Here is a 67,826-nt window from a genome sequence, read left to right as displayed (position 1 = left end):
CCGGCAGGTGATTTTTTCGTGATCGGCAGGTGGTTCTGGCGAGTCGAGCAGGTGGTTCCGGCGTGCTCGGCTGGTGCTTCCGGGGTCATTGGCACGGGTTTCTGGCATGTCTGAGAGGTGGTTCCTGCATGCCCGGCAAGTGATTCCGGAGTGTTCGCCAAGTGGTTCTGGCATAGTCGGCAGGTGATTTTGGCATGTCCGGCAGGTGGTTCAGGCGAGTTGAGCAGCTGGTTCCAACGTGCTTGGCAGGTGCTTCCGGCGTCTCCGGCACGTGTTTCTGGCACATCTGACAGGTGGTTCCGGCATGCCCGAAAGGTGATTCCGGTGTGTCCGGTAGGTGGTTCCAGCCTGCACGGCATGTGGTTCTGGTACGTCTCAGAGGTGGTTGCGCATGCCCAACAGGTGATTCCGGACTGTCCGCCACATGGTTCTGGCACGTCTGAGAGGTGGTTCCGGCATGCCCGGCAGGTCATCCCAGAGAGTCCTCCAAGTGGTTCTGGCATAACACGCAGGTGATTTTGGCGTGTCTGGCAGGTTGTTCCGTTGTGCTTGGCAGGTGGTTCAGGCTTGGCCGGCAGGTGGTTCCAGACTACCCTGGACGTGTTTCCAGCTTCTCCGGCAGGTGGTTCTGGTACGTCTGAGAGGTGGTTCCGCCATGGCTGGCAGGTGATTCCGGACCGTCCCCCAGGTGGTTCTGGCATAGCCAGCAGTTGATATTGGCCTGTCCGGCAGGTGGTTCTAGCGAGTCGAACAAGTGGCTCCGGCGTGCTCGGCAGGTGGTTCCGGTCTGTCCGGTTGGTGATTCCGGCGTGTCTGGCACGTGCTTCCGGCACGTCTGAGAGGTGGTTCCGGCATGCGCGGCAGGTGATTCCGTAGTGTCCGCCAGGTGGTTCTGGCATACCCGGCAGGTGATTTTGGCGCGTCCGGCAGGTGTTTCTGGCGAGTCGAGCAGGTGGCTCCGGCATGCTCGGCAGGTGCTTCCGGCGTCTCCGGCACTTGGTTCTGGTGTGTCTGAGAGCTGGTTCCGGCATGTCCGGCAGATGATTCCGGAGTGTCCGCCAGGTGGTTCTGGCATACCCTGCAGGTGATTTTGGCGTGTCCGGAAGGTGTTTGTGGCGAGTCGAGCAGGTGGCTCCGGCATGCTCGGCAGGTGCTTCCGGCGTCTCCGGCACTTGGTTCTGGTGTGTCTGAGAGCTGGTTCCGGCATGTCCGGCAGATGATTCCGGAGTGTCCGCCAAGTGGTTCTGGCATACCCAGCAGGTGATTTTGGCGTGTCAGGGAGGTGGTACCGGTGAGTCGAGCTGGTGGTTCCGGCGCGCTCAGCAGGTGGTTCCGGTGGTTCTGGCAGGTGGTATCCGTCTGTTCGGGGTGTGGTTCCAGCATCTCATGAACACGTTTCTGGCACGTCTGAGATGTGGTTTCAGCCGGCCCGACAGGTGTTTCCGCAGTGTCCGCCAAGCGGTTCTGGCGTAGTTGGCAGGTGATTTTGGCATGACTGACAGGTGGTTCCAGCAAGCCTGGCAGGTGATTCCAAAGTGTTCACCAACTGGTTGTGGCGTAGCCGGCAGGTGATTTTTGCGTGATCGGCAGATGGTTCTGGCGAGTCGAACAGGTGGTTCCGGCGTGCTCGGCTGGTGCTTCCGGGGTCATTGGCACGGCGTTCTGGCATGTCTGAGAGGTGGTTCCTGCATGCCCGGCAAGTGATTCCGGAGTGTTCGCCAAGTGGTTCTGGCATAGTCGGCAGGTGATTTTGGCATGTCCGGCAGGTGGTTCTGGCGAGTTGAGCAGGTGGTTCCAACGTGCTTGGCAGGTGCTTCCGGCGTCTCCGGCACGTGTTTCTGGCACATCTGACAGGTGATTCCGGCATGCCCGAAAGGTGATTCCGTTCTGTCCGGTAGGTGGTTCCAGCCTGCACGGCATGTGGTTCTGGTACGTCTCAGAGGTGGTTGCGCATGCCCAACAGGTGATTCCGGACTGTCCGCCACATGGTTCTGGCATGTCTGAGAGGTGGTTCCGGCCGGCCCGACAGGTGTTTCCACAGTGTCCGCCAAGTGGTACTGGCGTAGTTGGCATGTGGTTTTGGCATGACCGGCAGGTGGTTCCAGCAAGCCCGGCAGGTGATTCCGAAGTGTTCCCCAACTGGTTGTGGCGTAGCCGGCAGGTGATTTCTGCGTGTCCGGCAAGTGGTTCTGGCGAGTCGAGCAGGTGGTTCCGGCGTGCTCGGCAGGTGCTTCCGGGGTCCTTGGCACGTGGTTCTGGCATATCTGAGAGGTGGTTCCGGCATGCCCGGCAGGTGATTCCGGAGTGTTCGCCAAGTGTTTCCGGCGTAGCCGGCAGGTGAGTTTGCATGTCCAGCGGTCGTTCCGGCGGGTCGAGCTGGTGGTTCCGGCGTGTCTGGCAGGTGGTTCCGGTCTGTCCGGAAGGTGGTTCTGTGGTGTCCGGCACGAGGTTCAGTCTGAGAGGCTGTGGCGGCATGCCCCTCACGTGATTCCGGCTTGTCCCCGAAGTGGTGCTGGTGTAGCGGGCAGGTGATTTTTGCGTGATCGGCAGGTGGTTCTGGCGAGTCGAGCAGGTGGTTCCGGCGTGCTCGGCTGGTGCTTCCGGGGTCATTGGCACGGGGTTCTGGCATGTCTGAGAGGTGGTTCCTGCATGCCCGGCAAGTGATTCCGGAGTGTTCGCCAAGTGGTTCTGGCATAGTCGGCAGGTGATTTTGGCATGTCCGGCAGGTGGTTCAGGCGAGTTGAGCAGGTGGTTCCAACGTGCTTGGCAGGTGCTTCCGGCGTCTCCGGCACGTGTTTCTGTCACATCTGACAGGTGGTTCCGGCATGCCCGAAAGGTGATTCCGGTCTGTCCGGTAGGTGGTTCCAGCCTGCACGGCATGTGGTTGTGGTACGTCTCAGAGGTGGCTGCGCATGCCCAACAGGTGATTCCGGACTGTCCGCCACATGGTTCTGGCACGTCTGAGAGGTGGTTCCGGCATGCCCGGCAGGTCATCCCAGAGAGTCCTCCAAGTGGTTCTGGCATAACACGCACGTGATTTTGGCGTGTCTGGCAGGTTGTTCCGTTGTGCTTGGCAGGTAGTTCAGGCTTGGCCGGCAGGTGGTTCCAGACTGTCCAGGACGTGTTTCCAGATTCTCCGGCAGGTGGTTCTGGTACGCCTGAGAGGTGGTTCCGCCATGGCTGACAGGCAATTCCGGACCATCCCCCAGGTGGTTCTGGCATAGCCAGCAGTTGATATTGGCCTGTCTGGCAGGTGGTTCCAGCGAGTCGAACAGGTGGCTCCGGCGTGCTCGGCAGGTGGTTCCGGTCTGTCCGGTAGGTGATTCAGGCGTGTCCGGCATGTGCTACCGGCACGTCTGAGAGGTGGTTCCGGCATGCACGACAGGTGATTTTGGAGTGTCCGCCAGGTGGTTCTGGCGTACCCGGCAGGTGATTTTGGCGTGTCCGGCAGTTGTTTCTGGCGAGTCGAGCAGGTGGCTCCGGCATGCCTCGGCAGGTGCTTCCGGCGTCTCCGGCACGTGGTTCTGGTGTGTCTGAGAGCTGGTTCCGGCATGTCCGGCAGATGATTCCAGAGTGTCCGCCAAGTGGTTCTGGCATACCCGGCTGGTGATTTGGGCATGTCAGGTAGGTGGTTCCGGCGAGTTGAGCAGGTGGTTCCGGCGTGTTCGGCAGGTGTCTCCGGGGTCATTGGCACGTGGTTCTGGCATATCTGAGAGGTGGTTCCGGCATGCCCGGCAGGTGATTCCGGAGTGTTCGCCAAGTGTTTCCGGCGTAGCCGGCAGGTGATTTTGCATGTCCAGCGGTCGTTCCGGCGGGTCGTGCTGGTGGTTCCGGCGTGTCCGGCAGGTGGTTCCGGTATGTCCGGCAGGTGGTTCTGTGGTGTCCGGCACGAGGTTCAGTCTGAGAGGCTGTGCCGGCATGCCCCTCACGTGATTCCGGCTTGTCCCCGAAGTGGTGCTGGTGTAGCGGGCAGGTGATTTTGGCGTGAGCGGCAGGTGGTTCAGGCGAGTTGAGCAGGTGGTTGTGACGTGCTCGGCAGGTGCTTCCGGCGTCTCCGGCACGTGTTTCTGGCACATCTGACTGGTGGTTCCGGCATGCCCAAAAGTTGATTCCGGTCTGTCCGGTAGGTGGTTCCGGCGTGCACGGCACGTGGTTCTGGTCCGTGTCAGAGGTGGTTGCGTATGCCCAACAGGTGATTCCGGACTGTCCGCCACGTGCTTCTGGCACCTCTGAGAAGTGGTTCCGGAATGCCTGACATGTGATTCCGGAGTGTCTGCCGAGTGGTTCTTGCATAGCCAGCAGCTGACTTTGGCGTGTCAAGTAGGTGGTTCTGGGGAGTGGATCAGCTGGTTCCGGCATACTCGGCAGGTGGTACCGGCGTGTCCGTAACATGGTTCTGGCAAGTCTGAGAGGCGGTTCCAGCATGTCCGGTAGGTGATTCCGGAGTGTTCGCCAAGTGGTTCTGGCGTAGCCGGCGGGTGATTTTGCATGTCCGGCGGTTGTTCCGGCGATTCGAGCCGGTGGTTCCGGCGTGTCCGGCAGGTGGTTCCCGTCTGTCCAGCAGGTGGTTCTGGGGTGTCCGGCACGAGGTTCTGGCACGTCTGAGAGGTTGTGTCGGCATGCGCTTCACGTGATTCCAGCTTGTCCACCAAGTGGTTCTGGTGTAGCGGGCAGGTGAGTTTGGCATGTCCGGCAGGTGTGACCGGTGAGTCAAGCAGGTGGTTCCGGCGAGTGTTTCCTGTGTTTCCGGTCTGTCCGGGAGATGGTTCCGGCCTGTCCGGCACGTGCTTCTGGCACTTCGGAGAGGTTGTGCTGGCATGCCCGGCAGGTGATTCTGGAGTGTCCGCCAAGTGGTTCTTTCGTAGCCGGCAGGTGATTTTGGTGTGACCGGCAGGTGGTTCTGGCGAGTCAAGCAGGTGGTCCCGGCGTGTCCGGCAGGTGGTTCCGGTCTGTCCTGGAGGTGGTTCCGGAGTGTCTGCCGAGTGGTTCTGGCATAGCCGGCAGGTGATTTTGGCGTGTCCAGCATGTGGTTCCGGCGAGCTCGGCAGGTGGTACCGGCGTGTCCGGAACATGGTTCTGGCACGTCTGAGAGATGGTTCTGGCATGCCCGGCAGGTGATTCCGGAGGGTCCGGCATGTGGTTCTGGCACCTCTGAGAGGTGGTTCCGGCATGCCCGGCAGGTGGTTCCTGAGTGTCTGCCGAGTGGTTCTGGCGTAGCCGGCAGGTGATTTTGGCGTGTCCAGCTGGTGGTTCTGGGGAGTGGAGCAGGTGGTTCCGGCATACTCGGCAGGTGGTACCGGCGTGTCCAGAACATTTTTCTGGCAAGTCTGAGAGGTGGTTCCGGCATGCCCGGCAGGTGAAGCGGAGTGTTCGCCAAGTGGTTCTGGCGTAGCCGGCAGGTGATTTTGCATGTCTGGCGGTGGTTCCGGCGAGTCGAGCCGGTGGTCCCGGCGTGTCCGGCAGGTGCTTCTGGTCTGTCTGGCAGGTGGTTCTGGCGTGTCTGGCACAAGGTTCTGGCACGTCTGAGAGGTGGTTCCGGTACGCCCGACAGGTGATTCTGGAGTGTCCGCCACGTGGTTCTGGCATACCCTGCAGGTGATATTTGCGTGTCTGGCAGGTGTGTTTTGCAAGTCGAGCATGTGGCTCAGGCATGCTCAGCAGGTGCTTCTGGCGTGTCCTGCACGTGGTTCTGGTGTGTCTGAGAGCTGGTTCTGGCATGTCCGGCAGATGATTCCGGAGTGTCCACAAAGTGGTTCTGGCATACGCGGCAGGTGATTTTGGCGTGTCAGGTAGGTGGTTCCTGCGAGTCGACTAGGTGGTTCCGGCGTGCTCGGCAGGTGGTTCAGGCGGGTCTGGCAGGTGGTTTCGGTCTGTTCGGGGTGTGGTTCCGGCATCTGAGGCACATGGTTCTGGCACGTCTGAGAGGTGGTTCCGGCCGGCCCGACAGGTGTTTCCGGAGAGTCCGCAAAGTGGTTCTGGCGTAGCTGGCAGGTGATGTTGGAGTGACCGGCAGGTGGTTCCAGCAAGCCCGGCAGGTGATTCCGGAGTGTCTGCCGTGTGGTTCTGGCGTAGCCGGCAGGTGATTTTGGCGTGTCCAGCAGGTGGTTCCGGCGAGCTCGGCAGGTGGTACCGGCGTGTCCAGAACACGGTTCTGGCACGTCTGAGAGATGGTTCTGGCATGCCAGGCAGGTGATTCCGGAATGTCCGGCATGTGGTTCTGGCACCTCAGAGAGCTGGTTCCGGCATGCCCGGCAGGTGGTTCCGGAGTGTCTGCCGAGTGGTTCTGGCGTAGCCGGCAGGTGATTTCGGCGTGTCCAGTAAGTGGTTCTGGGGAGTGGAGCAGGTGGTTCCGGCATAGTCGGCAGGTGGTTCCGGCGTGTCCGGCACATGGTTCTGGCACGTCTGAGAGGTGGTTCCGGCATGCCCGGCAGGTGATTCCAGAGTGTTCGCCACGTGGTTCTGGCGTACCCGGAAGGTGATTTTGGCGTGTCTGGCAGGTGTTTCTTGCAAGTCGAGCATGTGGCTCAGGCATGCTCAGCAGGTGCTTCCAGCGTGTCCGGCACGTGGTTCTGGTGTGTCTGAGAGCTGGTTCTGGCATGTCCGGAAGATGATTCCGGAGTGTCCACCAAGTGGCTCTGGCATACCCGGCAGGTGATTTTGGGGTGTCAGGTAGGTGGTTCCGGTGAGTCGAGTAGGTGGTTCCGGCGTGCTCAGCAGGTGGTTCAGGCGGGTCTGGCAGGTGGTTTCGGTCTGTTAGGGCTGTGGTTCCGGCATCTCAGGCACATGGTTCTGGCACGTTTGAGAGGTGGTTCCGGCAGGCCCGACAGGTGTTTCCATGGTGTTCGCCAAGTGGTTCTGGCATAGCTGGAAGGTGATGTTGGCGTGACCGGCAGGTGGTTCCAGCCAGCCCGGCAGGTGATTCCGGAGTGTCCGGCATGTGGTTCTGGCACCACTGAGAGGTGGTTCCGGAATGCCTGACATGTGATTCCGGAGTGTCTGCCGAGTGGTTCTGGCGTAGCCGGCAGGTGATTTTGGCATGTCCAGCAGGTGGTTCCGGCGAGCTCGGCACGTGGTACCGGCGTGTCCGGAACATGGTTCTGGTACGTCTGTTAGGTGGTTCCGGCATGCCCGGCAGGTGATTCCGGAGTCTCCGGCATGTGGTTCTGGCACCCCTGAGAGGTGGTTCCGGCATGCCCGGCAGGTGGTTCTGGAGTGTCTTCCGAGTGGTTCTGGCATACCCGGCAGGTGCTTCCGGCGTCTCCAGCACTTGGTTCTGGTGTGTCTGAGAGCTGGTTCCGGCATGTCCGGCAGATGATTCCGGAGTGTCCGCCAAGTGGTTCTGGCATACCCAGCAGGTGATTTTGGCGTTTCAGGGAGGTGGTACCGGTGAGTCGAGCAGGTGGTTCCGGCATGCTCAGCAGGTGGTTCAGGCGGTTCTGGCAGGTGGTATCCGTCTGTTCGGGGTGTGGTTCCAGCATCTCATGAACACGTTTCTGGCACGTCTGAGACGTGGTTCCAGCCGGCCCGACAGGTGTTTCCGCAGTGTCCGCCAAGCGGTTCTGGCGTAGTTGGCAGGTGATTTTGGCATGACCGGCAGGTGGTACCAGCAAGCCTGGCAGGTGATTCCAAAGTGTTCACCAACTGGTTGTGGCGTAGCCGGCAGGTGATTTTTGCGTGATCGGCAGGTGGTTCTGGCGAGTCGAGCAGGTGGTTCCGGCGTGCTCGGCTGGTGCTTCCGGGGTCATTGGCACGGGGTTCTGGCATGTCTGAGAGGTGGTTCCTGCATGCCCGGCAAGTGATTCCGGAGTGTTCGCCAAGTGGTTCTGGCATAGTCGGCAGGTGATTTTGGCATGTCCGGCAGGTGGTTCAGGCGAGTTGAGCAGGTGGTTCCAACGAGCTTGCTAGGTGCTTCCGGTGTCTCCGGCACGTGTTTCTGGAACATCTGACAGGTGGTTCCGGCATGCCCGAAAGGTGATTCCGGTGTGTCCGGTAGGTGGTTCCAGCCTGCACGGCATGTGGTTCTGGTACGTCTCAGAGGGGGTTGCGCATGCCCAACAGGTGATTCCGGACTGTCCGCCACATGGTTCTGGCACGTCTGAGAGGTGGTTCCGGCATGCCCGGCAGGTCATCCCAGAGAGTCCTCCAAGTGGTTCTGGCATAACACGCAGGTGATTTTGGCGTGTCTGGCAGGTTGTTCCGCTGTGCTTGGCAGGTGGTTCAGGCTTGGCCGGCAGGTGGTTCCAGACTGTCCAGGACGTGTTTCCAGCTTCTCCGGCAGGTGGTTCTGGTACGTCTGAGAGGTGGTTCCGCCATGGCTGGCAGGTGATTCCGGACCGTCCCCCAGGTGGTTCTGGCATAGCCAGCAGTTGATATTGGCCTGTCCGGCAGGTGGTTCCAGCCAGTCGAACAGGTGGCTCCGGCGTGATCGGCAGGTGGTTCCGGTCTGTCCGGTAGGTGATTCCGGCGTGTCCGGCACGTGCTTCCGGCACGTCTGAGGGGTGGTTGCGGCATGCGCGACAGGTGATTTCGGAGTGTCCGCCAGGTGGTTCTGGCGTACCCAGCAGGTGATTTTGGCGTGTCCGGCAGGTGTTTCTGGCGAGTCGAGCAGGTGGCTCCGGCATGCTCGGCAGGTGCTTCTGGCGTCTCCGGCACGTGGTTCTGGTGTGTCTGAGAGCTGGTTCCGGCATGTCCGGCAGATGATTCCGGAGTGTCCGCCAAGTGGTTCTGGCATACCCGGCTGGTGATTTGGGCATGTCAGGTAGGTGGTTCCGGCAAGTCGAGCAGGTGGCTCCGGCGTGCTCGGCAGGTTGTTCAGACGGGTCTGGCAGGTGTTTTCCGTCTGTTCGGGGTGTGGTTCCAGCATCTCATGCACATGGTTCTGGCACGTGTGAGATGTGGTTCCGGCCGGCCCGACAGGTGTTTCCACAGTGTCCGCCAAGTGGTACTGGCGTAGTTGGCAGGTGATTTTGGCATGACCGGCAGGTGTTTCCAGCAAGCCCGGCAGGTGATTCCGAAGTGTTCCCCAACTGGTTGTGGCGTAGCCGGCAGGTGATTTTTGCGTGTCCGGCAGGTGGTTCTGGCAAGTCGAGCAGGTGGTTCCGGCGTGCTCGGCAGGTGCTTCCGGGGTCATTGGCACGTGGTTCTGGCATATCTGAGAGTTGGTTCCGGCATGCCCGGCAGGTGATTCCGGAGTGTTCGCCAAGTGTTTCCGGCGTAGCCGGCAGGTGAGTTTGCATGTCCAGCGGTCGTTCCGGCGGGTCGAGCCGGTGGTTCCGGCGTGTCCGGCAGGTGGTTCCCCTCTGTCCGGCAGGTGGTTCTGTGGTGTCCAGCACGAGGTTCAGTCTGAGAGGCTGTGCCGGCATGCCCCTCACGTGATTCCGGCTTGTCCCCGAAGTGGTGCTGGTGTAGCGGGCAGGTGATTTTGGCGTGTCCGTCAGGTGGTTCAGGCGAGTTGAGCAGGTGGTTCCGGCGTGCTAGGCTGGTGCTTCCGGGGTCATTGGCACGGGGTTCTGGCATGTCTGAGAGGTGGTTCCTGCATGCCCGGCAAGTGATTCCGGAGTGTTCGCCAAGTGGTTCTGGCCTAGTCGGCAGGTGATTTTGGCATGTCCGGCAGGTGGTTCAGGCGAGTTGAGCAGGTGGTTGCGACGTGCTCGGCAGGTGCTTCCGGCGTCTCCGGCACGTGTTTCTGGCGCATCTGACTGGTGGTTCCGGCATGCCCAAAAGTTGATTCCGGTCTGTCCGGTAGGTGGTTCCGGCGTGCACGGCACGTGGTTCTGGTACGTCTCAGAGGTGGTTGCGTATGCCCAACAGGTGATTCCGGACTGTCCGCCACGTGCTTCTGGCACGTCTGAGAGGTGGTTCCAACATGCCCGGCAGGTCATTTCGGAGAGTCGTCCAAGTGGTTCTGGCGTAGCCCGCAGATGATTTTGGCGTGTCCGGCAGGTGGTTCCGCCATGCTCGGCAGGTGGTTCAGGCATGGCCGTCACGTGGTTCCAGTCTGTCCAGGACGTGTTTCCACCTTCTCCGGCAGGTGGTTCTGGTACGTCTGAGAGGTGGTTCCGCCATGGCTGGCAGGTGATTCCGAACTGTCCCCAGATGGTTCTGGCATAGCCAGCAGTTAATATTGGCCTGTCCGGCAGGTGGTTCCAGCCAGTCGAACAGGTGGCTCCGGCGTGCTCGGCAGGTGGTTCCGGTCTGTCCGGTAGGGGTTTCCGGCGTGTCTGGCACGTGCTTCCGGCACGTCTGAGAGGTTGTTCCGGCATGCGCGACAGGTGATTTCGGAGTGTCCGCCAGGTGGTTCTGGCGTACCCGGCAGGTGATTTTGGCGTGTCCGGCAGGTGTTTCTGGCGAGTCGAGCAGGTGGCTCCGGCATGCTCGGCAGGTGCTTCCGGCGTCTCCGGCACGTGGTTCTGGTGTGTCTGAGAGCTGGTTCCGGCATGTCTGGCAGATGATTCCGGAGTGTCCGCCAAGTGGTTCTGGCATACCCGGCTGGTGATTTGGGCATGTCAGGTAGGTGGTTCCGGCGAGTCGAGCAGGTGGCTCCGGCGTGCTCGGCAGGTTGTTCAGACGGGTCTGGCAGGTGTTTTCCGTCTGTTCGGGGTGTGGTTCCAGCATCTCATGAACACGTTTCTGGCACGTCTGAGACGTGGTTCCAGCCGGCCCGACAGGTGTTTCCGCAGTGTCCGCCAAGCGGTTCTGGCGTAGTTGGCAGGTGATTTTGGCATGACCGGCAGGTGGTACCAGCAAGCCTGGCAGGTGATTCCAAAGTGTTCACCAACTGGTTGTGGCGTAGCCGGCAGGTGATTTTTGCGTGATCGGCAGGTGGTTCTGGCGAGTCGAGCAGGTGGTTCCGGCGTGCTCGGCTGGTGCTTCCGGGGTCATTGGCACGGGGTTCTGGCATGTCTGAGAGGTGGTTCCTGCATGCCCGGCAAGTGATTCCGGAGTGTTCGCCAAGTGGTTCTGGCATAGTCGGCAGGTGATTTTGGCATGTCCGGCAGGTGGTTCAGGCGAGTTGAGCAGGTGGTTCCAACGAGCTTGCTAGGTGCTTCCGGTGTCTCCGGCACGTGTTTCTGGAACATCTGACAGGTGGTTCCGGCATGCCCGAAAGGTGATTCCGGTGTGTCCGGTAGGTGGTTCCAGCCTGCACGGCATGTGGTTCTGGTACGTCTCAGAGGGGGTTGCGCATGCCCAACAGGTGATTCCGGACTGTCCGCCACATGGTTCTGGCACGTCTGAGAGGTGGTTCCGGCATGCCCGGCAGGTCATCCCAGAGAGTCCTCCAAGTGGTTCTGGCATAACACGCAGGTGATTTTGGCGTGTCTGGCAGGTTGTTCCGCTGTGCTTGGCAGGTGGTTCAGGCTTGGCCGGCAGGTGGTTCCAGACTGTCCAGGACGTGTTTCCAGCTTCTCCGGCAGGTGGTTCTGGTACGTCTGAGAGGTGGTTCCGCCATGGCTGGCAGGTGATTCCGGACCGTCCCCCAGGTGGTTCTGGCATAGCCAGCAGTTGATATTGGCCTGTCCGGCAGGTGGTTCCAGCCAGTCGAACAGGTGGCTCCGGCGTGATCGGCAGGTGGTTCCGGTCTGTCCGGTAGGTGATTCCGGCGTGTCCGGCACGTGCTTCCGGCACGTCTGAGGGGTGGTTGCGGCATGCGCGACAGGTGATTTCGGAGTGTCCGCCAGGTGGTTCTGGCGTACCCAGCAGGTGATTTTGGCGTGTCCGGCAGGTGTTTCTGGCGAGTCGAGCAGGTGGCTCCGGCATGCTCGGCAGGTGCTTCTGGCGTCTCCGGCACGTGGTTCTGGTGTGTCTGAGAGCTGGTTCCGGCATGTCCGGCAGATGATTCCGGAGTGTCCGCCAAGTGGTTCTGGCATACCCGGCTGGTGATTTGGGCATGTCAGGTAGGTGGTTCCGGCAAGTCGAGCAGGTGGCTCCGGCGTGCTCGGCAGGTTGTTCAGACGGGTCTGGCAGGTGTTTTCCGTCTGTTCGGGGTGTGGTTCCAGCATCTCATGCACATGGTTCTGGCACGTGTGAGATGTGGTTCCGGCCGGCCCGACAGGTGTTTCCACAGTGTCCGCCAAGTGGTACTGGCGTAGTTGGCAGGTGATTTTGGCATGACCGGCAGGTGTTTCCAGCAAGCCCGGCAGGTGATTCCGAAGTGTTCCCCAACTGGTTGTGGCGTAGCCGGCAGGTGATTTTTGCGTGTCCGGCAGGTGGTTCTGGCAAGTCGAGCAGGTGGTTCCGGCGTGCTCGGCAGGTGCTTCCGGGGTCATTGGCACGTGGTTCTGGCATATCTGAGAGTTGGTTCCGGCATGCCCGGCAGGTGATTCCGGAGTGTTCGCCAAGTGTTTCCGGCGTAGCCGGCAGGTGAGTTTGCATGTCCAGCGGTCGTTCCGGCGGGTCGAGCCGGTGGTTCCGGCGTGTCCGGCAGGTGGTTCCCCTCTGTCCGGCAGGTGGTTCTGTGGTGTCCAGCACGAGGTTCAGTCTGAGAGGCTGTGCCGGCATGCCCCTCACGTGATTCCGGCTTGTCCCCGAAGTGGTGCTGGTGTAGCGGGCAGGTGATTTTGGCGTGTCCGTCAGGTGGTTCAGGCGAGTTGAGCAGGTGGTTCCGGCGTGCTAGGCTGGTGCTTCCGGGGTCATTGGCACGGGGTTCTGGCATGTCTGAGAGGTGGTTCCTGCATGCCCGGCAAGTGATTCCGGAGTGTTCGCCAAGTGGTTCTGGCCTAGTCGGCAGGTGATTTTGGCATGTCCGGCAGGTGGTTCAGGCGAGTTGAGCAGGTGGTTGCGACGTGCTCGGCAGGTGCTTCCGGCGTCTCCGGCACGTGTTTCTGGCGCATCTGACTGGTGGTTCCGGCATGCCCAAAAGTTGATTCCGGTCTGTCCGGTAGGTGGTTCCGGCGTGCACGGCACGTGGTTCTGGTACGTCTCAGAGGTGGTTGCGTATGCCCAACAGGTGATTCCGGACTGTCCGCCACGTGCTTCTGGCACGTCTGAGAGGTGGTTCCAACATGCCCGGCAGGTCATTTCGGAGAGTCGTCCAAGTGGTTCTGGCGTAGCCCGCAGATGATTTTGGCGTGTCCGGCAGGTGGTTCCGCCATGCTCGGCAGGTGGTTCAGGCATGGCCGTCACGTGGTTCCAGTCTGTCCAGGACGTGTTTCCACCTTCTCCGGCAGGTGGTTCTGGTACGTCTGAGAGGTGGTTCCGCCATGGCTGGCAGGTGATTCCGAACTGTCCCCAGATGGTTCTGGCATAGCCAGCAGTTAATATTGGCCTGTCCGGCAGGTGGTTCCAGCCAGTCGAACAGGTGGCTCCGGCGTGCTCGGCAGGTGGTTCCGGTCTGTCCGGTAGGGGTTTCCGGCGTGTCTGGCACGTGCTTCCGGCACGTCTGAGAGGTTGTTCCGGCATGCGCGACAGGTGATTTCGGAGTGTCCGCCAGGTGGTTCTGGCGTACCCGGCAGGTGATTTTGGCGTGTCCGGCAGGTGTTTCTGGCGAGTCGAGCAGGTGGCTCCGGCATGCTCGGCAGGTGCTTCCGGCGTCTCCGGCACGTGGTTCTGGTGTGTCTGAGAGCTGGTTCCGGCATGTCTGGCAGATGATTCCGGAGTGTCCGCCAAGTGGTTCTGGCATACCCGGCTGGTGATTTGGGCATGTCAGGTAGGTGGTTCCGGCGAGTCGAGCAGGTGGCTCCGGCGTGCTCGGCAGGTTGTTCAGACGGGTCTGGCAGGTGTTTTCCGTCTGTTCGGGGTGTGGTTCCAGCATCTCATGCACATGGTTCTGGCACGTGTGAGATGTGGTTCCGGCCGGCCCGACAGGTGTTTCCACAGTGTCCGCCAAGTGGTACTGGCGTAGTTGGCAGGTGATTTTGGCATGACCGGCAGGTGGTTCCAGCAAGCCCGGCAGGTGATTCCGAAGTGTTCCCCAACTGGTTGTGGCGTAGCCGGCAGGTGATTTTTGCGTGTCCGGCAGGTGGTTCCGGCGTGCTCGGCAGGTGCTTCCGGGGTCAGTGGCACGTGGTTCTGGCTTATCTGAGAGGTGGTTCCGGCATGCCCGGCAGGTGATTCCGGAGTGTTCGAGAAGTGTTTCCGGCTTAGCCGGCAGGTGATTTGGCATGTCCAGCGGTCGTTCCGGCGGGTCGAGCCGGTGGTTCCGGCGTGTCCGGCAGGTGGTTCCGGTCTGTCCGGCAGGTGGTTCTGTGGTGTCCGGCACGAGGTTCAGTCTGAGAGGCTGTGCCGGCATGCCCCTCACGTGATTCCGGCTTGTCCCCGAAGTGGTGCTGGTGTAGCGGGCAGGTGATTTTGGCGTGTCCGGCAGGTGGTTCAGGCGAGTTGAGCAGGTGGTTCCAACGTGCTTGGCAGGTGCTTCCGGCGTCTCCGGCACGTGTTTCTGGCACATCTGACAGGTGGTTCCGGCATGCCCGAAAGGTGATTCCGGTCTGTCCGGTAGGTGGTTCCAGCCTGCACGGCATGTGGTTCTGGTACGTCTCAGAGGTGGTTGCGCATACCCAACAGGTGATTCCGGACTGTCCGCCACATGGTTCTGGCACGTCTGAGAGGTGGTTCCGGCATGCCCGGCAGGTCATCCCAGAGAGTCCTCCAAGTGGTTCTGGCATAACACGCAGGTGATTTTGGCGTGTCTGGCAGGTTGTTCCGTTGTGCTTGGCAGGTGGTTCAGGCTTGGCCGGCAGGTGGTTCCAGACTGTCCAGGACGTGTTTCCAGCTTCTCCGGCAGGTGGTTCTGGTACGTGTGAGAGGTGGTTCCGCCATGGCTGGCAGGTGATCCCGGACTGTCCCCCAGGTGGTTCTGTCATAGCCAGCAGTTAATATTGGCCTGTCCGGCAGGTGGTTCCAGCCAGTCGAACAGGTGGCTCCGGCGTGCTCGGCAGGTGGTTCCGGTCTGTCCGGTAGGTGATTCCGGCGTGTCCGGCACGTGCTTCCGGCACGTCTGGAGGTGGTTCCGGCATGCGCGACAGGTGATTTCGGAGTGTCCGCCAGGTGGTTCTGGCGTACCCGGCTGGTGATTTTGGCGTGTCCGGCAGGTGTTTCTGGCGAGTCGAGCAGGTGGCTCCGGCATTCTCGGCAGGTGCTTCTGGCGTCTCCAGCACGCGGTTCTGGTGTGTCTGAGAGCTGGTTCCGGCATGTCCGGCAGATGATTCCGGAGTGTCCGCCAAGTGGTTCTGGCATACCCGGCTGGTGATTTTGGCATGTCAGTTAGGTGGTTCCTGCGAGTCGAGCAGGTGGCTCCGGCGTGCTCGGCAGGTTGTTCAGATGGGTCTGGCAGGTGTTTTCCGTCTGTTCGGGGTGTGGTTCCAGCATCTCATGCACATGGTTCTGGCACGTGTGAGATGTGGTTCCGGCCGGCCCGACAGGTGTTTCCACAGTGTCCGCCAAGTGGTACTGGCGTAGTTGGCAGGTGATTTTGGCATGACCGGCAGGTGGTTCCAGCAAGCCCGGCAGGTGATTCCGAAGTGTTCCCCAACTGGTTGTGGCGTAGCCGGCAGGTGATTTTTGCGTGTCCGGCAGGTGGTTCTGGCGAGTCGAGCAGGTGGTTCCGGCGTGCTCGGCAGGTGCTTCCGGGGTCATTGGCACGTGGTTCTGGCATATCTGAGAGGTGGTTCCTGCATGCCCGGCAAGTGATTCCGGAGTGTTCGCCAAGTGGTTCTGGCATAGTCGGCAGGTGATTTTGGCATGTCCGGCAGGTGGTTCAGGCGAGTTGAGCAGGTGGTTCCAACGTGCTTGGCAGGTGCTTCCGGCGTCTCCGGCACGTGTTTCTGGCACATCTGACAGGTGGTTCCGGCATGCCCGAAAGGTGATTCCGGTCTGTCCGGTAGGTGGTTCCAGCCTGCACGGCATGTGGTTCTTGTACGTCTCAGAGGTGGTTGCGCATGCCCAAGAGGTGATTCCGGACTGTCCGCCACATGGTTCTGGCACGTCTGAGAGGTGGTTCCGGCATGCCCGGCAGGTCATCCCAGAGAGTCCTCCAAGTGGTTCTGGCATAACATGCAGGTGATTTTGGCGTGTCTGGCAGGTTGTTCCGTTGTGCTTGGCAGGTGGTTCAGGCTTGGCCGGCAGGTGGTTCCAGACTGTCCAGGACGTGTTTCCAGCTTCTCCGGCAGGTGGTTCTGGTACGTGTGAGAGGTGGTTCCGCCATGGCTGGCAGGTGATCCCGGACTGTCCCCCAGGTGGTTCTGGCATAGCCAGCAGTTAATATTGGCCTGTCCGGCAGGTGGTTCCAGCCAGTCGAACAGGTGGCTCCGGCGTGCTCGGCAGGTGGTTCCGGTCTGTCCGCTAGGTGATTCCGGCGTGTCCGGCACGTGCTTCCGGCACGTCTGAGAGGTGGTTCCGGAATGCGCGACAGGTGATTTCGGAGTGTCCGCCAGGTGGTTCTGGCGTACCCGGCAGGTGATTTTGGCGTGTCCGGCAGGTGGTTCTGCCATGCTCGGCAGGTGGTTCAGGCATGGCCGTCACGTGGTTCCAGTCTGTGCAGGACGTGTTTCCAGCTTCTCCGGCAGGTGGTTCTGGTACGTCTGAGAGGTGGTTCCGCCATGGCTGGCAGGTGATTCCGAACTGTCCCCAGATGGTTCTGGCATAGCCAGCAGTTAATATTGGCCTGTCCGGCAGGTGGTTCCAGCCAGTCGAACAGGTGGCTCTGGCGTGCTCGGCAGGTGGTTCCGGTCTGTCCGGTAGGTGTTTCCGGCGTGTCTGGCACGTGCTTCCGGCACGTCTGAGAGGTGGTTCCGGCATGCGCGGCAGGTGATTTCGGAGTGTCCGCCAGGTGGTTCTGGCGTACCCGGCAGGTGATTTTGGCGTGTCCGGCAGGTGTTTCTGGCGAGTCGAGCAGGTGGCTCCGGCATGCTCGGCAGGTGCTTCCGGCGTCTCCGGCACGTGGTTCTGGTGTGTCTGAGAGCTGGTTCCGGCATGTCCGGCAGATGATTCCGGAGTGTCCGCCAAGTGGTTCTGGCATACCCGGCTGGTGATTTGGGCATGTCAGGTAGGTGGTTCCGGCGAGTCGAGCAGGTGGCTCCGGCGTGCTCGGCAGGTTGTTCAGACGGGTCTGGCAGGTGTTTTCCGTCTGTTCGGGGTGTGGTTCCAGCATCTCATGCACATGGTTCTGGCACGTGTGAGATGTGGTTCTGGCCGGCCCGACAGGTGTTTCCACAGTGTCCTCCAAGTGGTACTGGCGTAGTTGGCAGGTGATTTTGGCATGACCGGCAGGTGGTTCCAGCAAGCCCGGCAGGTGATTCCGAAGTGTTCCCCAACTGGTTGTGGCATAGCCGGCAGGTGATTTTTGCGTGTCCGGCAGGTGGTTCTGGCGAGTCGAGCAGGTGGTTCCGGCGTGCTCGGCAGGTGCTTCCGGGGTCATTGGCACGTGGTTCTGGCTTATCTGAGAGGTGGTTCCGGCATGCCCGGCAGGTGATTCCGGAGTGTTCGCCAAGTGTTTGCGGCGTAGCCGGCAGGTGATTTTGCATGTCCAGCGGTCGTTCCGGCGGGTCGAGCCGGTGGTTCCGGCGTGTCCTGCAGGTGGTTCCGGTCTGTCCGGCAGGTGGTTCTCTGGTGTCCGGCACGAGGTTCAGTCTGAGAGGCTGTGCCGGCATGCCCCTCACGTGATTCCGGCTTGTCCCCGAAGTGGTGCTGGTGTAGCGGGCAGGTGATTTTGGCGTGTCCGGCAGGTGGTTCAGGCGAGTTGAGCAGGTGGTTCCGGCGTGCTCGGCTGGTGCTTCCGGGGTCATTGGCACGGGGTTCTGGCATGTCTGAGAGGTGGTTCCTGCATGCCCGTCAAGTGATTCCGGAGTGTTCGCCAAGTGGTTCTGGCATAGTCGGCAGGTGATTTTGGCATGTCCGGCAGGTGGTTCAGGCGAGTTGAGCAGGTGGTTCCAACGTGCTTGGCAGGTGCTTCCGGCGTCTCCGGCACGTGTTTCTGGCACATCTGACAGGTGGTTCCGGCATGCCCGAAAGGTGATTCCGGTCTGTCCGGTAGGTGGTTCCAGCCTGCACGGCATGTGGTTCTGGTACGTCTCAGAGGTGGTTGCGCATGCCCAACAGGTGATTCCGGACTGTCCGCCACATGCTTCTGGCACGTCTGAGAGGTGGTTCCGGCATGCGCGGCAGGTCATCCCAGAGAGTCCTCCAAGTGGTTCTGGCATAACACGCAGGTGATTTTGGCGTGTCTGGCAGGTTGTTCCGTTGTGCTTGGCAGGTGGTTCAGGCTTGGCCGGCAGGTGGTTCCAGACTGTCCAGGACGTGTTTCCAGCTTCTCCGGCAGGTGGTTCTGGTACGTGTGAGAGGTGGTTCCGCCATGGCTGGCAGGTGATCCCGGACTGTCCCCCAGGTGGTTCTGGCATAGCCAGCAGTTAATATTGGCCTGTCCGGCAGGTGGTTCCAGCCAGTCGAACAGGTGGCTCCGGCGTGCTCGGCAGGTGGTTCCGCTCTGTCCGGTAGGTGATTCCGGCGTGTCCGGCACGTGCTTCCGGCACGTCTGAGAGGTGGTTCCGGCATGCGCGACAGGTGATTTCGGAGTGTCCGCCAGGTGGTTCTGGCGTACCCGGCAGGTGATTTTGGCGTGTCCGGCAGGTGTTTCTGGCGAGTCGAGCAGGTGGCTCCGGCATGCTCGGCAGGTGCTTCCGGCGTCTCCAGCACGTGGTTCTGGTGTGTCTGAGAGCTGGTTCCGGCATGTCCGGCAGATGATTCCGGAGTGTCCGCCAAGTGGTTCTGGCATACCCGGCTGGTGATTTGGGCATGTCAGGTAGGTGGTTCCGGCGAGTCGAGCAGGTGGCTCCGGGGTGCTCGGCAGGTTGTTCAGACGGGTCTGGCAGGTGTTTTCCGTCTGTTCGGGGTGTGGTTCCAGCATCTCATGCACATGGTTCTGGCACGTCTGAGATGTGGTTCCGGCCGGCCAGACAGGTGTTTCCACAGTGTCCGCCCAGTGGTACTGGCGTAGTTATCAGGTGATTTTGGCATGACCGGCAGGTGGTTCCAGCAAGCCCGGCAGGTGATTCCGAAGTGTTCCCCAACTGGTTGTGGCGTAGCCGGCAGGTGATTTTTGAGTGTCCGGCAGGTGGTTCTGGCGAGTCGAGCAGGTGGTTCCGGCGTGCTCGGCAGGTGCTTCCGGGGTCATTGGCACGTGGTTCTGGCATATCTGAGAGGTGGTTCCGGCATGCCCGGCAGGTGATTCCGGAGTGTTCGCCAAGTGTTTCCGGCGTAGCCGGCAGGTGATTTTGCATGTCCAGCGGTCGTTCCGGCGGGTCGAGCCGCTGGTTCCGGCGTGTCCGGCAGGTGGTTCCGGTCTGTCCGGCAGGTGGTTCTGTGGTGTCCGGCACGAGGTTCAGTCTGAGAGGCTGTGCCGGCATGCCCCTCACGTGATTCCGGCTTGTCCCCGAAGTGGTGCTGGTGTAGCGGGCAGGTGATTTTGGCGTGTCCGGCAGGTGGTTCAGGCGAGTTGAGCAGGTGGTTGCGACGTGCTCGGCAGGTGCTTCCGGCGTCTCCCGCACGTGTTTCTGGCACATCTGACTGGTGGTTCCGGCATGCCCAAAAGTTGATTCCGGTCTGTCCGGTAGGTGGTTCCGGCGTGCACGGCACGTGGTTCTGGTACGTCTCAGAGGTGGTTGCGTATGCCCAACAGGTGATTCCGGACTGTCCGCCACGTGCTTCTGGCACGTCTGAGAGGTGGTTCCAACATGCCCGGCAGGTCATTTCGGAGAGTCGTCCAAGTGGTTCTGGCGTAGCCCCCAGGTGATTTTGGCGTGTCCGGCAGGTGGTTCCGCCATGCTCGGCAGGTGGTTCAGGCATGGCCGTCACGTGGTTCCAGTCTGTCCAGGACGTGTTTGCAGCTTCTCCGGCAGGTGGTTCTGGTACGTCTGAGAGGTGGTTCCGCCATGGCTGGCAGGTGATTCCGGACTGTCCCCAGATGGTTCTGGCATAGCCAGCAGTTAATATTGGCCTGTCCGGCAGGTGGTTCCAGCCAGTCGAACAGGTGTCTCCGGCGTGCTCGGCAGGTGGTTCCGGTCTGTCCGGTAGGTGTTTCCGGCGTGTCTGGCACGTGCTTCCGGCACGTCTGAGAGGTGGTTCCGGCATGCGCGGCAGGTGATTTCGGAGTGTCCGCCAGGTGGTTCTGGCGTACCCGGCAGGTGATTTTGGCGTGTCCGGCAGGTGTTTCTGGCGAGTCGAGCAGGTGGCTCCGGCATGCTCGGCAGGTGCTTCCGGCGTCTCCGGCACGTGGTTCTGGTGTGTCTGAGATCTGGTTCCGGCATGTCCGGCAGATGATTCCGGAGTGTCCGCCAAGTGGTTCTGGCATACCCGGCTGGTGATTTTGGCATGTCAGTTAGGTGGTTCCTGCGCGTCGAGCAGGTGGCTCCGGCGTGCACGGCAGGTTGTTCAGACGGGTCTGGCAGGTGTTTTCCGTCTGTTCGGGGTGTGGTTCCAGCATCTCATGCACATGGTTCTGGCACGTGTGAGATGTGGTTCCGGCCGGCCCGACAGGTGTTTCCACAGTGTCGGCCAAGTGGTACTGGCGTAGTTGGCAGGTGATTTTGGCATGACCGGCAGGTGGTTCCAGCAAGCCCGGCAGGTGATTCCTAAGAGCTCCCCAACTGGTTGTGGCGTAGCCGGCAGGTGATTTTTGCGTGTCCGGCAGGTGTTTCTGGCGAGTCGAGCAGGTGGTTCCGGCTTGCTCGGCAGGTGCTTCCGGGGTCATTGGCACGTGGTTCTGGCTTATCTGAGAGGTGGTTCCGGCATGCCCGGCAGGTGATTCCGGAGTGTTCGCCAAGTGTTTGCGGCGTAGCCGGCAGGTGATTTTGCATGTCCAGCGGTCGTTCCGGCGGGTCGAGCCGGTGGTTCCGGCGTGTCCGGCAGGTGGTTCCGGTCTGTCCGGCAGGTGGTTCTGTGGTGTCCGGCACGAGGTTCAGTCTGAGAGGCTGTGCCGGCATGCCCCTCACGTGATTCCGGCTTGTCCCCGAAGTGGTGCTGGTGTAGCGGGCAGGTGATTTTGGCGTGTCCGGCAGGTGGTTCAGGCGAGTCGAGCAGGTGGTTCCGGCGTGCTCGGCTGGTGCTTCCGGGGTCATTGGCACGGGGTTCTGGCATGTCTGAGAGGTGGTTCCTGCATGCCCGTCAAGTGATTCCGGAGTGTTCGCCAAGTGGTTCTGGCATAGTCGGCAGGTGATTTTGGCATGTCCGGCAGGTGGTTCAGGCGAGTTGAGCAGGTGGTTCCAACGTGCTTGGCAGGTGCTTCCGGCGTCTCCGGCACGTGTTTCTGGCACATCTGACAGGTGGTTCCGGCATGCCCGAAAGGTGATTCCGGTCTGTCCGGTAGGTGGTTCCAGCCTGCACGGCATGTGGTTCTGGTACGTCTCAGAGGTGGTTGCGCATGCCCAACAGGTGATTCCGGACTGTCCGCCACATGGTTCTGGCACGTCTGAGAGGTGGTTCCGGCATGCGCGGCAGGTCATCCCAGAGAGTCCTCCAAGTGGTTCTGGCATAACACGCAGGTGATTTTGGCGTGTCTGGCAGGTTGTTCCGTTGTGCTTGGCAGGTGGTTCAGGCTTGGCCGGCAGGTGGTTCCAGACTGTCCAGGACGTGTTTCCAGCTTCTCCGGCAGGTGGTTCTGGTACGTGTGAGAGGTGGTTCCGCCATGGCTGGCAGGTGATCCCGGACTGTCCCCGAGGTGGTTCTGGCATAGCCAGCAGTTAATATTGTCCTGTCCGGCAGGTGGTTCCAGCCAGTCGAACAGGTGGCTCCGGCGTGCTCGGCAGGTGGTTCCGGTCTGTCCGCTAGGTGATTCCGGCGTGTCCGGCACGTGCTTCCGGCACGTCTGAGAGGTGGTTCCGGCATGCGCGACAGGTGATTTCGGAGTGTCCGCCAGGTGGTTCTGACGTACCCGGCAGGTGATTTTGGCGTGTCCGGCAGGTGTTTCTGGCGAGTCGAGCAGGTGGCTCCGGCATGCTCGGCAGGTGCTTCCGGCGTCTCCGGCACGTGGTTCTGGTGTGTCTGAGAGCTGGTTCCGGCATGTCCGGCAGATGATTCCGGAGTGTCCGCCAAGTGGTTCTGGCATACCCGGCTGGTGATTTGGGCATGTCAGGTAGGTGGTTCCGGCGAGTCGAGCAGGTGGCTCCGGCGTGCTCGGCAGGTTGTTCAGACGGGTCTGGCAGGTGTTTTCCGTCTCTTCGGGGTGTGGTTCCAGCATCTCATGCACATGGTTCTGGCACGTCTGAGATGTGGTTCCGGCCGGCCCGACAGGTGTTTCCACAGTGTCCGCCAAGTGGTACTGGCGTAGTTGGCAGGTGATTTTGGCATGACCGGCAGGTGGTTCCAGCAAGCCCGGCAGGTGATTCCGAAGTGTTCCCCTACTGGTTGTGGCGTAGCCGGCAGGTGATTTTTGCGTGTCCGGCAGGTGGTTCTGGCGAGTCGAGCAGGTGGTTCCGGCGTGCTCGGCAGGTGCTTCCGGGGTCATTGGCACGTGGTTCTGGCATATCTGAGAGGTGGTTCCGGCATGCCCGGCAGGTGATTCCGGAGTGTTCGCCAAGTGTTTCCGGCGTAGCCGGCAGGTGATTTTGCATGTCCAGCGGTCGTTCCGGCGGGTCGAGCCGGTGGTTCCGGCGTGTCCGGAAGGTGGTACCGGTCTGTCCGGCAGGTGGTTCTGTGGTGTCCGGCACGAGGTTCAGTCTGAGAGGCTGTGCCGGCATGCCCCTCACGTGATTCCGGCTTGTCCCCGAAGTGGTGCTGGTGTAGCGGGCAGGTGATTTTGGCGTGTCCGGCAGGTGGTTCAGGCGAGTTGAGCAGGTGGTTCCGGCGTGCTCGACTGGTGCTTCCGGGGTCATTGGCACGGGGTTCTGGCATGTCTGAGAGGTGGTTCCTGCATGCCCGGCAAGTGATTCCGGAGTGTTCGCCAAGTGGTTCTGGCATAGTCGGCAGGTGATTTTGGCATGTCCGGCAGGTGGTTCAGGCGAGTTGAGCAGGTGGTTCCAACGTGCTTGGCAGGTGCTTCCGGCGTCTCCGGCACGTGTTTCTGGCACATCTGACAGGTGGTTCTGGCATGCCCGAAAGGTGATTCCGGTCTGTCCGGTAGGTGGTTCCAGCCTGCACGGCATGTGGTTCTGGTACGTCTCAGAGGTGGTTGCGCATACCCAACAGGTGATTCCGGACTGTCCGCCACATGGTTCTGGCACGTCTGAGAGGTGGTTCCGGCATGCCCGGCAGGTCATCCCAGAGAGTCCTCCAAGTGGTTCTGGCATAACACGCAGGTGATTTTGGCGTGTCTGGCAGGTTGTTCCGTTGTGCTTGGCAGGTGGTTCAGGCTTGGCCGGCAGGTGGTTCCAGACTGTCCAGGACGTGTTTCCAGCTTCTCCGGCAGGTGGTTCTGGTACGTGTGAGAGGTGGTTCCGCCATGGCTGGCAGGAGATCCCGGACTGTCCCCCAGGTGGTTCTGGCATAGCCAGCAGTTAATATTGGCCTGTCCGGCAGGTGGTTCCAGCCAGTCGAACAGGTGGCTCCGGCGTGATCGGCAGGTGGTTCCGGTCTGTCAGGTAGGTGATTCCGGCGTGTCCGGCACGTGCTTCCGGCACGTCTGAGAGGTGGTTCCGGCATGCGCGACAGGTGATTTCGGAGTGTCCGCCAGGTGGTTCTGGCGTACCCGGCAGGTGATTTTGGCGTGTCCGGCAGGTGTTTCTGGCGAGTCGAGCAGGTGGCTCCGGCATGCTCGGCAGGTGCTTCCGGCGTCTCCGGCACGTGGTTCTGGTGTGTCTGAGAGCTGGTTCCGGCATGTCCGGCAGATGATTCCGGAGTGTCCGCCAAGTGGTTCTGGCATACCCGGCTGGTGATTTGGGCATGTCAGGTAGGTGGTTCCGGCGAGTCGAGCAGGTGGCTCCGGCGTGCTCGGCAGGTTGTTCAGACGGGTCTGGCAGGTGTTTTCCGTCTGTTCGTGGTGTGGTTCCAGCATCTCATGCACATGGGTCTGGCACGTCTGAGATGTGGTTCCGGCCGGCCCGACAGGTGTTTCCACAGTGTCCGCCAAGTGGTACTGGCGTAGTTGGCAGGTGATTTTGGCATGACCGGCAGGTGGTTCCAGCAAGCCCGGCAGGTGATTCCGAAGTGTTCCCCAACTGGTTGTGGCGTAGCCGGCAGGTGATTTTTGCGTGTCCGGCAGGTGGTTCTGGCGAGTCGAGCAGGTGGTTCCGGCGTGCTCGGCTGGTGCTTCCGGGGTCATTGGCACGGGGTTCTGGCATATCTGAGAGGTGGTTCCTGCATGCCCGGCAAGTGATTCCGGAGTGTTTGCCAAGTGGTTCTGGCATAGTCGGCAGGTGATTTTGGCATGTCCGGCAGGTGGTTCAGGCGAGTTGAGCAGGTGGTTCCAACGTGCTTGGCAGGTGCTTCCGGCGTCTCCGGCACGTGTTTCTGTCACATCTGACAGGTGGTTCCGGCATGCCCGAAAGGTGATTCCGGTCTGTCCGGTAGGTGGTTCCAGCCTGCACGGCATGTGGTTCTGGTACGTCTCAGAGGTGGTTGCGCATGCCCAACAGGTGATTCCGGACTGTCCGCCACATGGTTCTGGCACGTCTGAGAGGTGGTTCCGGCATGCCCGGCAGGTCATCCCAGAGAGTCCTCCAAGTGGTTCTGGCATAACATGCAGTTGATTTTGGCGTGTCTGGCAGGTTGTTCCGTTGTGCTTGGCAGGTGGTTCAGGCTTGGCCGGCAGGTGGTTCCAGACTGTCCAGGACGTGTTTCCAGCTTCTCCGGCAGGTGGTTCTGGTACGTCTGAGAGGTGGTTCCGCCATGGCTGGCAGGTGATCCCGGACTGTCCCCCAGGTGTTTCTGGCCTAGCCAGCAGTTGATATTGGACTGTCCGGCAGGTGGTTCCAGCCAGTCGAACAGGTGGCTCCGGCGTGCTCGGCAGGTGGTTCCGGTCTGTCCGCTAGGTGATTCCGGCGTGTCCGGCACGTGCTTCCGGCACGTCTGAGAGGTGGTTCCGGCATGCGCGACTGGTGATTTCGGAGTGTCCGCCAGGTGGTTCTGGCGTACCCGGCAGGTGATTTTGGCGTGTCCGGCAGGTGGTTCCGTTGTGCTCGGCAGGAGGTTCAGGCTTGGCCGGCAGGTGGTTCCAGACTGTCCAGGACGTGTTTCCAGCTTCTCCGGCAGGTGGTTCTGGTACGTCTGAGAGGTGGTTCCGCCATGGCTGGCAGGTGATTCCGGACCGTCCCCCAGGTGGTTCTGGCATAGCCCGCAGTTGATATTGGCATGTCCGGCCGGTGGTTCCAGCGATTCGAACAGGTGGCTCCGGCGTTCTTGGCAGGTGGTTCCGGTCAGTCCGGTAGGTGATTCCGGCGTGTCCGGCACGTGCTTCTGGCACGTCTGAGAGGTGGTTCCGGCATGCGCGACAGGTGATTTCGGAGTGTCCGCCAGGTGGCTCTGGCGTACCCGGCAGGTGATTTTGGCGTGTCCGGCAGGCGTTTCTGGCGAGTCGAGCAGGTGGCTCCGGCATGCTCGGCAGGTGCTTCCGGCGTCTCCGGCACTTGGTTCTGGTGTGTCTGAGAGCTGGTTCCGGCATGTCCGGCAGATGATTCCGGAGTGTCCGCCAAGTGGTTCTGGCATACCCGGCTGGTGATATGGGCATGTCAGTTAGGCGGTTCCGGCGAGTCGAGCAGGTGGCTCCGGCGTGCTCGGCAGGTTGTTCAGACGGGTCTGGCAGGTGTTTTCCGTCTGTTCGGGGTGTGGTTCCAGCATCTCATGCACATGGTTCTGGCACGTCTGAGAGGTGGTTCCGGCCGGCCCGACAGGTGTTTCCACAGTGTCCGCCAAGTGGTACTGGCGTAGTTGGCAGGTGATTTTGGCATGACCGGCAGGTGGTTCCAGCAAGCCCGGCAGGTGATTGCGAAGTGTTCCCCAACTGGTTGTGGCGTAGCCGGCAGGTGATTTTTGCGTGTCCAGCAGGTGGTTCTGGCGAGTCGAGCAGGTGGTTCCGGCGTGCTCGGCAGGTGCTTCCGGGGTCATTGGCACGTGGTTCTGGCATATCTGAGAGGTGGTTCCGGCATGCCCGGCAGGTGATTCCGGAGTGTTCGCCAAGTGTTTCCGGCATAGCCGGCAGGTGAGTTTGCATGTCCAGTGGTCGTTCCGGCGGGTAGAGCCGGTGGTTCCGGCGTGTCCGGCAGGTGGTTCCGGTCTGTCCGGCAGGTGGTTCTGTGGTGTCCGGCACGAGGTTCAGTCTGAGAGGCTGTGCCGGCATGCCCCTCACGTGATTCCGGCTTGTCCCCGAAGTGGTGCTGGTGTAGCGGGCAGGTGATTTTGGCATGTCCGGCAGGTGGTTCAGGCGAGTTGAGCGGGTGGTTGCGACGTGCTCGGCAGGTGCATCCGGCGTCTCCGGCACGTGTTTCTGGCACATCTGACTGGTGGTTCCGGCATGCCCAAAAGTTGATTCCGGTCTGTCCGGTAGGTGGTTCCGGCGTGCACGGCACGTGGTTCTGGTACGTCTCAGAGGTGGTTGCGTATGCCCAACAGGTGATTCCGGACTGTCCGCCACGTGCTTCTGGCACGTCTGAGAGGTGGTTCCAACATGCCCGGCAGGTCATTTCGGAGAGTCGTCCAAGTGGTTCTGTCGTAGCCCGCAGGTGATTTTGGCGTGTCCGGCAGGTTGTTCCGCCGTGCTCGGCAGTTGGTTCAGGCATGGCCGTCACGTGGTTCCAGTCTGTCCAGGAAGTGTTTCCAGCTTCTCCGGCAGGTGGTTCTGGTACGTCTGAGAGGTGGTTCCGCCATGGCTGGCAGGTGATCCCGGACTGTCCCCCAGGTGGTTCTGGCATAGCCAGCAGTTGATATCGGCCTGTCCGGCAGGTGGTTCCAGCGAGTCGAAAAGGTGGCTCCGGCGTTCTTGGCAGGTGGTTTCGGTCTGTCCGGTAGGTGTTTCCAGCGTGTCTGGCACGTGCTTCCGGCACGTCTGAGAGGTGGTTCCGGCATGCGCGGCAGGTGATTCCGTAGTGTCCGCCAGGTGGTTCTGGCATACCCAGCAGGTGATTTTGGCGCGTCCGGCAGGTGTTTCTGGCGAGTCGAGCAGGTGGCTCCGGCATGCTCGGCAGGTGCTTCCGGCGTCTCCGGCACTTGGTTCTGGTGTGTCTGAGAGCTGGTTCCGGCATGTCCGGCAGATGATTCCGGAGTGTCCGCCAGGTGGTTCTGGCATACCCTGCAGGTGATTTTGGCGTGTCCGGCAGGTGTTTGTGGCGAGTCGACCAGGTGGCTCCGGCATGCTCGGCAGGTGCTTCCGGCGTCTCCGGCACTTGGTTCTGGTGTGTCTGAGAGCTGGTTCCGGCATGTCCGGCAGATGATTCCGGAGTGTCCGCCAAGTGGTTCTGGCATACCCAGCAGGTGATTTTGGCGTGTCAGGGAGGTGGTACCGGTGAGTCGAGCTGGTGGTTCCGGCGTGCTCAGCAGGTGGTTCCGGTGGTTCTGGCAGGTGGTATCCGTCTGTTCGGGGTGTGGTTCCAGCATCTCATGAACACGTTTCTGGCACGTCTGAGATGTGGTTTCAGCCGGCCCGACAGGTGTTTCCGCAGTGTCCGCCAAGCGGTTCTGGCGTAGTTGGCAGGTGATTTTGGCATGACTGACAGGTGGTTCCAGCAAGCCTGGCAGGTGATTCCAAAGTGTTCACCAACTGGTTGTGGCGTAGCCGGCAGGTGATTTTTGCGTGATCGGCAGATGGTTCTGGCGAGTCGAACAGGTGGTTCCGGCGTGCTCGGCTGGTGCTTCCGGGGTCATTGGCACGGGGTTCTGGCATGTCTGAGATGTGGTTCCTGCATGCCCGGCAAGTGATTCCGGAGTGTTCGCCAAGTGGTTCTGGCATAGTCGGCAGGTGATTTTGGCATGTCCGGCAGGTGGTTCTGGCTAGTTGAGCAGGTGGTTCCAACGTGCTTGGCAGGTGCTTCCGGCGTCTCCGGCACGTGTTTCTGGCACATCTGACAGGTGATTCCGGCATGCCCGAAAGGTGATTCCGTTCTGTCCGGTAGGTGGTTCCAGCCTGCACGGCATGTGGTTCTGGTACGTCTCAGAGGTGGTTGCGCATGCCCAACAGGTGATTCCGGACTGTCCGCCACATGGTTCTGGCATGTCTGAGAGGTGGTTCCGGCCGGCCCGACAGGTGTTTCCACAGTGTCCGCCAAGTGGTACTGGCGTAGTTGGCAGGTGGTTTTGGCATGACTGGCAGGTGGTTCCAGCAAGCCCGGCAGGTGATTCCGAAGTGTTCCCCAACTGGTTGTGGCGTAGCCGGCAGGTGATTTCTGCGTGTCCGGCAAGTGGTTCTGGCGAGTCGAGCAGGTGGTTCCGGCGTGCTCGGCAGGTGCTTCCGGGGTCCTTGGCACGTGGTTCTGGCATATCTGAGAGGTGGTTCCGGCATGCCCGGCAGGTGATTCCGGAGTGTTCGCCAAGTGTTTCCGGCGTAGCCGGCAGGTGAGTTTGCATGTCCAGCGGTCGTTCCGGTGGGTCGAGCTGGTGGTTCCGGCGTGTCCGGCAGGTGGTTCCGGTCTGTCCGGCAGGTGGTTCTGTGGTGTCCGGCACGAGGTTCAGTCTGAGAGGCTGTGGCGGCATGCCCCTCACGTTATTCCGGCAGGTCCCCGAAGTGGTGCTGGTGTAGCGGGCAGGTGATTTTTGCGTGATCGGCAGGTGGTTCTGGCGAGTCGAGCAGGTGGTTCCGGCGTGCTCGGCTGGTGCTTCCGGGGTCATTGGCACGGGGTTCTGGCATGTCTGAGAGGTGGTTCCTGCATGCCCGGCAAGTGATTCCGGAGTGTTCGCCAAGTGGTTCTGGCATAGTCGGCAGGTGATTTTGGCATGTCCGGCAGGTGGTTCAGGCGAGTTGAGCAGGTGGTTCCAACGTGCTTGGCAGGTGCTTCCGGCGTCTCCGGCACGTGTTTCTGTCACATCTGACAGGTGGTTCCGGCATGCCCGAAAGGTGATTCCGGTCTGTCCAGTAGGTGGTTCCAGCCTGCACGGCATGTGGTTGTGGTACGTCTCAGAGGTGGCTGCGCATGCCCAACAGGTGATTCCGGACTGTCCGCCACATGGTTCTGGCACGTCTGAGAGGTGGTTCCGGCATGCCCGGCAGGTCATCCCAGAGAGTCCTCCAAGTGGTTCTGGCATAACACGCACGTGATTTTGGCGTGTCTGGCAGGTTGTTCCGTTGTGCTTGGCAGGTGGTTCAGGCTTGGCCGGCAGGTGGTTCCAGACTGTCCAGGACGTGTTTCCAGCTTCTCCGGCAGGTGGTTCTGGTACGCCTGAGAGGTGGTTCCGCCATGGCTGACAGGCAATTCCGGACCATCCCCCAGGTGGTTCTGGCATAGCCAGCAGTTGATATTGGCCTGTCTGCCAGGTGGTTCCAGCGAGTCGAAGAGGTGGCTCCGGCGTGCTCGGCAGGTGGTTCCGGTCTGTCCGGTAGGTGATTCCGGCGTGTCCGGCATGTGCTTCCGGCACGTCTCAGAGGTGGTTCCGGCATGCACGACAGGTGATTTTGGAGTGTCCGCCAGGTGGTTCTGGCGTACCCGGCAGGTGATTTTGGCGTGTCCGGCAGGTGTTTCTGGCGAGTCGAGCAGGTGGCTCCGGCATGCCTCGGCAGGTGCTTCCGGCGTCTCCGGCACGTGGTTCTGGTGTGTCTGAGAGCTGGTTCCGGCATGTCCGGCAGATGATTCCAGAGTGTCCGCCAAGTGGTTCTGGCATACCCGGCTGGTGATTTGGGCATGTCAGGTAGGTGGTTCCGGCGAGTCGAGCAGGTGGCTCCGGCGTGCTTGGCAGGTTGTTCAGACGGGTCTGGCAGGTGTTTTCCGTCTCTTCGGGGTGTGGTTCCAGCAGCTCATGCACATGGTTCGGGCACCTCTGAGATGTGGTTCCGGCCGGCCCGACAGGTGTTTCCACAGTGTCCGCCCAGTGGTACTGGCGTAGTTGGCAGGTGATTTTGGCATGACCGGCAGGTGGTTCCAGCAAGCCCGGCAGGTGATTCCGAAGTGTTCCCCAACTGGTTGTGGCGTAGCCGGCAGGTGATTTTTGCTTGTCCGGCAGGTGGTTCTGGCGAGTTGAGCAGGTGGTTCCGGCGTGTTCGGCAGGTGTCTCCGGGGTCATTGGCACGTGGTTCTGGCATATCTGAGAGGTGGTTCCGGCATGCCCGGCAGGTGATTCCGGAGTGTTCGCCAAGTGTTTCCGGCGTAGCCGGCAGGTGATTTTGCATGTCCAGCGGTCGTTCCGGCGGGTCGTGCTGGTGGTTCCGGCGTGTCCGGCAGGTGGTTCCGGTATGTCCGGCAGGTGGTTCTGTGGTGTCCGGCACGAGGTTCAGTCTGAGAGGCTGTGCCGGCATGCCCCTCACGTGATTCCGGCTTGTCCCCGAAGTGGTGCTGGTGTAGCGGGCAGGTGATTTTGGCGTGAGCGGCAGGTGGTTCAGGCGAGTTGAGCAGGTGGTTGTGACGTGCTCGGCAGGTGCTTCCGGCGTCTCCGGCACGTGTTTCTGGCACATCTGACTGGTGGTTCCGGCATGCCCAAAAGTTGATTCCGGTCTGTCCGGTAGGTAGTTCCGGCGTGCACGGCACGTGGTTCTGGTACGTGTCAGAGGTGGTTGCGTATGCCCAACAGGTGATTCCGGACTGTCCGCCACGTGCTTCTGGCACCTCTGAGAAGTGGTTCCGGAATGCCTGACATGTGATTCCGGAGTGTCTGCCGAGTGGTTCTTGCATAGCCAGCAGCTGACTTTGGCGTGTCAAATAGGTGGTTCTGGGGAGTGGATCAGCTGGTTCCGGCATACTCAGCAGGTGGTACCGGCGTGTCCGTAACATGGTTCTGGCAAGTCTGAGAGGCGGTTCCAGCATGTCCGGTAGGTGATTCCGGAGTGTTCGCCAAGTCGTTCTGGCGTAGCCGGCGGGTGATTTTGCATGTCCGGCGGTGGTTCCGCCGATTCGAGCCGGTGGTTCCGGCGTCACCGGCAGGTGGTTCCCGTCTGTCCAGCAGGTGGTTCTGGGGTGTCCGGCACGAGGTTCTGGCACGTCTGAGAGGTTGTGTCGGCATGCGCTTCACGTGATTCCGGCTTGTCCACCAAGTGGTTCTGGTGTAGCGGGCAGGTGAGTTTGGCATGTCCGGCAGGTGTGACCGGTGAGTCAAGCAGGTGGTTCCGGCGAGTGTTTCCTGTGTTTCCGGTCTGTCCGGGAGATGGTTCCGGCCTGTCCGGCACGTGCTTCTGGCACTTCGGAGAGGTTGTGCTGGCATGCCCGGCAGGTGATTCTGGAGTGTCCGCCAAGTGGTTCTTTCGTAGCCGGCAGGTGATTTTGGTGTGACCGGCAGGTGGTTCTGGCGAGTCAAGCAGGTGGTCCCGGCGTGTCCGGCAGGTGGTTCCGGTCTGTCCTGGAGGTGGTTCCGGAGTGTCTGCCGAGTGGTTCTGGCATAGCCGGCAGGTGATTTTGGCGTGTCCAGCAGGTGGTTCCGGCGAGCTCGGCAGGTGGTACCGGCGTGTCCGGAACATGGTTCTGGCACGTCTGAGAGATGGTTCTGGCATGCCCGGCAGGTGATTCCGGAGGGTCCGGCATGTGGTTCTGGCACCTCTGAGAGGTGGTTCCGGCATGCCCGGCAGGTGGTTCCTGAGTGTCTGGCGAGTGGTTCTGGCGTAGCCGGCAGGTGATTTTGGCGTGTCCAGCTGGTGGTTCTGGGGAGTGGAGCAGGTGGTTCCGGCATACTCGGCAGGTGGTACCGGCGTGTCCAGAACATTTTTCTGGCAAGTCTGAGAGGTGGTTCCGGCATGCCCGGCAGGTGAAGCGGAGTGTTCGCCAAGTGGTTCTGGCGTAGCCGGCAGGTGATTTTGCATGTCTGGCGGTGGTTCCGGCGAGTCGAGCCGGTGGTCCCGGCGTGTCCGGCAGGTGCTTCTGGTCTGTCTGGCAGGTGGTTCTGGCGTGTCTGGCACAAGGTTCTGGCACGTCTGAGAGGTGGTTCCGGTACGCCCGACAGGTGATTCTGGAGTGTCCGCCACGTGGTTCTGGCATACCCTGCAGGTGATATTTGCGTGTCTGGCAGGTGTGTTTTGCAAGTCGAGCATGTGGCTCAGGCATGCTCAGCAGGTGCTTCTGGCGTGTCCTGCACGTGGTTCTGGTGTGTCTGAGAGCTGGTTCTGGCATGTCCGGCAGATGATTCCGGAGTGTCCACAAAGTGGTTCTGGCATACGCGGCAGGTGATTTTGGCGTGTCAGGTAGGTGGTTCCTGCGAGTCGACTAGGTGGTTCCGGCGTGCTCGGCAGGTGGTTCAGGCGGGTCTGGCAGGTGGTTTCGGTCTGTTCGGGGTGTGGTTCCGGCATCTCAGGCACATGGTTCTGGCACGTCTGAGAGGTGGTTCCGGCCGGCCCGACAGGTGTTTCCGGAGAGTCCGCAAAGTGGTTCTGGCGTAGCTGGCAGGTGATGTTGGAGTGACCGGCAGGTGGTTCCAGCAAGCCCGGCAGGTGATACCGGAGTGTCTGCCGTGTGGTTCTGGCGTAGCCGGCAGGTGATTTTGGCGTGTCCAGCAGGTGGTTCCGGCGAGCTCGGCAGGTGGTACCGGCGTGTCCAGAACACGGTTCTGGCACGTCTGAGAGATGGTTCTGGCATGCCAGGCAGGTGATTCCGGAATGTCCGGCATGTGGTTCTGGCACCTCAGAGAGCTGGTTCCGGCATGCCCGGCAGGTGGTTCCGGAGTGTCTGCCGAGTGGTTCTGGCGTAGCCGGCAGGTGATTTCGGCGTGTCCAGTAAGTGGTTCTGGGGAGTGGAGCAGGTGGTTCCGGCATAGTCGGCAGGTGGTTCCGGCGTGTCCGGCACATGGTTCTGGCACGTCTGAGAGGTGGTTCCGGCATGCCCGGCAGGTGATTCCAGAGTGTTCGCCACGTGGTTCTGGCGTACCCGGAAGGTGATTTTGGCGTGTCTGGCAGGTGTTTCTTGCAAGTCGAGCATGTGGCTCAGGCATGCTCAGCAGGTGCTTCCAGCGTGTCCGGCACGTGGTTCTGGTGTGTCTGAGAGCTGGTTCTGGCATGTCCGGAAGATGATTCCGGAGTGTCCACCAAGTGGCTCTGGCATACCCGGCAGGTGATTTTGGGGTGTCAGGTAGGTGGTTCCGGTGAGTCGAGTAGGTGGTTCCGGCGTGCTCAGCAGGTGGTTCAGGCGGGTCTGGCAGGTGGTTTCGGTCTGTTAGGGCTGTGGTTCCGGCATCTCAGGCACATGGTTCTGGCACGTTTGAGAGGTGGTTCCGGCAGGCCCGACAGGTGTTTCCATGGTGTTCGCCAAGTGGTTCTGGCATAGCTGGAAGGTGATGTTGGCGTGACCGGCAGGTGGTTCCAGCCAGCCCGGCAGGTGATTCCGGAGTGTCCGGCATGTGGTTCTGGCACCACTGAGAGGTGGTTCCGGAATGCCTGACATGTGATTCCGGAGTGTCTGCCGAGTGGTTCTGGCGTAGCCGGCAGGTGATTTTGGCATGTCCAGCAGGTGGTTCCGGCGAGCTCGGCACGTGGTACCGGCGTGTCCGGAACATGGTTCTGGTACGTCTGTTAGGTGGTTCCGGCATGCCCGGCAGGTGATTCCGGAGTCTCCGGCATGTGGTTCTGGCACCCCTGAGAGGTGGTTCCGGCATGCCCGGCAGGTGGTTCTGGAGTGTCTTCCGAGTGGTTCTGGCATACCCGGCAGGTGCTTCCGGCGTCTCCAGCACTTGGTTCTGGTGTGTCTGAGAGCTGGTTCCGGCATGTCCGGCAGATGATTCCGGAGTGTCCGCCAAGTGGTTCTGGCATACCCAGCAGGTGATTTTGGCGTTTCAGGGAGGTGGTACCGGTGAGTCGAGCAGGTGGTTCCGGCATGCTCAGCAGGTGGTTCAGGCGGTTCTGGCAGGTGGTATGCGTCTGTTCGGGGTGTGGTTCCAGCATCTCATGAACACGTTTCTGGCACGTCTGAGATGTGGTTCCAGCCGGCCCGACAGGTGTTTCCGCAGTGTCCGCCAAGCGGTTCTGGCGTAGTTGGCAGGTGATTTTGGCATGACCGGCAGGTGGTACCAGCAAGCCTGGCAGGTGATTCCAAAGTGTTCACCAACTGGTTGTGGCGTAGCCGGCAGGTGATTTTTGCGTGATCGGCAGGTGGTTCTGGCGAGTCGAGCAGGTGGTTCCGGCGTGCTCGGCTGGTGCTTCCGGGGTCATTGGCACGGGGTTCTGGCATGTCTGAGAGGTGGTTCCTGCATGCCCGGCAAGTGATTCCGGAGTGTTCGCCAAGTGGTTCTGGCATAGTCGGCAGGTGATTTTGGCATGTCCGGCAGGTGGTTCAGGCGAGTTGAGCAGGTGGTTCCAACGAGCTTGCTAGGTGCTTCCGGTGTCTCCGGCACGTGTTTCTGGAACATCTGACAGGTGGTTCCGGCATGCCCGAAAGGTGATTCCGGTCTGTCCGGTAGGTGGTTCCAGCCTGCACGGCATGTGGTTCTGGTACGTCTCAGAGGTGGTTGCGCATGCCCAACAGGTGATTCCGGACTGTCCGCCATATGGTTCTGGCACGTCTGAGAGGTGGTTCCGGCATGCCCGGCAGGTCATCCCAGAGAGTCCTCCAAGTGGTTCTGGCATAACACGCAGGTGATTTTGGCGTGTCTGGCAGGTTGTTCCGCTGTGCTTGGCAAGTGGTTCAGGCTTGGCCGGCAGGTGGTTCCAGACTGTCCAGGACGTGTTTCCAGCTTCTCCGGCAGGTGGTTCTGGTACGTCTGAGAGGTGGTTCCGCCATGGCTGGCAGGTGATTCCGGACCGTCCCCCAGGTGGTTCTGGCATAGCCAGCAGTTGATATTGGCCTGTCCGGCAGGTGGTTCCAGCCAGTCGAACAGGTGGCTCCGGCGTGATCGGCAGGTGGTTCCGGTCTGTCTTCTAGGTGATTCCGGCGTGTCCGGCACGTGCTTCCGGCACGTCTGAGGGGTGGTTGCGGCATGCGCGACAGGTGATTTCGGAGTGTCCGCCAGGTGGTTCTGGCGTACCCAGCAGGTGATTTTGGCGTGTCCGGCACGTGTTTCTGGCACATCTGACTGGTGGTTCCGGCATGCCAAAAGTTGATTCCGGTCTGTCCAGTAGGTGGTTCCGGCGTGCACGGCATGTGGTTCTGGTGCGTCTCAGAGGTGGTTGCGTATGCCCAACAGGTGATTCCAGACTGTCCGCCACGTGCTTCTGGCACGTCTGAGAGGTGGTTCCAACATGCCCGGCAGGTCATTTCGGAGAGTCGTCCAAGTGGTTCTGGCATAGCCCGCAGGTGATTTTGGCGTGTCCGGCAGGTGGTTCCGCCGTGCTCGGCAGGTGGTTCAGGCATGGCCGTCACGTGGTTCCAGTCTGTCCAGGACGTGTTTCCAGCTTCTACAGCAGGTGGTTCTGGTACGTCTGAGAGGTGGTTCCGCCATGGCTGGCAGGTGATCCCGGACTGTCCCCCAGGTGGTTCTGGCATAGCCAGCAGTTGATATTGGCCTGTCCGGCAGGTGGTTCCAGAGAGTCGAACAGGTGGCTCCGGCGTTCTTGGCAGGTGGTTCCTGTCTGTCCGGTAGGTGTTTCCGGCGTGTCTGGCACGTGCACCCGGCGCGTCTGAGAGGTGGTTCCGGCATGCGCGGCAGGTGATTCCGTAGTGTCCGCCAGGTGTTTCTGGCATACCCGGCAGGTGATTTTGGCGTTTCCGGCAGGTGTTTCTGGCGAGTCGAGCAGGTGGCTCCGGCATGCTCGGCAGGTGCTTCTGGCGTCTCCGGCACGTGGTTCTGGTGTGTCTGAGAGCTGGTTCGGGCATGTCCGGCAGATGATTCCGGAGTGTCCGCCAAGTGGTTCTGGCATACCCGGCTGGTGATTTGGGCATGTCAGGTAGGTGGTTCCGGCGAGTCGAGCAGGTGGCTCCGGCGTGCTCGGCAGGTTGTTCAGACGGGTCTGGCAGGTGTTTTCCGTCTTTTCGGGGTGTGGTTCCAGCATCTCATGCACATGGTTCTGGCACGTCTGAGATGTGGTTCCGGCCGGCCCAACAGGTGTTTCCACAGTGTCCGCCAAGTGCTACTGGCGTAGTTGGCAGGTGATTTTGGCATGACCGGCAGGTAGTTCCAGCAAGCCCGGCAGGTGATTCCGAAGTGTTCCCCAACTGGTTGTGGCGTAGCCGGCAGGTGATTTTTGCGTGTCCGGCAGGTGGTTCTGGCGAGTCGAGCAGGTGGTTCCGGCGTGCTCGGCAGGTGCTTCCGGGGTCATTGGCACGTGGTTCTGGCATATCTGAGAGGTGGTTCCGGCATGCCCGGCAGGTTATTCCGGAGTGTTCGCCAAGTGTTTGCGGCGTAGCCGGCAGGTGATTTTGCATGTCCAGCGGTCGTTCCGGCGGGTCGAGCCGGTGGTTCCGGCGTGTCCGGCAGGTGGTTCCGGTCTGTCCGGCAGGTGGTTCTGTGGTGTCCGGCACGAGGTTCAGTCTGAGAGGCTGTGCCGGCATGCCCCTCACGTGATTCCGGCTTGTCCCCGAAGTGGTGCTGGTGTAGCGGGCCGGTGATTTTGGCGTGTCCGGCAGGTGGTTCAGGCGAGTTGAGCACGTGGTTCCGGCGTGCTCGGCTGGTGCTTCCGGGGTCATTGGCACGGGGTTCTGGCATGTCTGAGAGGTGGTTCCTGCATGCCCGGCAAGTGATTCCGGAGTGTTCGCCAAGTGGTTCTCGCATAGTCGGCAGGTGATTTTGGCATGTCCGGCAGGTGGTTCAGGCGAGTTGAGCAGGTGGTTCCAATGTGCTTGGCAGGTGCTTCCGGCGTCTCCGGCACGTGTTTCTGGCACATCTGACAGGTGGTTCCGGCATGCCCGAAAGGTGATTCCGGTCTGTCCGGTAGGTGGTTCCAGCCTGCACGGCATGTGGTTCTGGTACGTCTCAGAGGTGGTTGCGCATGCCCAACAGGTGATTCCGGACTGTCCGCCACATGGTTCTGGCACGTCTGAGAGGTGGTTCCGGCATGCCCGGCAGGTCATCCCAGAGAGTCCTCCAAGTGGTTCTGGCATAACACGCAGGTGATTTTGGCGTGTCTGGCAGGTTGTTCCGTTGTGCTTGGCAGGTGGTTCAGGCTTGGCCGGCAGGTGGTTCCAGACTGTCCAGGACGTGTTTCCAGCTTCTCCGGCAGGTGGTTCTGGTACGTGTGAGAGGTGGTTCCGCCATGGCTGGCAGGTGATCCCGGACCGTCCCCCAGGTGGTTCTGGCATAGCCAGCAGTTAATATTGGCCTGTCCGGCAGGTGGTTCCAGCCAGTCGAACAGGTGGCTCCGGCGTGCTCGGCAGGTGGTTCCGGTCTGTCCGCTAGGTGATTCCGGCGTGTCCGGCACGTGCTTCCGGCACGTCTGAGAGGTGGTTCCGGCATGCGCGACAGGTGATTTCGGAGTGTCCGCCAGGTGGTTCTGGCGTACCCGGCAGGTGATTTTGGCGTGTCCGGCAGGTGTTTCTGGCGAGTCGAGCAGGTGGCTCCGGCATGCTCGGCAGGTGCTTCCGGCGTCTCCGGCACGTGGTTCTGGTGTGTCTGAGAGCTGGTTCCGGCATGTCCGGCAGATGATTCCGGAGTGTCCGCCAAGTGGTTCTGGCATACCCGGCTGGTGATTTGGGCATGTCAGGTAGGTGGATCCGGCGAGTCAAGCAGGTGGCTCCGGCGTGCTCGGCAGGTTGTTCAGACGGGTCTGGCAGGTGTTTTCCGTCTGTTCGGGGTGTGGTTCCAGCATCTCATGCACATGGTTCTGGCACGTGTGAGATGTGGTTCCGGCCGGCCCGACAGGTGTTTCCACAGTGTCCGCCAAGTGGTACTGGCGTAGTTGGCAGGTGATTTTGGCATGACCGGCAGGTGGTTCCAGCAAGCCCGGCAGGTGATTGCGAAGTGTTCCCCAACTGGTTGTGGCGTAGTCGGCAGGTGATTTTTGCGTGTCCGGCAGGTGGTTCTGGCGAGTCGAGCAGGTGGTTCCGGCGTGCTCGGCAGGTGCTTCCGGGGTCATTGGCACGTGGTTCTGGCTTATCTGAGAGGAGGTTCCGGCATGCCCGGCAGGTGATTCCGCAGTGTTCACCAAGTGTTTCCGGCGTAGCCGGCAGGTGATTTTGCATGTCCAGCGGTCGTTCCGGCGGGTCGAGCCGGTGGTTCCGGCGTGTCCGGCAGGTGGTTCCGGTCTGTCCGGCAGGTGGTTCTGTGGTGTCCGGCACGAGGTTCAGTCTGAGAGGCTGTGCCGCCATGCCCCTCACGTGATTCCTGCTTGTCCCCGAAGTGGTGCTGGTCTAGCGGGCAGGTGATTTTGGCGTGTCCGGCAGGTGGTTCAGGCGAGTTGAGCGGGTGGTTGCGACGTGCTCGCCTGGTGCTTCCGGCGTCTCCAGCACGTGTTTCTGGCACATCTGACTGGTGGTTCCGGCATGCCCAAAAGTGGATTCCGGTCTGTCCGGTAGGTGGTTCCGGCGTGCACGGCACGTGGTTCTGGTACGTCCCAGAGGTGGTTGCGTATGCCCAACAGGTGATTCCGGACTGTCCGCCACGTGCTTCTGGCACGTCTGAGAGGTAGTTCCTACATGCCCGGCAGGTCATTTCGGAGAGTCGTCCAAGAGGTTCTGGCGTAGCCCGCAGGTGATTTTGGCGTGTCCGGCAGGTGGTTCCGCCATGCTCGGCAGGTGGTTCAGGCATGGCCGTCACGTGGTTCCAGTCTGTCCAGGACGTGTTTCCAGCTTCTCCGGCAGGTGGTCCTGGTACGTCTGAGAGGTGGTTCCGCCATGGCTGGCAGTTGATCCCGGACTGTCCCCCAGGTGGTTCTGGCATAGCCAGCAGTTAATATTGGCCTGTCCGGCAGGTGGTTCCAGCCAGTCGAACAGGTGGCTCCGGCGTGCTCGGCAGGTGGTTCCGGTCTGTCCGCTAGGTGATTCCGGCGTGTCCGGCACGTGCTTCCGGCACGTCTGAGAGGTGGTTCCGGCATGCGCGACAGGTGATTTCGGAGTGTCCGCCAGGTGGTTCTGGCGTACCCAGCAGGTGATTTTGGCGTGTCCGGCAGGTGTTTCCGGCGAGTCGAGCAGGTGGCTCTGGCATGCTCGGCAGGTGCTTCCGGCGTCTCCGGCACGTGGTTCTGGTGTGTCTGAGAGCTGGTTCCGGCATGTCCGGCAGATGATTCCGGAGTGTCCGCCAGGTGGTTCTGGCATACCCTGCAGGTGATTTTGGCGTGTCCGGCAGGTGTTTGTGGCGAGTCGACCAGGTGGCTCCGGCATGCTCGGCAGGTGCTTCCGGCGTCTCCGGCACTTGGTTCTGGTGTGTCTGAGAGCTGGTTCCGGCATGTCCGGCAGATGATTCCGGAGTGTCCGCCAAGTGGTTCTGGCATACCCAGCAGGTGATTTTGGCGTGTCAGGGAGGTGGTACCGGTGAGTCGAGCTGGTGGTTCCGGCGTGCTCAGCAGGTGGTTCCGGTGGTTCTGGCAGGTGGTATCCGTCTGTTCGGGGTGTGGTTCCAGCATCTCATGAACACGTTTCTGGCACGTCTGAGATGTGGTTTCAGCCGGCCCGACAGGTGTTTCCGCAGTGTCCGCCAAGCGGTTCTGGCGTAGTTGGCAGGTGATTTTGGCATGACTGACAGGTGGTTCCAGCAAGCCTGGCAGGTGATTCCAAAGTGTTCACCAACTGGTTGTGGCGTAGCCGGCAGGTGATTTTTGCGTGATCGGCAGATGGTTCTGGCGAGTCGAACAGGTGGTTCCGGCGTGCTCGGCTGGTGCTTCCGGGGTCATTGGCACGGGGTTCTGGCATGTCTGAGATGTGGTTCCTGCATGCCCGGCAAGTGATTCCGGAGTGTTCGCCAAGTGGTTCTGGCATAGTCGGCAGGTGATTTTGGCATGTCCGGCAGGTGGTTCTGGCTAGTTGAGCAGGTGGTTCCAACGTGCTTGGCAGGTGCTTCCGGCGTCTCCGGCACGTGTTTCTGGCACATCTGACAGGTGATTCCGGCATGCCCGAAAGGTGATTCCGTTCTGTCCGGTAGGTGGTTCCAGCCTGCACGGCATGTGGTTCTGGTACGTCTCAGAGGTGGTTGCGCATGCCCAACAGGTGATTCCGGACTGTCCGCCACATGGTTCTGGCATGTCTGAGAGGTGGTTCCGGCCGGCCCGACAGGTGTTTCCACAGTGTCCGCCAAGTGGTACTGGCGTAGTTGGCAGGTGGTTTTGGCATGACTGGCAGGTGGTTCCAGCAAGCCCGGCAGGTGATTCCGAAGTGTTCCCCAACTGGTTGTGGCGTAGCCGGCAGGTGATTTCTGCGTGTCCGGCAAGTGGTTCTGGCGAGTCGAGCAGGTGGTTCCGGCGTGCTCGGCAGGTGCTTCCGGGGTCCTTGGCACGTGGTTCTGGCATATCTGAGAGGTGGTTCCGGCATGCCCGGCAGGTGATTCCGGAGTGTTCGCCAAGTGTTTCCGGCGTAGCCGGCAGGTGAGTTTGCATGTCCAGCGGTCGTTCCGGTGGGTCGAGCTGGTGGTTCCGGCGTGTCCGGCAGGTGGTTCCGGTCTGTCCGGCAGGTGGTTCTGTGGTGTCCGGCACGAGGTTCAGTCTGAGAGGCTGTGGCGGCATGCCCCTCACGTTATTCCGGCAGGTCCCCGAAGTGGTGCTGGTGTAGCGGGCAGGTGATTTTTGCGTGATCGGCAGGTGGTTCTGGCGAGTCGAGCAGGTGGTTCCGGCGTGCTCGGCTGGTGCTTCCGGGGTCATTGGCACGGGGTTCTGGCATGTCTGAGAGGTGGTTCCTGCATGCCCGGCAAGTGATTCCGGAGTGTTCGCCAAGTGGTTCTGGCATAGTCGGCAGGTGATTTTGGCATGTCCGGCAGGTGGTTCAGGCGAGTTGAGCAGGTGGTTCCAACGTGCTTGGCAGGTGCTTCCGGCGTCTCCGGCACGTGTTTCTGTCACATCTGACAGGTGGTTCCGGCATGCCCGAAAGGTGATTCCGGTCTGTCCAGTAGGTGGTTCCAGCCTGCACGGCATGTGGTTGTGGTACGTCTCAGAGGTGGCTGCGCATGCCCAACAGGTGATTCCGGACTGTCCGCCACATGGTTCTGGCACGTCTGAGAGGTGGTTCCGGCATGCCCGGCAGGTCATCCCAGAGAGTCCTCCAAGTGGTTCTGGCATAACACGCACGTGATTTTGGCGTGTCTGGCAGGTTGTTCCGTTGTGCTTGGCAGGTGGTTCAGGCTTGGCCGGCAGGTGGTTCCAGACTGTCCAGGACGTGTTTCCAGCTTCTCCGGCAGGTGGTTCTGGTACGCCTGAGAGGTGGTTCCGCCATGGCTGACAGGCAATTCCGGACCATCCCCCAGGTGGTTCTGGCATAGCCAGCAGTTGATATTGGCCTGTCTGCCAGGTGGTTCCAGCGAGTCGAAGAGGTGGCTCCGGCGTGCTCGGCAGGTGGTTCCGGTCTGTCCGGTAGGTGATTCCGGCGTGTCCGGCATGTGCTTCCGGCACGTCTCAGAGGTGGTTCCGGCATGCACGACAGGTGATTTTGGAGTGTCCGCCAGGTGGTTCTGGCGTACCCGGCAGGTGATTTTGGCGTGTCCGGCAGGTGTTTCTGGCGAGTCGAGCAGGTGGCTCCGGCATGCCTCGGCAGGTGCTTCCGGCGTCTCCGGCACGTGGTTCTGGTGTGTCTGAGAGCTGGTTCCGGCATGTCCGGCAGATGATTCCAGAGTGTCCGCCAAGTGGTTCTGGCATACCCGGCTGGTGATTTGGGCATGTCAGGTAGGTGGTTCCGGCGAGTCGAGCAGGTGGCTCCGGCGTGCTTGGCAGGTTGTTCAGACGGGTCTGGCAGGTGTTTTCCGTCTCTTCGGGGTGTGGTTCCAGCAGCTCATGCACATGGTTCGGGCACCTCTGAGATGTGGTTCCGGCCGGCCCGACAGGTGTTTCCACAGTGTCCGCCCAGTGGTACTGGCGTAGTTGGCAGGTGATTTTGGCATGACCGGCAGGTGGTTCCAGCAAGCCCGGCAGGTGATTCCGAAGTGTTCCCCAACTGGTTGTGGCGTAGCCGGCAGGTGATTTTTGCTTGTCCGGCAGGTGGTTCTGGCGAGTTGAGCAGGTGGTTCCGGCGTGTTCGGCAGGTGTCTCCGGGGTCATTGGCACGTGGTTCTGGCATATCTGAGAGGTGGTTCCGGCATGCCCGGCAGGTGATTCCGGAGTGTTCGCCAAGTGTTTCCGGCGTAGCCGGCAGGTGATTTTGCATGTCCAGCGGTCGTTCCGGCGGGTCGTGCTGGTGGTTCCGGCGTGTCCGGCAGGTGGTTCCGGTATGTCCGGCAGGTGGTTCTGTGGTGTCCGGCACGAGGTTCAGTCTGAGAGGCTGTGCCGGCATGCCCCTCACGTGATTCCGGCTTGTCCCCGAAGTGGTGCTGGTGTAGCGGGCAGGTGATTTTGGCGTGAGCGGCAGGTGGTTCAGGCGAGTTGAGCAGGTGGTTGTGACGTGCTCGGCAGGTGCTTCCGGCGTCTCCGGCACGTGTTTCTGGCACATCTGACTGGTGGTTCCGGCATGCCCAAAAGTTGATTCCGGTCTGTCCGGTAGGTAGTTCCGGCGTGCACGGCACGTGGTTCTGGTACGTGTCAGAGGTGGTTGCGTATGCCCAACAGGTGATTCCGGACTGTCCGCCACGTGCTTCTGGCACCTCTGAGAAGTGGTTCCGGAATGCCTGACATGTGATTCCGGAGTGTCTGCCGAGTGGTTCTTGCATAGCCAGCAGCTGACTTTGGCGTGTCAAATAGGTGGTTCTGGGGAGTGGATCAGCTGGTTCCGGCATACTCAGCAGGTGGTACCGGCGTGTCCGTAACATGGTTCTGGCAAGTCTGAGAGGCGGTTCCAGCATGTCCGGTAGGTGATTCCGGAGTGTTCGCCAAGTCGTTCTGGCGTAGCCGGCGGGTGATTTTGCATGTCCGGCGGTGGTTCCGCCGATTCGAGCCGGTGGTTCCGGCGTCACCGGCAGGTGGTTCCCGTCTGTCCAGCAGGTGGTTCTGGGGTGTCCGGCACGAGGTTCTGGCACGTCTGAGAGGTTGTGTCGGCATGCGCTTCACGTGATTCCGGCTTGTCCACCAAGTGGTTCTGGTGTAGCGGGCAGGTGAGTTTGGCATGTCCGGCAGGTGTGACCGGTGAGTCAAGCAGGTGGTTCCGGCGAGTGTTTCCTGTGTTTCCGGTCTGTCCGGGAGATGGTTCCGGCCTGTCCGGCACGTGCTTCTGGCACTTCGGAGAGGTTGTGCTGGCATGCCCGGCAGGTGATTCTGGAGTGTCCGCCAAGTGGTTCTTTCGTAGCCGGCAGGTGATTTTGGTGTGACCGGCAGGTGGTTCTGGCGAGTCAAGCAGGTGGTCCCGGCGTGTCCGGCAGGTGGTTCCGGTCTGTCCTGGAGGTGGTTCCGGAGTGTCTGCCGAGTGGTTCTGGCATAGCCGGCAGGTGATTTTGGCGTGTCCAGCAGGTGGTTCCGGCGAGCTCGGCAGGTGGTACCGGCGTGTCCGGAACATGGTTCTGGCACGTCTGAGAGATGGTTCTGGCATGCCCGGCAGGTGATTCCGGAGGGTCCGGCATGTGGTTCTGGCACCTCTGAGAGGTGGTTCCGGCATGCCCGGCAGGTGGTTCCTGAGTGTCTGCCGAGTGGTTCTGGCGTAGCCGGCAGGTGATTTTGGCGTGTCCAGCTGGTGGTTCTGGGGAGTGGAGCAGGTGGTTCCGGCATACTCGGCAGGTGGTACCGGCGTGTCCAGAACATTTTTCTGGCAAGTCTGAGAGGTGGTTCCGGCATGCCCGGCAGGTGAAGCGGAGTGTTCGCCAAGTGGTTCTGGCGTAGCCGGCAGGTGATTTTGCATGTCTGGCGGTGGTTCCGGCGAGTCGAGCCGGTGGTCCCGGCGTGTCCGGCAGGTGCTTCTGGTCTGTCTGGCAGGTGGTTCTGGCGTGTCTGGCACAAGGTTCTGGCACGTCTGAGAGGTGGTTCCGGTACGCCCGACAGGTGATTCTGGAGTGTCCGCCACGTGGTTCTGGCATACCCTGCAGGTGATATTTGCGTGTCTGGCAGGTGTGTTTTGCAAGTCGAGCATGTGGCTCAGGCATGCTCAGCAGGTGCTTCTGGCGTGTCCTGCACGTGGTTCTGGTGTGTCTGAGAGCTGGTTCTGGCATGTCCGGCAGATGATTCCGGAGTGTCCACAAAGTGGTTCTGGCATACGCGGCAGGTGATTTTGGCGTGTCAGGTAGGTGGTTCCTGCGAGTCGACTAGGTGGTTCCGGCGTGCTCGGCAGGTGGTTCAGGCGGGTCTGGCAGGTGGTTTCGGTCTGTTCGGGGTGTGGTTCCGGCATCTCAGGCACATGGTTCTGGCACGTCTGAGAGGTGGTTCCGGCCGGCCCGACAGGTGTTTCCGGAGAGTCCGCAAAGTGGTTCTGGCGTAGCTGGCAGGTGATGTTGGAGTGACCGGCAGGTGGTTCCAGCAAGCCCGGCAGGTGATACCGGAGTGTCTGCCGTGTGGTTCTGGCGTAGCCGGCAGGTGATTTTGGCGTGTCCAGCAGGTGGTTCCGGCGAGCTCGGCAGGTGGTACCGGCGTGTCCAGAACACGGTTCTGGCACGTCTGAGAGATGGTTCTGGCATGCCAGGCAGGTGATTCCGGAATGTCCGGCATGTGGTTCTGGCACCTCAGAGAGCTGGTTCCGGCATGCCCGGCAGGTGGTTCCGGAGTGTCTGCCGAGTGGTTCTGGCGTAGCCGGCAGGTGATTTCGGCGTGTCCAGTAAGTGGTTCTGGGGAGTGGAGCAGGTGGTTCCGGCATAGTCGGCAGGTGGTTCCGGCGTGTCCGGCACATGGTTCTGGCACGTCTGAGAGGTGGTTCCGGCATGCCCGGCAGGTGATTCCAGAGTGTTCGCCACGTGGTTCTGGCGTACCCGGAAGGTGATTTTGGCGTGTCTGGCAGGTGTTTCTTGCAAGTCGAGCATGTGGCTCAGGCATGCTCAGCAGGTGCTTCCAGCGTGTCCGGCACGTGGTTCTGGTGTGTCTGAGAGCTGGTTCTGGCATGTCCGGAAGATGATTCCGGAGTGTCCACCAAGTGGCTCTGGCATACCCGGCAGGTGATTTTGGGGTGTCAGGTAGGTGGTTCCGGTGAGTCGAGTAGGTGGTTCCGGCGTGCTCAGCAGGTGGTTCAGGCGGGTCTGGCAGGTGGTTTCGGTCTGTTAGGGCTGTGGTTCCGGCATCTCAGGCACATGGTTCTGGCACGTTTGAGAGGTGGTTCCGGCAGGCCCGACAGGTGTTTCCATGGTGTTCGCCAAGTGGTTCTGGCATAGCTGGAAGGTGATGTTGGCGTGACCGGCAGGTGGTTCCAGCCAGCCCGGCAGGTGATTCCGGAGTGTCCGGCATGTGGTTCTGGCACCACTGAGAGGTGGTTCCGGAATGCCTGACATGTGATTCCGGAGTGTCTGCCGAGTGGTTCTGGCGTAGCCGGCAGGTGATTTTGGCATGTCCAGCAGGTGGTTCCGGCGAGCTCGGCACGTGGTACCGGCGTGTCCGGAACATGGTTCTGGTACGTCTGTTAGGTGGTTCCGGCATGCCCGGCAGGTGATTCCGGAGTCTCCGGCATGTGGTTCTGGCACCCCTGAGAGGTGGTTCCGGCATGCCCGGCAGGTGGTTCTGGAGTGTCTTCCGAGTGGTTCTGGCATACCCGGCAGGTGCTTCCGGCGTCTCCAGCACTTGGTTCTGGTGTGTCTGAGAGCTGGTTCCGGCATGTCCGGCAGATGATTCCGGAGTGTCCGCCAAGTGGTTCTGGCATACCCAGCAGGTGATTTTGGCGTTTCAGGGAGGTGGTACCGGTGAGTCGAGCAGGTGGTTCCGGCATGCTCAGCAGGTGGTTCAGGCGGTTCTGGCAGGTGGTATGCGTCTGTTCGGGGTGTGGTTCCAGCATCTCATGAACACGTTTCTGGCACGTCTGAGATGTGGTTCCAGCCGGCCCGACAGGTGTTTCCGCAGTGTCCGCCAAGCGGTTCTGGCGTAGTTGGCAGGTGATTTTGGCATGACCGGCAGGTGGTACCAGCAAGCCTGGCAGGTGATTCCAAAGTGTTCACCAACTGGTTGTGGCGTAGCCGGCAGGTGATTTTTGCGTGATCGGCAGGTGGTTCTGGCGAGTCGAGCAGGTGGTTCCGGCGTGCTCGGCTGGTGCTTCCGGGGTCATTGGCACGGGGTTCTGGCATGTCTGAGAGGTGGTTCCTGCATGCCCGGCAAGTGATTCCGGAGTGTTCGCCAAGTGGTTCTGGCATAGTCGGCAGGTGATTTTGGCATGTCCGGCAGGTGGTTCAGGCGAGTTGAGCAGGTGGTTCCAACGAGCTTGCTAGGTGCTTCCGGTGTCTCCGGCACGTGTTTCTGGAACATCTGACAGGTGGTTCCGGCATGCCCGAAAGGTGATTCCGGTCTGTCCGGTAGGTGGTTCCAGCCTGCACGGCATGTGGTTCTGGTACGTCTCAGAGGTGGTTGCGCATGCCCAACAGGTGATTCCGGACTGTCCGCCACATGGTTCTGGCACGTCTGAGAGGTGGTTCCGGCATGCCCGGCAGGTCATCCCAGAGAGTCCTCCAAGTGGTTCTGGCATAACACGCAGGTGATTTTGGCGTGTCTGGCAGGTTGTTCCGCTGTGCTTGGCAAGTGGTTCAGGCTTGGCCGGCAGGTGGTTCCAGACTGTCCAGGACGTGTTTCCAGCTTCTCCGGCAGGTGGTTCTGGTACGTCTGAGAGGTGGTTCCGCCATGGCTGGCAGGTGATTCCGGACCGTCCCCCAGGTGGTTCTGGCATAGCCAGCAGTTGATATTGGCCTGTCCGGCAGGTGGTTCCAGCCAGTCGAACAGGTGGCTCCGGCGTGATCGGCAGGTGGTTCCGGTCTGTCTTCTAGGTGATTCCGGCGTGTCCGGCACGTGCTTCCGGCACGTCTGAGGGGTGGTTGCGGCATGCGCGACAGGTGATTTCGGAGTGTCCGCCAGGTGGTTCTGGCGTACCCAGCAGGTGATTTTGGCGTGTCCGGCACGTGTTTCTGGCACATCTGACTGGTGGTTCCGGCATGCCAAAAGTTGATTCCGGTCTGTCCAGTAGGTGGTTCCGGCGTGCACGGCATGTGGTTCTGGTGCGTCTCAGAGGTGGTTGCGTATGCCCAACAGGTGATTCCAGACTGTCCGCCACGTGCTTCTGGCACGTCTGAGAGGTGGTTCCAACATGCCCGGCAGGTCATTTCGGAGAGTCGTCCAAGTGGTTCTGGCATAGCCCGCAGGTGATTTTGGCGTGTCCGGCAGGTGGTTCCGCCGTGCTCGGCAGGTGGTTCAGGCATGGCCGTCACGTGGTTCCAGTCTGTCCAGGACGTGTTTCCAGCTTCTACAGCAGGTGGTTCTGGTACGTCTGAGAGGTGGTTCCGCCATGGCTGGCAGGTGATCCCGGACTGTCCCCCAGGTGGTTCTGGCATAGCCAGCAGTTGATATTGGCCTGTCCGGCAGGTGGTTCCAGAGAGTCGAACAGGTGGCTCCGGCGTTCTTGGCAGGTGGTTCCTGTCTGTCCGGTAGGTGTTTCCGGCGTGTCTGGCACGTGCACCCGGCGCGTCTGAGAGGTGGTTCCGGCATGCGCGGCAGGTGATTCCGTAGTGTCCGCCAGGTGTTTCTGGCATACCCGGCAGGTGATTTTGGCGTTTCCGGCAGGTGTTTCTGGCGAGTCGAGCAGGTGGCTCCGGCATGCTCGGCAGGTGCTTCTGGCGTCTCCGGCACGTGGTTCTGGTGTGTCTGAGAGCTGGTTCGGGCATGTCCGGCAGATGATTCCGGAGTGTCCGCCAAGTGGTTCTGGCATACCCGGCTGGTGATTTGGGCATGTCAGGTAGGTGGTTCCGGCGAGTCGAGCAGGTGGCTCCGGCGTGCTCGGCAGGTTGTTCAGACGGGTCTGGCAGGTGTTTTCCGTCTTTTCGGGGTGTGGTTCCAGCATCTCATGCACATGGTTCTGGCACGTCTGAGATGTGGTTCCGGCCGGCCCAACAGGTGTTTCCACAGTGTCCGCCAAGTGCTACTGGCGTAGTTGGCAGGTGATTTTGGCATGACCGGCAGGTAGTTCCAGCAAGCCCGGCAGGTGATTCCGAAGTGTTCCCCAACTGGTTGTGGCGTAGCCGGCAGGTGATTTTTGCGTGTCCGGCAGGTGGTTCTGGCGAGTCGAGCAGGTGGTTCCGGCGTGCTCGGCAGGTGCTTCCGGGGTCATTGGCACGTGGTTCTGGCATATCTGAGAGGTGGTTCCGGCATGCCCGGCAGGTTATTCCGGAGTGTTCGCCAAGTGTTTGCGGCGTAGCCGGCAGGTGATTTTGCATGTCCAGCGGTCGTTCCGGCGGGTCGAGCCGGTGGTTCCGGCGTGTCCGGCAGGTGGTTCCGGTCTGTCCGGCAGGTGGTTCTGTGGTGTCCGGCACGAGGTTCAGTCTGAGAGGCTGTGCCGGCATGCCCCTCACGTGATTCCGGCTTGTCCCCGAAGTGGTGCTGGTGTAGCGGGCAGGTGATTTTGGCGTGTCCGGCAGGTGGTTCAGGCGAGTTGAGCACGTGGTTCCGGCGTGCTCGGCTGGTGCTTCCGGGGTCATTGGCACGGGGTTCTGGCATGTCTGAGAGGTGGTTCCTGCATGCCCGGCAAGTGATTCCGGAGTGTTCGCCAAGTGGTTCTCGCATAGTCGGCAGGTGATTTTGGCATGTCCGGCAGGTGGTTCAGGCGAGTTGAGCAGGTGGTTCCAATGTGCTTGGCAGGTGCTTCCGGCGTCTCCGGCACGTGTTTCTGGCACATCTGACAGGTGGTTCCGGCATGCCCGAAAGGTGATTCCGGTCTGTCCGGTAGGTGGTTCCAGCCTGCACGGCATGTGGTTCTGGTACGTCTCAGAGGTGGTTGCGCATGCCCAACAGGTGATTCCGGACTGTCCGCCACATGGTTCTGGCACGTCTGAGAGGTGGTTCCGGCATGCCCGGCAGGTCATCCCAGAGAGTCCTCCAAGTGGTTCTGGCATAACACGCAGGTGATTTTGGCGTGTCTGGCAGGTTGTTCCGTTGTGCTTGGCAGGTGGTTCAGGCTTGGCCGGCAGGTGGTTCCAGACTGTCCAGGACGTGTTTCCAGCTTCTCCGGCAGGTGGTTCTGGTACGTGTGAGAGGTGGTTCCGCCATGGCTGGCAGGTGATCCCGGACCGTCCCCCAGGTGGTTCTGGCATAGCCAGCAGTTAATATTGGCCTGTCCGGCAGGTGGTTCCAGCCAGTCGAACAGGTGGCTCCGGCGTGCTCGGCAGGTGGTTCCGGTCTGTCCGCTAGGTGATTCCGGCGTGTCCGGCACGTGCTTCCGGCACGTCTGAGAGGTGGTTCCGGCATGCGCGACAGGTGATTTCGGAGTGTCCGCCAGGTGGTTCTGGCGTACCCGGCAGGTGATTTTGGCGTGTCCGGCAGGTGTTTCTGGCGAGTCGAGCAGGTGGCTCCGGCATGCTCGGCAGGTGCTTCGGGCGTCTCCGGCACGTGGTTCTGGTGTGTCTGAGAGCTGGTTCCGGCATGTCCGGCAGATGATTCCGGAGTGTCCGCCAAGTGGTTCTGGCATACCCGGCTGGTGATTTGGGCATGTCAGGTAGGTGGATCCGGCGAGTCAAGCAGGTGGCTCCGGCGTGCTCGGCAGGTTGTTCAGACGGGTCTGGCAGGTGTTTTCCGTCTGTTCGGGGTGTGGTTCCAGCATCTCATGCACATGGTTCTGGCACGTGTGAGATGTGGTTCCGGCCGGCCCGACAGGTGTTTCCACAGTGTCCGCCAAGTGGTACTGGCGTAGTTGGCAGGTGATTTTGGCATGACCGGCAGGTGGTTCCAGCAAGCCCGGCAGGTGATTGCGAAGTGTTCCCCAACTGGTTGTGGCGTAGACGGCAGGTGATTTTTGCGTGTCCGGCAGGTGGTTCTGGCGAGTCGAGCAGGTGGTTCCGGCGTGCTCGGCAGGTGCTTCCGGGGTCATTGGCACGTGGTTCTGGCTTATCTGAGAGGAGGTTCCGGCATGCCCGGCAGGTGATTCCGCAGTGTTCACCAAGTGTTTCCGGCGTAGCCGGCAGGTGATTTTGCATGTCCAGCGGTCGTTCCGGCGGGTCGAGCCGGTGGTTCCGGCGTGTCCGGCAGGTGGTTCCGGTCTGTCCGGCAGGTGGTTCTGTGGTGTCCGGCACGAGGTTCAGTCTGAGAGGCTGTGCCGCCATGCCCCTCACGTGATTCCTGCTTGTCCCCGAAGTGGTGCTGGTCTAGCGGGCAGGTGATTTTGGCGTGTCCGGCAGGTGGTTCAGGCGAGTTGAGCGGGTGGTTGCGACGTGCTCGCCTGGTGCTTCCGGCGTCTCCAGCACGTGTTTCTGGCACATCTGACTGGTGGTTCCGGCATGCCCAAAAGTGGATTCCGGTCTGTCCGGTAGGTGGTTCCGGCGTGCACGGCACGTGGTTCTGGTACGTCCCAGAGGTGGTTGCGTATGCCCAACAGGTGATTCCGGACTGTCCGCCACGTGCTTCTGGCACGTCTGAGAGGTAGTTCCTACATGCCCGGCAGGTCATTTCGGAGAGTCGTCCAAGAGGTTCTGGCGTAGCCCGCAGGTGATTTTGGCGTGTCCGGCAGGTGGTTCCGCCATGCTCGGCAGGTGGTTCAGGCATGGCCGTCACGTGGTTCCAGTCTGTCCAGGACGTGTTTCCAGCTTCTCCGGCAGGTGGTCCTGGTACGTCTGAGAGGTGGTTCCGCCATGGCTGGCAGTTGATCCCGGACTGTCCCCCAGGTGGTTCTGGCATAGCCAGCAGTTAATATTGGCCTGTCCGGCAGGTGGTTCCAGCCAGTCGAACAGGTGGCTCCGGCGGGCTCGGCAGGTGGTTCCGGTCTGTCCGCTAGGTGATTCCGGCGTGTCCGGCACGTGCTTCCGGCACGTCTGAGAGGTGGTTCCGGCATGCGCGACAGGTGATTTCGGAGTGTCCGCCAGGTGGTTCTGGCGTACCCAGCAGGTGATTTTGGCGTGTCCGGCAGGTGTTTCCGGCGAGTCGAGCAGGTGGCTCTGGCATGCTCGGCAGGTGCTTCCGGCGTCTCCGGCACGTGGTTCTGGTGTGTCTGAGAGCTGGTTCCGGCATGTCCGGCAGATGATTCCGGAGTGTCCGCCAAGTGGTTCTGGCATACCCGGCTGGTGATTTGGGCATGTCAGGTAGGTGGTTCCGGCGAGTCGAGCAGGTGGCTCCGGCGTGCTCGGCAGGTTGTTCAGACGGGTCTGGCAGGTGTTTTCCGTCTGTTCGGGGTGTGGTTCCAGCATCTCATGCACATGGTTCTGGCACGTGTGAGATGTGGTTCCGGCCGGCCCGACAGGTGTTTCCACAGTGTCCGCCAAGTGGTACTGGCGTAGTTGGCAGGTGATTTTGGCATGACCGGCAGGTGGTTCCAGCAAGCCCGGCAGGTGATTCCGAAGTGTTCCCCAACTGGTTGTGGCGTAGCCGGCAGGTGATTTTTGCATGTCCGGCAGGTGGTTCTGGCGAGTCGAGCAGGTGGTTCCGGCGTGCTCGGCAGGTGCTTCCGGGGTCATTGGCACGTGGTTCTGGCTTATCTGAGAGGTGGTTCCGGCATGCCCGGCAGGTGATTCCGGAGTGTTCGAGAAGTGTTTCCGGCGTAGCCGGCAGGTGATTTTGCATGTCCAGCGGTCGTTCCGGCGGGTCGAGCCGGTGGTTCCGGCGTGTCCGGCAGGTGGTTCCGGTCTGTCCGGCAGGTGGTTCTGTGGTGTCCGGCACGAGGTTCAGTCTGAGAGGCTGTGCCGGCATGCCCCTCACGTGATTCCGGCTTGTCCCCGAAGTGGTGCTGGTGTAGCGGGCAGTTGATTTTGGCGTGTCTGGCAGGTGGTTCAGGCGAGTTGAGCAGGTGGTTCCGGCGTGCTCGGCTGGTGCTTCCGGGGTCATTGGCACGGGGTTCTGGCATGTCTGAGAGGTGGTTCCTGCATTCCCGGCAAGTGATTCCGGAGTGTTCGCCAAGTGGTTCTGGCATAGTCGGCAGGTGATTTTGGCATGTCCGGCAGGTGGTTCAGGCGAGTTGAGCAGGTGGTTCCAACGTGCTTGGCAGGTGCTTCCGGCGTCTCCGGCACGTGTTTCTGGCACATCTGACAGGTGGTTCCGGCATGCCCGAAAGGTGATTCCGGTCTGTCCGGTAGGTGGTTCCAGCCTGCACGGCATGTGGTTCTGGTACGGCTCAAAGGTGGTTGCGCATGCCCAACAGGTGATTCCGGACTGTCCGCCACATGGTTCTGGCACGTCTGAGAGGTGGTTCCGGCATGCCTGGCAGGTCATCCCAGAGAGTCCTACAAGTGGTTCTGGCATAACACGCAGGTCATTTTGGCGTGTCTGGCAGGTTGTTCCGTTGTGCTTGGCAGGTGGTTCAGGCTTGGCCGGCAGGTGGTTCCAGACTGTCCAGGACGTGTTCCCAGCTTCTCCGGCAGGTGGTTCTGGTACGTGTGAGAGGTGGTTCCGCCATGGCTGGCAGGTGATCCCGGACTGTCCCCCAGGTGGTTCTGTCATAGCCAGCAGTTAATATTGGCCTGTCCGGCAGGTGGTTCCAGCCAGTCGAACAGGTGGCTCCGGCGTGCTCGGCAGGTGGTTCCGGTCTGTCCGGTAGGTGATTCCGGCGTGTCCGGCACGTGCTTCCGGCACGTCTGGAGGTGGTTCCGGCATGCGTGACAGGTGATTTCGGAGTGTCCGCCAGGTGGTTCTGGCGTACCCGGCAGGTGATTTTGGCGTGTCCGGCAGGTGTTTCTGGCGAGTCGAGCAGGTGGCTCCGGCATTCTCGGCAGGTGCTTCTGGCGTCTCCAGCACGCGGTTCGGGTGTGTCTGAGAGCTGGTTCCGGCATGTCCGGCAGATGATTCCGGAGTGTCCGCCAAGTGGTTCTGGCATACCCGGCTGGTGATTTTGGCATGTCAGTTAGGTGGTTCCTGCGAGTCGAGCAGGTGGCTCCGGCGTGCTCGACAGGTTGTTCAGACGGGTCTGGCAGGTGTTTTCCGTCTGTTCGGGGTGTGGTTCCAGCATCTCATGCACATGGTTCTGGCACGTGTGAGATGTGGTTCCGGCCGGCCCGACAGGTGTTTCCACAGCGTCCGCCAAGTGGTACTGGCGTAGTTGGCAGGTGATTTTGGCATGACCGGCAGGTGGTTCCAGCAAGCCCGGCAGGTGATTCCGAAGTGCTCCCCAACTGGTTGTGGCGTAGCCGGCAGGTGATTTTTGCGTGTCCGGCAGGTGGTTCTGGCGAGTCGAGCAGGTGGTTCCGGCGTGCTCGGCAGGTGCTTCCGGGGTCATTGGCACGTGGTTCTGGCTTATCTGAGAGGTGGTTCCGGCATGCCCGGCAGGTGATTCCGGAGTGTTCGCCAAGTGTTTCCGGCGTAGCCGGCAGGTGATTTTGCATGTCCAGCGGTCGTTCCGGCGGGTCGAGCCGGTGGTTCCGGCGTGTCCGGCAGGTGGTTCCGGTCTGTCCGGCAGGTGGTTCTGTGGTGTCCGGCACGAGGTTCAGTCTGAGAGGCTGTGCCGGCATGCCCCTCACGTGATTCCGGCTTGTCCCCGAAGTGGTGCTGGTGTAGCGGGCCGGTGATTTTGGCGTGTCCGGCAGGTGGTTCAGGCGAGTTGAGCAGGTGGTTGCGACGTGCTCGGCAGGTGCTTCCGGCGTCTCCGGCACGTGTTTCTGGCACATCTGACTGGTGGTTCCGGCATGCCCAAAAGTTGATTCCGGTCTGTCCGGTAGGTGGTTCCGGCGTGCACGGCACGTGGTTCTGGTACGTGTCAGAGGTGGTTGCGTATGCCCAACAGGTGATTCCGGACTGTCCGCCACGTGCTTCTGGCACGTCTGAGAGGTGGTTCCAACATGTCCGGCAGGTCATTTCGGAGAGTCGTCCAAGTGGTTCTGGCGTAGCCCGCAGGTGATTTTGGCGTGTCCGGCAGGTGGTTCCGCCATGCTCGGCAGGTGGTTCAGGAATGGCCGTCACGTGGTTCCAGTCTGTCCCGGACGTGTTTCCAGCTTCTCCGGCAGGTGGTTCTGGTACGTGTGAGAGGTGGTTCCGCCATGGCTGGCAGGTGATCCCGGACTCTCCCCCAGGTGGTTCTGGCATAGCCAGCAGTTAATATTGGCCTGTCCGGCAGGTGGTTCCAGCCAGTCGAACAGGTGGCTCCGGCGTGCTCGGCAGGTGGTTCCGGTCTGTCCGCTAGGTGATTCCGGCGTGTCCGGCACGTGCTTCCGGCACGTCTGAGAGGTGGTTCCGGCATGCCCGAAAGGTGATTCCGGTCTGTCCGGTAGGTGGTTCCAGCCTGCACGGCATGTGGTTCTGGTACGTCTCAGAGGTGGTTGCGCATGCCCAACAGGTGATTCCGGACTGTCCGCCACATGGTTCTGGCACGTCTGAGAGGTGGTTCCGGCATGCCCGGCAGGTCATCCCAGAGAGTCCTCCAAGTGGTTCTGGCATAACACGCAGGTGATTTTGGCGTGTCTGGCAGGTTGTTCCGTTGTGCTTGGCAGGTGGTTCAGGCTTGGCCGGCAGGAGGTTCCAGACTGTCCAGGACGTGTTTCCAGCTTCTCCGGCAGGTGGTTCTGGTACGTGTGAGAGGTGGTTCTGCCATGGCTGGCAGGTGATCCCGGACTGTCCCCCAGGTGGTTCTGGCATAGCCAGCAGTTGATATTGGCCTGTCCGGCAGGTGGTTCCAGCCAGTCGAACAGGTGGCTCCGGCGTGCTCGGCAGGTGGTTCCGGTCTGTCCGGTAGGTGATTCCGGCGTGTCCGGCACGTGCTTCCGGCACTTCTGAGAGGTGGTTCCGGCATGCGCGACAGGTGATTTCGGAGTGTCCGCCAGGTGGTTCTGGCGTACCCGGCAGGTGATTTTGGCGTGTCCGGCAGGTGTTTCTGGCGAGTCGAGGAGGTGGCTCCGGCATGCTCGGCAGGTGCTTCCGGCGTCTCCGGCACGTGGTTCTGGTGTGTCTGAGAGCTGGTTCCGGCATGTCCGGCAGATGATTCCGGAGTGTCCGCCAAGTGGTTCTGGCATACCCGGCTGGTGATTTGGGCATGTCAGGTAGGTGGTTCCGGCGAGTCGAGCAGGTGGCTCCGGCGTGCTCGGCAGGTTGTTCAGACGGGTCTGGCAGGTGTTTTCCGTCTGTTCGGGGTGTGGTTCCAGCATCTCATGCACATGGTTCTGGCACGTGTGAGATGTGGTTCCGGCTGGCCCGACAGGTGTTTCCACAGTGTCCGCCAAGTGGTACTGGCGTAGTTGGCAGGTGATTTTGGCATGACCGGCAGGTGGTTCCAGCAAGCCCGGCAGGTGATTCCGAAGTGTTCCCCAACTGGTTGTGGCGTAGCCAGCAGGTGATTTTTGAGTGTCCGGCAGGTGGTTCTGGCGAGTCGAGCAGGTGGTTCCGGCGTGCTCGGCAGGTGCTTCCGGGGTCATTGGCACGTGGTTCTGGCATATCTGAGAGGTGGTTCCGGCATGCCCGGCAGGTGATTCCGGAGTGTTTGCCAAGTGTTTCCGGCGTAGCCGGCAGGTGATTTTGCATGTCCAGCGGTCGTTCCGGCGGGTCGAGCCGGTGGTTCCGGCGTGTCCGGCAGGTGGTTCCGGTCTGTCCGGCAGGTGGTTCTGTGGTGTCCGGCACGAGGTTCAGTCTGAGAGGCTGTGCCGGCATGCCCCTCACGTGATTCCGGCTTGTCCCCGAAGTGGTGCTGGTGTAGCGGGCAGGTGATTTTGGCGTGTCCGGCAGGTGGTTCAGGCGAGTTGAGCAGGTGGTTGCGACGTGCTCGGCAGGTGCTTCCGGCGTCTCCCGCACGTGTTTCTGGCACATCTGACTGGTGGTTCCGGCATGCCCAAAAGTTGATTCCGGTCTGTCCGGTAGGTGGTTCCGGCGTGCACGGCACGTGGTTCTGGTACGTCTCAGAGGTGGTTGCGTATGCCCAACAGGTGATTCCGGACTGTCCGCCACGTGCTTCTGGCACGTCTGAGAGGTGGTTCCAACATGTCCGGCAGGTCATTTCGGAGAGTCGTCCAAGTGGTTCTGGCGTAGCCCGCAGGTGATTTTGGCGTGTCCGGCAGGTGGTTCCGCCAAGCTCGGCAGGTGGTTCAGGAATGGCCGTCACGTGGTTCCAGTCTGTCCAGGACGTGTTTCCAGCTTCTCCGGCAGGTGGTTCTGGTACGTGTGAGAGGTGGTTCCGCCATGGCTGGCAGGTGATCCCGGACTCTCCCCAAGGTGGTTCTGGCATAGCCAGCAGTTAATGTTGGCCTGTCCGGCAGGTGGTTCCAGCCAGTCGAACAGGTGGCTCCGGCGTGCTCGGCAGGTGGTTCCGGTCTGTCCGCTAGGTGATTCCGGCGTGTCCGGCACGTGCTTCCGGCACGTCTGAGAGGTGGTTCCGGCATGCGCGACAGGTGATTTCGGAGTGTCCGCCAGGTGGTTCTGGCGTACCCGGCAGGTGATTTTGCGTGTCCGGCAGGTGTTTCTGGCGAGTCGAGCAGGTGGCTCCGGCATGCTCGGCAGGTGCTTCCGGCGTCTCCGGCACGTGGTTCTGGTGTGTCTGAGAGCTGGTTCCGGCATGTCCGGCAGATGATTCCGGAGTGTCCGCCAAGTGGTTCTGGCATACCCGGCTGGTGATTTGGGCATGTCAGGTAGGTGGTTCCGGCGAGTCGAGCAGGTGGCTCCGGCGTGCTCGGCAGGTCGTTCAGACGGGTCTGGCAGGTGTTTTCCGTCTGTTCGGGGTGTGGTTCCAGCATGTCATGCACATGGTTCTGGCACGTCTGAGATGTGGTTCCGGCCGGCCCGACAGGTGTTTCCACAGTGTCCGCCAAGTGGTACTGGCGTAGTTGGCAGGTGATTTTGGCATGACCGGCAGGTGGTTCCTGCAAGCCCGGCAGGTGATTCCTAAGTGTTCCCCAACTGGTTGTGGCGTATCCGGCAGGTGATTTTTGCGTGTCCGGCAGGTGGTTCTGGCGAGTCGAGCAGGTGGTTCCGGCGTGCTCGGCATGTGCTTCCGGGGTCATTGGCACGTGGTTCTGGCATATCTGAGAGGTGGTTCCGGCATGCCCGGCAGGTGATTCCGGAGTGTTCGCCAAGTGTTTCCGGCGTAGCCGGCAGGTGATTTTGCATGTCCAGCGGTCGTTCCGGCGGGTCGAGCCGGTGCTTCCGGCGTGTCCGGCAGGTGGTTCCGGTCTGTCCGGCAGGTGGTTCTGTGGTGTCCGGCACGAGGTTCAGTCTGAGAGGCTGTGCCGGCATGCCCCTCACGTGATTCCGGCTTGTCCCCGAAGTGGTGCTGGTGTAGCGGGCAGGTGATTTTGGCGTGTCCGGCAGGTGGTTCAGGCGAGTCGAGCAGGTGGTTCCGGCGTGCTCGGCTGGTGCTTCCGGGGTCATTGGCACGGGGTTCTGGCATGTCTGAGAGGTGGTTCCTGCATGCCCGGCAAGTGATTCCGGAGTGTTCGCCAAGTGGTTCTGGCATAGTCGGCAGGTGATTTTGGCATGTCCGGCAGGTGGTTCAGGCGAGTTGAGCAGGTGGTTCCAACGTGCTTGGCAGGTGCTTCCGGCGTCTCCGGCACGTGTTTCTGGCACATCTGACAGGTGGTTCCGGCATGCCCGAAAGGTGATTCCGGTCTGTCCGGTAGGTGGTTCCAGCCTGCACGGCATGTGGTTCTGGTACGTCTCAGAGGTGGTTGCGCATGCCCAACAGGTGATTCCGGACTGTCCGCCACATGGTTCTGGCACGTCTGAGAGGTGGTTCCGGCATGCGCGGCAGGTCATCCCAGAGAGTCCTCCAAGTGGTTCTGGCATAACACGCAGGTGATTTTGGCGTGTCTGGCAGGTTGTTCCGTTGTGCTTGGCAGGTGGTTCAGGCTTGGCCGGCAGGTGGTTCCAGACTGTCCAGGACGTGTTTCCAGCTTCTCCGGCAGGTGGTTCTGGTACGTGTGAGAGGTGGTTCCGCCATGGCTGGCAGGAGATCCCGGACTGTCCCCCAGGTGGTTCTGGCATAGCCAGCAGTTAATATTGGCCTGTCCGGCAGGTGGTTCCAGCCAGTCGAACAGGTGGCTCCGGCGTGCTCGGCAGGTGGTTCCGGTCTGTCCGGTAGGTGATTCCGGCGTGTCCGGCACGTGCTTCCGGCACGCCTGAGAGGTGGTTCCGGCATGCGCGACAGGTGATTTCGGAGTGTCCGCCAGGTGGTTCTGGCGTACCCGGCAGGTGATTTTGGCGTGTCCGGCAGGTGTTTCTGGCGAGTCGAGCAGGTGGCTCCGGCATGCTCGGCAGGTGCTTCCGGCGTCTCCGGCACGTGGTTCTGGTGTGTCTGAGAGCTGGTTCCGGCATGTCCGGCAGATGATTCCGGAGTGTCCGCCAAGTGGTTCTGGCATACCCGGCTGGTGATTTGGGCATGTCAGGTAGGTGGTTCCGGCGAGTCGAGCAGGTGGCTCCGGCGTGCTCGGCAGGTTGTTCAGACGGGTCTGGCAGGTGTTTTCCGTCTGTTCGGGGTGTGGTTCCAGCATCTCATGCACATGGTTCTGGCACGTCTGAGATGTGGTTCCGGCCGGCCCGACAGGTGTTTCCACAGTGTCCGCCAAGTGGTACTGGCGTAGTTGGCAGGTGATTTTGGCATGACCGGCAGGTGGTTCCAGCAAGCCCGGCAGGTGATTCCGAAGTGTTCCCCAACTGGTTGTGGCGTAGCCGGCAGGTGATTTTTGCGTGTCCGGCAGGTGGTTCTGGCGAGTCGAGCAGGTGGTTCCGGCGTGCTCGGCAGGTGCTTCCGGGGTCATTGGCACGTGGTTCTGGCATATCTGAGAGGTGGTTCCGGCATGCCCGGCAGGTGATTCCGGAGTGTTCGCCAAGTGTTTCCGGCGTAGCCGGCAGGTGATTTTGCATGTCCAGCGGTCGTTCCGGCGGGTCGAGCCGGTGGTTCCGGCGTGTCCGGCAGGTGGTACCGGTCTGTCCGGCAGGTGGTTCTGTGGTGTCCGGCACGAGGTTCAGTCTGAGAGGCTGTGCCGGCATGCCCCTCACGTGATTCCGGCTTGTCCCCGAAGTGGTGCTGGTGTAGCGGGCAGGTGATTTTGGCGTGTCCGGCAGGTGGTTCAGGCGAGTTGAGCAGGTGGTTCCGGCGTGCTCGGCTGGTGCTTCCGGGGTCATTGGCACGGGGTTCTGGCATGTCTGAGAGGTGGTTCCTGCATGCCCGGCAAGTGATTCCGGAGTGTTCGCCAAGTGGTTCTGGCATAGTCGGCAGGTGATTTTGGCATGTCCGGCAGGTGGTTCAGGCGAGTTGAGCAGGTGGTTCCAACGTGCTTGGCAGGTGCTTCCGGCGTCTCCGGCACGTGTTTCTGGCACATCTGACAGGTGGTTCCGGCATGCCCGAAAGGTGATTCCGGTCTGTCCGGTAGGTGGTTCCAGCCTGCACGGCATGTGGTTCTGGTACGTCTCAGAGGTGGTTGCGCATGCCCAACAGGTGATTCCGGACTGTCCGCCACATGGTTCTGGCACGTCTGAGAGGTGGTTCCGGCATGCCCGGCAGGTCATCCCAGAGAGTCCTCCAAGTGGTTCTGGCATAACACGCAGGTGATTTTGGCGTGTCTGGCAGGTTGTTCCGTTGTGCTTGGCAGGTGGTTCAGGCTTGGCCGGCAGGTGGTTCCAGACTGTCCAGGACGTGTTTCCAGCTTCTCCGGCAGGTGGTTCTGGTACGTGTGAGAGGTGGTTCCGCCATGGCTGGCAGGAGATCCCGGACTGTCCCCCAGGTGGTTCTGGCATAGCCAGCAGTTAATATTGGCCTGTCCGGCAGGTGGTTCCAGCCAGTCGAACAGGTGGCTCCGGCGTGATCGGCAGGTGGTTCCGGTTTGTCAGGTAGGTGATTCCGGCGTGTCCGGCACGTGCTTCCGGCACGTCTGAGAGGTGGTTCCGGCATGCGCGACAGGTGATTTCGGAGTGTCCGCCAGGTGGTTCTGGCGTACCCGGCAGGTGATTTTGGCGTGTCCGGCAGGTGTTTCTGGCGAGTCGAGCAGGTGGCTCCGGCATGCTCGGCAGGTGCTTCCGGCGTCTCCGGCACGTGGTTCTGGTGTGTCTGAGAGCTGGTTCCGGCATGTCCGGCAGATGATTCCGGAGTGTCCGCCAAGTGGTTCTGGCATACCCGGCTGGTGATTTGGGCATGTCAGGTAGGTGGTTCCGGCGAGTCGAGCAGGTGGCTCCGGCGTGCTCGGCAGGTTGTTCAGACGGGTCTGGCAGGTGTTTTCCGTCTGTTCGTGGTGTGGTTCCAGCATCTCATGCACATGGGTCTGGCACGTCTGAGATGTGGTTCCGGCCGGCCCGACAGGTGTTTCCACAGTGTCCGCCAAGTGGTACTGGCGTAGTTGGCAGGTGATTTTGGCATGACCGGCAGGTGGTTCCAGCAAGCCCGGCAGGTGATTCCGAAGTGTTCCCCAACTGGTTGTGGCGTAGCCGGCAGGTGATTTTTGCGTGTCCGGCAGGTGGTTCTGGCGAGTCGAGCAGGTGGTTCCGGCGTGCTCGGCTGGTGCTTCCGGGGTCATTGGCACGGGGTTCTGGCATATCTGAGAGGTGGTTCCTGCATGCCCGGCAAGTGATTCCGGAGTGTTTGCCAAGTGGTTCTGGCATAGTCGGCAGGTGATTTTGGCATGTCCGGCAGGTGGTTCAGGCGAGTTGAGCAGGTGGTTCCAACGTGCTTGGCAGGTGCTTCCGGCGTCTCCGGCACGTGTTTCTGTCACATCTGACAGGTGGTTCCGGCATGCCCGAAAGGTGATTCCGGTCTGTCCGGTAGGTGGTTCCAGCCTGCACGGCATGTGGTTCTGGTACGTCTCAGAGGTGGTTGCGCATGCCCAACAGGTGTTTCCGGACTGTCCGCCACATGGTTCTGGCACGTCTGAGAGGTGGTTCCGGCATGCCCGGCAGGTCATCCCAGAGAGTCCTCCAAGTGGTTCTGGCATAACATGCAGGTGATTTTGGCGTGTCTGGCAGGTTGTTCCGTTGTGCTTGGCAGGTGGTTCAGGCTTGGCCGGCAGGTGGTTCCAGACTGTCCAGGACGTGTTTCCAGCTTCTCCGGCAGGTGGTTCTGGTACGTGTGAGAGGTGGTTCCGCCATGGCTGGCAGGTGATCCCGGACTGTCCCCCAGGTGTTTCTGGCCTAGCCAGCAGTTAATATTGGACTGTCCGGCAGGTGGTTCCAGCCAGTCGAACAGGTGGCTCCGGCGTGCTCGGCAGGTGGTTCCGGTCTGTCCGCTAGGTGATTCCGGCGTGTCCGGCACGTGCTTCCGGCACGTCTGAGAGGTGGTTCCGGCATGCGCGACTGGTGATTTCGGAGTGTCCGCCAGGTGGTTCTGGCGTACCCGGCAGGTGATTTTGGCGTGTCCGGCAGGTGTTTCTGGCGAGTCGAGCAGGTGGCTCCGGCATGCTCGGCAGGTGCTTCCGGCGTCTCCGGCACGTGGTTCTGGTGTGTCTGAGAGCTGGTTCCGGCATGTCCGCCAGATGATTCCGGAGTATCCGCCAAATGGTTCTGGCATACCCGGCTGGTGATTTGGGCATGTCAGGTAGGTGGTTCCGGCGAGTCGAGCAGGTGGCTCCGGCGTGCTCGGCAGGTTGTTCAGACGGGTCTGGCAGGTGTTTTCCGTCTGTTCGGGGTGTGGTTCCAGCATCTCATGCACATGGTTCTGGCACGTCTGAGATGTGGTTCCGGCTGGCCCGACAGGTGTTTCCACAGTGTCCGCCAAGTGGTACTGGCGTAGTTGGCAGGTGATTTTGGCATGACCGGCAGGTGGTTCCAGCAAGCCCGGCAGGTGATTCCGAAGTGTTCCCCAACTGGTTGTGGCATAGCCGGCAGGTGATTTTTGCGTGTCCGGCAGGTGGTTCTGGCGAGTCGAGCAGGTGGTTCCGGTGTGCTCGGCAGGTGATTCCGGGGTCATTGGCACGTGGTTCTGGCATATCTGAGAGGTGGTTCCGGCATGCCCGGCAGGTGATTCCGGAGTGTTCGCCAAGTGTTTCCGGCGTAGCCGGCAGGTGATTTTGCATGTCCAGCGGTCGTTCCGGCGGGTCGAGCCGGTGGTTCCGGCGTGTCCGGCAGGTGGTTCCAGTCTGTCCGGCAGGTGGTTCTGTGGTGTCCGGCACGAGGTTCAGTCTGAGAGGCTGTGCCGGCATGCCCCTCACGTGATTCCGGCTTGTCCCCGAAGTGGTGCTGGTGTAGCGGGCAGGTGATTTTGGCGTGTCCGGCAGGTGGTTCAGGCGAGTTGAGCAGGTGGTTCCGGCGTGCTCGGCAGGTTGTTCAGACGGGTCTGGCAGGTGTTTTCCGTCTGTTCGGGGTGTGGTTCCAGCATCTCTTGCACATGGTTCTGGCACGTGTGAGATGTGGTTCCGGCCTGCCCGACAGGTGTTTCCACAGTGTCCGCCAAGTGGTACTGGCGTAGTTCGCATGTGATTTTGGCATGACCGGCAGGTGGTTCCAGCAAGCCCGGCAGGTGATTCCGAAGTGTTCCCCAACTGGTTGTGGCGTAGCCGGCAGGTGATTTTTGCGTGTCCGGCAGGTGGTTCTGGCGAGTCGAGCAGGTGGTTCCGGCGTGCTTGGCAGGTGCTTCCGGCGTCTCCGGCTCGTGTTTCTGGCACATCTGACAGGTGGTTCCGGCATGCCCGAAAGGTGATTCCGGTCTGTCCGGTAGGTGGTTCCAGCCTGCACGGCATGTGGTTCTGGTACGTCTCAGAGGTGGTTGCGCATGCCCAACAGGTGATTCCGGACTGTCCGCCACATGGTTCTGGCACGTCTGAGAGGTGGTTCCGGCATGCCCGGCAGGTCATCCCAGAGAGTCCTCCAAGCGGTTCTGGCATAACACGCAGGTGATTTTGGCGTGTCTGGCAGGTTGTTCCGTTGTGCTTGGCAGGTGGTTCAGGCTTGGCCGGCAGGTGGTTCCAGACTGTCCAGGACGTGTTTCCAGCTTCTCCGGCAGGTGGTTCTGGTACGTGTGAGAGGTGGTTCCGCCATGGCTGGCAGGTGATCCCGTTCTGTCCCCCAGGTGGTTCTGGCATAGCCAGCAGTTAATATTGGCCTGTCCGGCAGGTGGTTCCAGCCAGTCGAACAGGTGGTTCCGGCGTGCTCGGCAGGTGGTTCCGGTCTGTCCGGTAGGTGATTCCGGCGTGTCCGGCACGTGCTTCCGGCACGTCTGAGAGGTTGTTCCGGCATGCGCGACAGGTGATTTCGGAGTGTCCGCCAGGTGGTTCTGGCGTACCCGGCAGGTGATTTTGGCGTGTCCGGCAGGTGTTTCTGGCGAGTCGAGCAGGTGGCTCCGGCATGCTCGGCAGGTGCTTCCGGCGTCTCCGGCACGTGGTTCTGGTGTGTCTGAGAGCTGGTTCCGGCATGTCCGGCAGTTGATTCCGGAGTGTCCGCCAAGTGGTTCTGGCATACCCTGCTGGTGATTTGGGCATGTCAGGTAGGTGGTTCTGGCGAGTCGAGCAGGTGGCTCCGGCGTGCTCGGCAGGTTGTTCAGACGGGTCTGGCAGGTGTTTTCCGTCTGTTCGGGGTGTGGTTCCAGCATCTCATGCACATGGTTCTGCCACGTCTGAGATGTGGTTCCGGCCGGCCCGACAGGTGTTTCCACAGTGTCCGCCAAGTGGTACTGGCGTAGTTGGCAGGTGACTTTGGCATGACAGGCAGGTGGTTCCAGCAAGCCCGGCAGGTGATTCCGAAGTGCTCCCCAACTGGTTGTGGCGTAGCCGGCAGGTGATTTTTGCGTGTCCGGCAGGTGGTTCTGGCGAGTCGAGCAGGTGTTTCCGGCTTGCTCGGCAGGTGCTTCCGGGGTCATTGGCACGTGGTTCTGGCATATCTGAGAGGTGGTTCCGGCATGCCCGGCAGGTGATTCCGGAGTGTTCGCCAAGTGTTTCCGGCGTAGCCGGCAGGTGATTTTGCATGTCCAGCGGTCGTTCCGGCGGGTCGAGCCGGTGGTTCCGGCGTGTCCGGCAGGTGGTTCCGGTCTGTCCGGCATGTGGTTCTGTGGTGTCCGGCACGAGGTTCAGTCTGAGAGGCTGTGCCGGCATGCCCCTCACGTGATTCCGGCTTGTCCCCGAAGTGGTGCTGGTGTAGCGGGCCGGTGATTTTGGCGTGTCCGGCAGGTGGTTCAGGCGAGTTGAGCAGGTGCTTGCAACGTGCTCGGCAGGCGCTTCCGGCGTCTCCGGCACGTGTTTCTGGCACATCTGACTGGTGGTTCTGGCATGCCCAAAAGTTGATTCCGGTCTGTCCGGTAGGTGGTTCCGGCGTGCACGGCATGTGGTTCTGATAGGTCTCAGAGGTGGTTGGGTATGCCCAACAGATGATGCCGGACTGTCCGCCACGTGCTTCTGGCACGTCTGAGAGGTGGTTCCAACATGCCCGGCTGGTCATTTCGGAGAGTCGTCCAAGTGGTTCTGGCGTAGCCCGCAGGTGATTTTGGCGTGTCCGGCAGGTGGTTCCGCCGTGCTCGGCAGGTGGTTCAGGCATGGCCGTCACGTGGTTCCAGTCTGTCCAGGACGTGTTTCCAGCTTCTCCGGCAGGTGGTTCTGGTACGTCTGAGAGGTGGTTCCGCCATGGCTGGCAGGTGATCCCGGACTGTCCCCCAGGTGGTTCTGGCATAGCCAGCAGTTGATATTGGCCTGTCCGGCAGGTGGTTCCAGCGAGTCGAACAGGTGGCTCCGGCTTTCTAGGCAGGTGGTTCCGGTCTGTCCGGTAGGTGTTTCCGGCGTGTCCGGCACGTGCTTCCGGCACCTCTGAGATGTGGTTCCGGCATGCGCGGCAGGTGATTCCGTAGTGTCCGCCAGGTGGTTCTGGCATACCCGGCAGGTGATTTTGGCGTGTCCGGCAGGTGTTTCTGGCGAGTCGAGCAGGTGGCTCCGGCATGCTCAGCAGGTGCTTCCGGCGTCTCCGGCACTTGGTTCTGGTGTGTCTGAGAGCTGGTTCCGGCATGTCCGGCAGATGATTCCGGAGTGTCCGCCAAGTGGTACTGGCATACCCAGAAGGTGATTTTGGCATGTCAGGGAGGTGGTACCGGTGAGTCGAGCAGGTGGTTCCGGCGTGCTCAGCAGGTGGTTCAGGCGGTTCTGGCAGGTGGTATCCGTCTGTTCGGGGTGTGGTTCCAGCATCTCATGAACACGTTTCTGGCACGTCTGAGATGTGGTCCCGGCCGGCCCGACAGGTGTTTCCGCAGTGTCCGCCAAGGGGTTCTGGCGTACTTGGCAGGTGATTTTGTCATGACCGGCAGGTGATTCCAGCAAGCCTGGCAGGTGATTCCAAAGTGTTCACCAACTGGTTGTGGCGTAGCCGGCAGGTGATTTTTGCGTGATCGGCAGGTGGTTCTGCCGAGTCGAGCAGGTGGTTCCGGCGTGCTCGGCTGGTGCTTCCGGGGTCATTGGCACGGGGTTCTGGCATGTCTGAGAGGTGGTTCCTGCATGCCCGGCAAGTGATTCCGGAGTGTTCGCCAAGTGGTTCTGGCATAGTCGGCAGGTGATTTTGGCATGTCCGGCAGGTGGTTCAGGCGAGTTGAGCAGGTGGTTCCAACGTGCTTGGCAGGTGCTTCCGGCGTCTCCGGCACGTGTTTCTGGCACATCTGACAGGTGGTTCCGGCATGCCCGAAAGGTGATTCCGGTCTGTCCGGTAGGTGGTTCCAGCCTGCACGGCATGTGGTTCTGGTACGTCTCAGAGGTGGTTGCGCATGCCCAACAGGTGATTCCGGACTGTCCGCCACATGGTTCTGGCACGTCTGAGTGGTGATTCCGGCATGCCCGGCAGGTCATCCCAGAGAGTCCTCCAAGTGGTTCTGGCATAACACGCAGGTGATTTTGGCGTGTCTGGCAGGTTGTTCCGTTGTGCTTGGCAGGTGGTTCAGGCTTGGCCGGCAGGTGGTTCCAGACTGTCCAGGACGTGTTTCCAGCTTCTCCGGCAGGTGGTTCTGGTACGTGTGAGAGGTGGTTCCGCCATGGCTGGCAGGAGATCCCGGACTGTCCCCCAGGTGGTTCTGTCATAGCCAGCAGTTAATATTGGCCTGTCCGGCAGGTGGTTCCAGCCAGTCGAACAGGTGGCTCCGGCGTGATCGGCATGTGGTTCCGGTCTGTCCGTTAGGTGATTCCGGCGTGTCCGGCACGTGCTTCCGGCACGCCTGAGAGGTGGTTCCGGCATGCGCGACAGGTGATTTCGGAGTGTCCGCCAGGTGGTTCTGGCGTACCCGGCAGGTGATTTTGGCGTGTCCGGCAGGTGTTTCTGGCGAGTCGAGCAGGTGGCTCCGGCATGCTCGGAAGGTGCTTCCGGCGTCTCCGGCACTTGGTTCTGGTGTGTCTGAGAGCTGGTTCCGGCATGTCCGGCAGATGATTCCTGAGTGTCCGCAAAGTGGTTCTGGCATACCCAGAAGGTGATTTTGGCGTGTCAGGGAGGTGGTACCGGTGAGTCGAGCAGGTGGTTCCGGCGTGCTCAGCAGGTGGTTCAGGCGGTTCTGGCAGGTGGTATCCGTCTGTTCGGGGTGTGGTTCCAGCATCTCATGAACACGTTTCTGGCACGTCTGAGATGTGCTCCCGGCCGGCCCGACAGGTGTTTCCGCAGTGTCCGCCAAGGGGTTCTGGCGTACTTGGCAGGTGATTTTGTCATGACCGGCAGGTGATTCCAGCAAGCCTGGCAGGTGATTCCAAAGTGTTCACCAACTGGTTGTGGCGTAGCCGGCAGGTGATTTTTGCGTGATCGGCAGGTGGTTCTGGCGAGTCGAGCAGGTGGTTCCGGCGTGCTCGGCTGGTGCTTCCGGGGTCATTGGCACGGGGTTCTGGCATGTCTGAGAGGTGGTTCCTGCATGCCCGGCAGGTGATTCCGGAGTGTTCGCCAAGTGGTTCTGGCATAGTCGGCAGGTGATTTTGGCATGTCCGGCAGGTGGTTCAGGCGAGTTGAGCAGGTGGTTCCAACGTGCTTGGCAGGTGCTTCCGGCGTCTCCGGCACGTGTTTCTGGCACATCTGACAGGTGGTTCCGGCATGCCCGAAAGGTGATTCCGGTCTGTCCGGTAGGTGGTTCCAGCCTGCACGGCATGTGGTTCTGGTACGTCTCAGAGGTGGTTGCGCATGCCCAACAGGTGATTCCGGACTGTCCGCCACATGGTTCTGGCACGTCTGAGAGGTGGTTCCGGCATGCCCGGCAGGTCATCCCAGAGAGTCCTCCAAGTGGTTCTGGCATAACACGCAGGTGATTTTGGCGTGTCTGGCAGGTTGTTCCGTTGTGCTTGGCAGGTGGTTCAGGCTTGGCCGGCAGGTGGTTCCAGACTGTCCAGGACGTGTTTCCAGCTTCTCCGGCAGGTGGTTCTGGTACGTCTGAGAGGTGGTTCCGCCATGGCTGGCAGGTGATTCCGGACCGTCCCCCAGGTGGTTCTGGCATAGCCCGCAGTTGATATTGGCCTGTCCGGCCGGTGGTTCCAGCGATTCGAACAGGTGGCTCCGGCGTGCTCGGCAGGTGGTTCCGGTCAGTCCGGTAGGTGATTCCGGCGTGTCCGGCACGTGCTTCTGGCACGTCTGAGAGGTGGTTCCGGCATGCGCGACAGGTGATTTCGGAGTGTCCGCCAGGTGGCTCTGGCGTACCCGGCAGGTGATTTTGGCGTGTCCGGCAGGCGTTTCTGGCGAGTCGAGCAGGTGGCTCCGACATGCTCGGCAGGTGCTTCCGGCGTGTCCGGCACTTGGTTCTGGTGTGTCTGAGAGCTGGTTCCGGCATGTCCGGCAGATGATTCCGGAGTGTCCGCCAAGTGGTTCTGGCATACCCGGCTGGTGATATGGGCATGTCAGGTAGGTGGTTCCGGCGAGTCGAGCAGGTGGCTCCGGCGTGCTCGGCAGGTTGTTCAGACGGGTCTGGCAGGTGTTTTCCGTCTGTTCGGGGTGTGGTTCCAGCATCTCATGCACATGGTTCTGGCACGTCTGAGAGGTGGTTCCGGCCGGCCCGACAGGTGTTTCCACAGTGTCCGCCAAGTGGTACTGG

This window comes from Equus caballus, chromosome 26 (genome assembly GCF_041296265.1).
Source record: "Equus caballus isolate H_3958 breed thoroughbred chromosome 26, TB-T2T, whole genome shotgun sequence".
In the NCBI taxonomy this organism is placed as follows: domain Eukaryota; kingdom Metazoa; phylum Chordata; class Mammalia; order Perissodactyla; family Equidae; genus Equus; species Equus caballus.
Note: the sequence above shows the minus strand (reverse complement) of the source record.